The 60,948-nt window shown below is 40.3% G+C and overlaps 2 protein-coding genes across 8 annotated transcripts in view; both read left to right on the forward strand.

Annotated features, from left to right (window-relative positions):
- The window catches only part of LOC135202543 (titin homolog), a 21,020-nt gene extending 6,789 nt beyond the window's left edge, over window positions 1-14,231 (forward strand). For 5 of the 7 annotated variants that reach the window (XM_064232019.1, XM_064232024.1, XM_064232018.1 and 2 more), the window contains 3 exons: window positions 10,312-10,458; window positions 11,544-11,648; window positions 11,817-14,231. In XM_064232019.1, the coding sequence (XP_064088089.1) occupies window positions 10,312-10,458; window positions 11,544-11,648; window positions 11,817-14,098 (2,534 nt within the window). In that variant the 3' untranslated portion in view covers window positions 14,099-14,231. The remainder of the gene's footprint in view (window positions 1-10,311; window positions 10,459-11,543; window positions 11,649-11,816) is intronic. The other 2 variants (XM_064232020.1, XM_064232022.1) reach the window with 1 other exon arrangement.
- A 37,110-nt stretch (window positions 14,232-51,341) lies between these two features.
- Window positions 51,342-54,509, forward strand: LOC135202545 (MIF-like protein mif-2). Its single transcript, XM_064232026.1, has 3 exons — window positions 51,342-51,650; window positions 53,492-53,664; window positions 54,340-54,509. Exons 1-3 carry the CDS (start codon window positions 51,543-51,545, stop codon window positions 54,404-54,406), a joined length of 348 nt encoding a protein of 115 aa, XP_064088096.1. The 5' UTR covers window positions 51,342-51,542; the 3' UTR covers window positions 54,407-54,509.
- The last annotated feature ends 6,439 nt before the right edge of the window (window positions 54,510-60,948 follow it).

Raw genomic sequence — 60,948 nt, forward strand, 5'->3', positions numbered from 1 at the left:
CTCAGTCGTTCCACTGTGTTATTTAGGTAGCTTTCAGTGTATTTTCCTTCTATACAGCAATCCAAATTCAATTCAGTATAGCATTTTCCCTCCTCAAATTCTTTGTGTTTACAAAATGTCTGTGTTTATTGCAAATCTGTTCCACTTCTTGAAATCCACTTATCTGTCTTATGGTACTAGTTAGCTGTTTAATTCTAGGTGGTAAAAAGGACAAGTGGGCCAGTGATTTATATGTATGAATGAAAATTATTCACAGTTTTACACATACTTTATTGGTAAAATTTCTTATAACAAATATACTGCATATAGGGTACATGTTTACTTAGGTTACTTATGCCAAATGCTATAAGGTACATGTTTTCTTATGATAAATACTATAAGGTGCATGTTTTATGACAACTGCTGTAAGGTGCATGTTTTCTAATGACAAATACTATAATATAACATTGGTTTTTGCTGCCCATGGACTTTCAAATTGAATTCATTTATTGGTAAGTGTACGAGTATTGTGTGTTCCCTGTGAATTGCTCTTTGCTTTTATGTTTTGAATGGCAATGAGCTTTGTTGTTCTACCTTCATATTGCAGTAAAGTCCCATTTAAAGTTCCATTAATCCCATTTTTAATTACACGAAAGTTCCTCACAGTGAACATGCAGTAAACAGAAATGAGATATTGTGTAAAAATTTGAAAGGGTTGATTTTAGCACTTGGCCCTTTCGTTGTGTTTTATCATCCTGTGCACTACTTGTCTACCTAATTAGCACCTGGTAACCTTTTAGACAAATTGTTTAAAAAAATAAGTGTGATATTCATAAGGTGCCTGTCATTTTTTGGATGGATGTGCCTTCAGAAATATATATACAATGTCTAAAGAAAATCTTTTTATTTTATTTGCATTTTTGCTGTTTGTTGTCCATTGTTTTACTCTGCATCAGTGTCATCATTTTAATAATTTTATGGAGAAATAGATCCACAGTTATGTAGTGGTACAATTATATTTAAACATAAATCTAAATACTAGAGAGCTTTCAGTAATCAAACAGATCCCCAAAAGGTCATGATTTATTTTTAGATATATATTTGTACCCATGCATAACTGTGAATTTGTTTCTCCATTTCAAGACTCATGCTACTAGTACGTATAATGTAAGTGTTTTATGTCACCTTTCATTTTTTTGGTTAGATGCAAAATGAGTTGTTTCCAATCTCTTTTGACCTATGCTATTTCTGCCTGAACTCATGAGTTCTAGGTCATCAAACATCCCCTTTTTCCCAGATTTCCTGGACTCTCCTTACTGATCTCTGAAATGCTACCTCTCTATCGACTAGTTTTCTGACCAACTGTTCCTTATCACCTGTTTACACCATCTTAATCTGAGATCTCCACCTTCCAGCCTGTGGTCACCACATCTCTCACAGCCAGTTCATCATTCATAGTACAATCTTCCAACCATACCATACTCTGGTTAAGGATATTGACATTCTATGGTGTCAGTTTTTCAAAATTTCTCCTTTTCCTTGTCTGAATCCACTCCTATCATATCCACATGTACTAGGCAAAGAATCAGTGTTGTTTTGAGAGATTAGTTTAGTGTACCATACTGTTTTCCTTTGATCCTTTATTAAATGGATGTTTTTTCTATAGCATATCATAAAAACTGTAATACACCCAGCAAGTTGTGGTGAACCTTTATACTAACAGTTTTGTTGTGAATACAAGAAATTAAAATTTAACTACATAGATTCCTTTTGTGGAATCATAAGCCATTTTAAGAACTGTTTTTTAAATTCATAAGCCATATATATAAACCTTATTCTCCACCCATTTTAAGTAATCCTCTTTATAGTGTTACACAACATTTTTTAATCAGACAACATTCTCAGGTCCATTGTTAGTATGTTTAGTCCCAGTTTAAATTTAGAGGATTTTTAAATAGCAGTTTGTTCATGAAACTTACCTGTCAGATATATATATAGCTGTATTTTTCTGAGTCCGACAGAATTTCAAAAACTTCCGGCACACGCAGTGGTCGGCCAGGTGGTTAGTACCCATTCCCGCCGCTGGGAGGCGGGTATCAGGAGCCATTCCCATTTTCTATTCATATTTTTTTCTGTCGCCATACTGTAAACACCTGTTTTCAGTATCTCCGTCTTAGGATTTTGAAACTTCTTTGCCGCTAAGTATCCTAATTGTCTTTTGATTTATTTACTTGGATTTGTTGCTAGGCAGACGCTACCATAAATTGATTTGAATTTGATTCATTTTTGCATAAGATATCTGAATCTAGGTAGGATAGTTTCAGATGGTGTTGTCTGCAAAGATAGGGTGTGGCTACCGAAAGCTTCGGTAGATCCGCACTTGGTATGAACGAGGGGTACGGGTCTTTCTTCTTTGTTGAGATTTGTCATGTAAGGAGTGTGAGACTTTGTCTAATTCCGTAAGGAAGACGTATGATTCGTATGGACGCAATTAATAAGGAAAGCTCAAAGGAAGATCTCTTTTGCTCTACCGCAGTCAAGACTTTGCGGTAAGGCAGCTATGGGGTATATAAAAGCTCGACGTCCTGCACGTCATGACGCTTGACAACGTTCAGTAGGATTCTTACAAAGGCACTCATCAAGAGGACGCTCCTCAGGAAAGCGCAAGACAGGACTTACTTTGCCATTTTGCCAATAAATTTAAGCGTTAGCAGGCATTCGTTGTGATATGGGAGAGGAAGCTGGTTGGAGAGTTCCTTCCTCTTCCCAGGATAATTTTGCAAGCTTTTTAGTCCATCTGAAAGGGCTTTTCAGATGATAGATTTTGTTAGTTCCTTGTTCAGGACTACGCTGCCGAAGTTGAACATCGGGGTCCTACCTGCCGTAAGCCCAGTCTCTTAACAGGATTCTTGCCCCTTCCTCGATTGATACGGGAATCGGAAAAATAATATGCTCGACTTCCTGGATTACGTTTTGTCAATTCAGTGACTTTCTCGCATTGACAAACATCTCAATAACTTTATATTGCGTAAGCAGATAAGCTCTTTTTAACAAGATTCGGAAGAGCTCTCATTCATCAATCGCAGACTCGTACAATAAATAGACTTGTAGACTACATCAATGAACGCTTATGTCCAATAACATAAGAAGCTTGAGCTGTCCGCTTCGTTTCTCTACGATTTGTTCATGAAACTTGCCTGTCAGATATATATGTAGCTATATTTCCGAATTCAGCTATAGATATGTCTGCCAGGTAGGTATGAACAAACTTTATTGTATCATAACAATATCATATTTGGCCTTGCGTTATTTTACTACTGGTTGGTTCAAGTCATATACGCATGCGGTAGTTACCTCTTTGGATGGCAACCGAGAGGTCTATTATTTTAAGGGCATTTAATCGGTACTCCCTGCAGCCTTCCAGGAGTTTCCGATTTATCTTTTACCGTTTTATGGTAGTGTTATGACGACACAAACACAGCTCTATATTTAGCGTTTTCTGTTTCGCTTAAATATACCAGCTTGAGAGTCTCTTTCTGCTCAAAAATAACAGACCTATTCCTTCGTAGAATAGAGTAGCTGGCAACCCAGGCATAAGAGTAAGAGACGACGAAAGTAAGCTGCTGTCACTGAATTCCAACCGAGCTAGTACCAGCTAGTTAGCTGTCATGTGCGGTTGTTTACGTCTCTCTCTCCTGCGGGATTGACTGACTAACCGTATCTCTGCGCAGGCGATTACATCTCTCTCTCCTGCGGGATTGACTGATTAACTGTATCTCTGCCCTACAGTTACGGACTTTAGCCTAAGATTGAAGGGATTTCTAACATGCATGAATAAACATTGCCTTCGTTTTGCGTAACTATGTTCAACAGAGATATCTCTTTCTTTCGGTGCTCGTTACCGCACTGTAATAGGACTACGAGTCTACCGCGACATTGCACTATTATATGCTCCTATTAGGGAAGTAAGCATGCTCGGTGAGGGAATGGATGAGCCTGCTGGGGACCATTTCCTTCCTGAAGAAGTTTGTTTCCCTGAATAGACTGCAATTCAGACCTCTACAGTTTTTTCCTATCGGAAAACTGAAATATTATCCAAGATCTAGAAATGATTCTGAACATCTTTCAGTGCTTCAAGTATCACCCCTGAGGTGATAGCGAGAAGGTGCCAGGCATCTGGAGAGGGTTTCAGATGTCCTGGCGCATAATCTGAAAGAATTGGAAGCAATTCGGTCGTCCCTCCAGTCCTCAAAGAAGTGGTCCAGATCAACTCGGACAGTTCCACAGCTCTCTCATATCTTAAGAAGTATCATCTCTCAGTCCCTGTTCAAGTTACGAGAAAGAGCCTATTATGACAACAGGCATAGAACGTAACGATCCTCAAGGGGTTCGTTACAGGATTGCAAAAGTCCGTACGAATCTTCTCGATCGACGGCAACAGCTACTGACTTCCGAGTGGAATCTTTGATTAGAAGTATGTTGAGAGTTGTGGAGACTTTAGGGACGTCCTTTCATACATCTCTTCGCTATGTTGAGGATGAAGAGGCTTCATCTACTCTGTTCCCTTATTCTCGATCCGGGAGCGATAGCATTACACGCCATCCTATGGTATTGAATGGGGATGGATGTTTAGTCTCTTTTTCCTCTTTTTTCAAACTCTTAGGAAATGTAATAAGATGATTTATGACGCCACAGGGAGCGACAATGACGCTGATCGCCTCATGTCGGCCTTCAAGATCCTGGATTCTCAGAGGTCACGTCCTTCCTAGTTCACTTTCCAAGGACCTTTTCCGAGAGAGTCGGTCTACTCTAACAGCCTCACTTCGAAAGGTACCTATAAACCTCTCCGCTCTGAGTCTAAATACGTTCAGACTATCGAGATGTTGTCAGGAATAAGATTACCATCTTCCCTTTCTGTCTGAAGAATGGGATAAGCTGGCAGTCACAACTATTAAAGAATACGCAAATATGTTGTTGACGGCCTTTGGGCTCAGAGTTTTGCATCTATCAAATAACAAAACCCTTCACGATCTTTGAGGTCTGTGGAATCTCGAAACTCGCTCACCATGTACTTTTTGTCTCACCTGTTTTCTCGGAGTCAGACACTCGTGAGAGATCAGGCGACATTTAGTAGCTCTGAGTTTCTTGTTGACGAAGTCGGTTGCGTTGATACACCCCCGATGAACGCCTTTTTGCTCTGCGCTCCCTTCTCCTGGCACCAGAAGCTCGAGTCAGGAGTTGGCTCATGAGTTGATTCGCTGACGACGTTGGGTTGCGTTGATACACCCCCAAGGTTTGCTTAGCTTGAATCGCCCAGGCAGTCAAGACACCTCATCCTTCAGTGAAGAATAGTGCCTTATAGTCTTCAGAGTACAGCCTGGCTGTCCTTGATTCGTCTGACTGGTCACCTGGTCGGTCACCTGACTTTAGCACAGACGGACTGACTGTGGATGTCCAGATCAAAGCTTTCAAATGAAACTTAGACGTAGTCTAAAATTCTTGATGTCAAAGCATTTCGAACCTCTCCTTTCTGTTAACTTATTGCACGTGACCAGAAAGGCCTATTTTCTAACCACTCTAGATACGACAAAGAGGGTTAGTGATGTTTTAAGCCATCGTCAGACGTTTTGGGTTTAGAGAACACAATGCGGTGTGTTCTCTAAACCTTCCGTTGTGGCCTAAGAATGGAAACTCGTCTAGTCCTTGGGCCAGGAGCTTGGAATCAAGGGATGGCACAAGTTATTGGGCAAGAGCCAGAGAGAGTCCTGTGCCCTGTCGGGTCTCTCAAGTTTTATCTACATAAAACTAAAGAAAGTCGAAGTCCTTCGGACAATCTGCAGTGTTCCGAAAAAGGCCAGACTTGCCCATATCAAAGAACACCCTGGCTTTATTGTTAAGGAGTTCTTTCAAAGGCTCTTTCATTGTGTTTGAACAAAGATTTGAAATCTTTTGATCTGAATGCTCACGAGGTGAGGGTGCGGCCTCTGAAGCATTTCAACAGAGCATGGCACTCAGTAACATCCTGAGTACCATGTTTTAGCGAAGCAACTCTGTGTTCGCTTCACACTCCCTGCGGGATGTGAAGACGGCATACGAGATCTGCTGCTCGCTAGGGCCATACGTGTCTGCAGACACAATCTTGGGGGCAAGAAGTACCACTCATCCTATCCTGTAGAAAATGGTTAGGAAGAGCTCTTATTTTAGTTGTTGAGTCGGCGCCAATGGTGACTTCTTAACTCTTAAGCCTTAGTTAAAACACCTTAACTTTGGCTAGGTTGGTCAGGTGGTGATATATATATATTTATATATTTGTTTTACTTCTTAGCCCTCATGGTATGGTCAATATGGTCTAGTCACATTGTGGTCACGCCCCCGTTGACAGATCATCTGGAGTGCACCAGCTATATAGGTCTCTACCTCGCTGGCAACTCTAGTAAAGCAGAAGCAGACTTGGGTGACAGTAATCACGAAGTCAGCTATGCTAACAGGTGGAACCAAGATGTAAATCATCTGCATGTAATTTGTTTCCCAAAATCCTTCTATTCTGTCCCTTCCCACCTCCAACGGTGGGATTCAGCTATATATATATCTGACAGGTAAGTTTCATGAACAAAATGATATTGTTATGATACAATAAAGTTTGTTCATACTTACCTGGCAGATATATATAATCAAGTACCCACCCACCTCCCCTCAGGGGACAGTGGGAATAAAAATATGAATAGAAAATGGGAATGGTTCCTGATACCCGCCTCCCAGCGGCGGGAATGGGTACTAACCACCTGGCCGACCACTGCGTGTGCCGGAAGTTTTTGAAATTCTGTCGGACTCAGAAAAATACAGCTATATATATATCTGCCAGGTAAGTATGAACAAACTTTATTGTATCATAACAGTATCATTTTGTCCAGTGTATTTTAATTTGGTAAATAAATATTTTCTTACATAATATTTTTTATGTACAAATTAATAAAAGTGATATGCTTATCTTTGTCAAAAACATACATAATAAAAACTAGACCTGAGTTTCAAGTAAACTCAGGTCTAGTTTTTATTATGTGTCTTTGACAAGGTAAGCATATCACTTTCATTAACATGTACTACTCAACACTGGAGGTGATATAATTTTAGATGTCAACAATATGAAAGTAAATTCTAATCACTTATTGTTATCTGCACTAAAAAGAACAGGCAAAACACTGAAAAGAAGAGGTAACTTAAAGATGCCATGGACTCTGGCAGTAAGGCACTGCTTGAACCATGTAGTCATCCAAGAAAGAATACAGAGGAACAATTTAAAGCAACTTAGATGGATTTATACACAAATAATTATTATTATTCAGATGAACCCTGTTCATATGGAACAAGCCCTCAGGGACCCTTGACTTAAAACTCAGTCTTCCAAAGAATATGGTGTTCGTTTGAAAGCGGTAACAGAAGGTAATAGAAAATACAGAAAGAAGAGATCAATTACTGGAAAAGGAATAATAAATTAGGTTGATGAATAACTAGATAAAAATGTAAGTAAATTCTTAAAACCAATCACCAAAAAAAGTTATTATTGAGGAAAAATATTCCTAGATGAAGGACAATATGATTAAAAGGAGCACAAGTCAGAATTTCTGGCCACAAATTTGGAAGCTGTGTATGGAGTACAAGAGACAAGAAATTACTTATCAGGTGCCTCGGAGCTCTCACACACAGCTAGCTAGATAAGAACACTTCTTCTGGAGGGTGTCTGGAAATTGAGTTGGATGCGTAGTTAGGCTACCATACAATATTGGCTTTGTGATGTAATCACTATTTTATACTACAAAGTATGTTTCCTTATGATAAAAACTATGCAGCACATATTTTCTTATGCCAAATACTATGAGGTATATATTTTCTAATGACAAATACAGTACTACGAGTTACATATTTCCTTATGACCAATACTATGAGGCACATGCTTTCTTATGACAAATACTATAAGGTACATGTTTTCTAATGACTAAGTACAGTACTATGTGGTACATGTTTTCTTATGTCACAAGTTTTGTTTTTTTCAATGACAAATACTATAAAGTAGTACATGTTTTCTAAAAACAAATATACTAAGAGGTACATGTTTCCTTATGACAAATACTATAGTGCACAGGCTTTCTAATGACAAATGCTGTGAGGTAATTGTGTTCTTATGACAGCTACTATAATGTACATGCTTTCTTATGACAAATCCTATTAGTTACATGCTCTCTTATGACAAATACTATAAGTTTCATGTTTTCTTATGACAAATACTACAAGGTACATGCTTTCTTATGAGAAATACTATAAGGTACATGCTTTCTTATGGCAAATCCTATTAGGTACATGCTTTCTTATGAGAAATACTATAAGGTACATTCTCTCTTATGAGAATACTATAAGGTACATGGTTTCTTATGAGAAGTACTGTAAGGTACATGCTTTCTTATGACATCCTATTAGGTACATGCCCTCTTATGACAAATAATATAAGGTACATTCTCTCTTATGAGAAATACTACAAGGTACATGCTTTCTTATGAGAAATACTATAAGGTACATGCTTTCTTATGGCAAATCCTATTAGGTACATGGTTTCTTATGAGAAATACTATAAGGTACATTCTCTCTTATGAGAAATACTATAAGGTACATGGTTTTTTATGAGAAATACTGTAAGGTACATGCTTTCTTATGACAAATCCTATTAGGTACATGCCCTCTTATGACAAATAATATAAGGTACATTCCCTCTTATGAGAAATACTACAAGGTACATGCTTTCTTATGAGAAATACTATAAGGTACATACTTTCTGATGACAAATACTATAAGGTACATTCTCTCATGAGAAATACTATAAGGTACATGGTTTCTTATGAGAAATACTATAAGGTACATGCTTTCGTTTGACACATACTATGAGATAGTACATGTTTTCTAATGACAAATACTTGCAGTAAACTACAAGGCATCCCAATTTATTCAGATTTTTAAGATTATCATAAACATATTGATATCTGGGACTTTACTGTATGTTTCTTATGCCATTTTGTTTCGTTTTGAATTGCACTTTTGTTATTGTATGTTATACAGACTGTCGTTGTGGTATTCTCAAAAAGGCACAAGAGTTTTTTTTTTTTTTTAATTGTTGAGAGTTCTAGATATTAAAAAGGTGATATATTGCATGCTTCAGTAAGATGATAAAGATTGTACATATTGTTGTAAATGGACTGGAAGAAGGTCTTTCAGACACATGTTGCTGTAAAATATCACTGATAAAAAATATAGCTGATATTTGCTTGTATATAATTTGTTTGCTTTGAAGTATAAGACAAAGTAGTATTTATTTAAGACAAAATAGTATTTATTAGATTTTGCTTTGATTACAGAATGAAAATACAATCTTGGCAGAATAATTTAGGATGCATTAGATGTTTGTTAAGGTACTTATTACAGCATTGATTTTGTTGCTGCAAGAGTACAAACACACAGCTTTTATGTAAGTTAATACTATTTGGTGCAAACTGAGTCAGTTGCTGAAGCTTAGTAATACACAAGTTGCTGAGAGAAGAGAGAGAGAGAGAGAGAGAGAGAGAGAGAGTGACTGTGTGTGTGTTTGACCCACACTCACGATGTTTTACCCTCACCCTTTCTGCAGCCATTGTGTCATTGTATTGATTCCTCTGGATGGGTTAGTATTTTCTTAAGAAATCCTCAATGCAAGGTTTATGGCTGGAAATTTTGGGACAAAAATAGTTTATGACTTATTGTATTTGTAAAATTGAGACTTATGTAAATATTTGACCTTTGGCATATGTTCTTTTGACTATATTGAAAATGTTTGGGATTTCAGTATATATGTATTGTTTTTATGTTTTATTATTGGTAAATATATTTTGTTAACTTGTGGTCTGGTTCATATGTTTAATAATAATAGTAATTATTTCTAAAATTACATGTATTTTTCTATATGACACATCACAACAGAAAATACTAACCCATCCAGAGGAAACAATACAGTGACACAATGGCTGCAGAAAGGGTGAGGATAAAACCTCGTACACTCTCTCTCTCCTCTCTCTCTCTCTCTCTCTCTCTCTCTCTCTCTCTCTCTCTCTCTCTCTCTCGCAACTTGTGTATTACTAAGCTTCAGCAACTGACTCAGTTTGCACCAAATAGTATTTACTTACTTAATTCAATGTCTCTGAAGAGCCAAAATTTCAATTCTTGTGTTAAATTTCATGTGCCAATGACAGTTTTAACAGGGAAATCAAACCAGCTACTATGCTTCTATATGATATATTGTCATTTTCTTTGCAGCTACCATTGATTACATCTCAGATGAAGAAAATATGCTTCCTCGCGTTGGGGCAATTACGATTGGTGGCTTAGCAGGCCTCGTCCTTGGTGCCAGAAAGAAGGGTGGCCTAGCAAAGAAAGCAATGTATACATCTGTAGGTGTTACAGGTAAGTACTTCTCACCATGGCCATGAGTTGGTTATCATACACCAACCCCATAGAGGGGTATTGCCATCAGTGTACCTCACACTACACATTGTAAGCATTATTTAAGGTTCTTTGCAGAGTTCCTTTGCCCCTAACTGCAACCCATTTAATTCCTTTTACTGTATCTCCATATTTTCTTTTTTCCACCTCATTTTCCTCCCTCTCCTAACAATCGTTTCATAGTGCAACTGCGAGGTTTTCCTCCTGTTACACCTTTAAACCTTTTTAATTTCAATTTTCCTTTCAGCACCTAATGACTTCCTATGTCCTAGAGCTTGGCCTTTGACCTTAATTTTATATTCAATTCCAGTTCCAATCATACACCACGTGATATACAACTCGGCTTCTTGAGACCTGCTTTATAGCTTGTAGTTAGGGAGTCTGACATTGCCTGAGGTATGCTCCTGACATGTGAAAGATTTTTGGGCTAGGCTAAATTTAGATTTATTTATGTTATACTTATGTATGAATACTTATCTGCAGCTCTGTTTGTGCACTGCACAATAAAGTTTTTGCTACATAAATGGAACAGTACAGTACTTGATTGTTGGAAAATATGATGGGAGTAGCTTAGAAGAAAATTACTTTATTTAATGTGAATGTTAATAAATTATATAGTACATGAAAAGTATATTATCAAGAGAAATTTGGTTCAAATTGCTTTTTATCATATCAGGGACTATTAGCTAAGAAGAACCCTACATATCCAGGATATTTTTTTCTGATTTTAATTTCTATATAAAACCCCTGCCCTTTGTTTACCTCACCATGTACTTATGTATACGTATCTCTTCCTATTATCTTTTGTAATGCCTTTCAAATGATCACCATATCTTTGAAAGCATGGAATTCAAGTCATTGTGCCCTTTAGGCTTGTTTCATTATGCATAGGGTTTATCCTGTGAATAGTAGTAATAATAAAATAATGATATTACCTCACCCTTTAAAAAGATCTTGATTACCTTGTCTTCACTGACATAGCATTCTATTTCCTTTCATTTAAAACTAGATTATCAGTATATTAACTACATTAACTTTATTTTCAGCTACTGCTTCCCTGTGCTATCCACGCCAGGCTTACCAGATCTCCCAGCAGGCATATGGAACTGCCAAAGAGTATGCAAACATTGGATACAACTTTGTTGCTGGAGGTATTTCAGGAATTTGAGTTATTGTCCCATTATGCACATAGGTATTTTAAACATGTCAAATATTATTTTGTAAGATATTGTACAGTTGCATGTAGTGCTGCATTTGATTAATTTTATTATATATTTTCCACTTTTAATGCTCGTTTAAATATGTATCCCTCCTTGTAGTGAAACCACAATCAAAAGTTGCAGTACCTGAAGAACCGAAAAAGGAGCCTCCCGCAGAACCCATCCCAGAAGCCGAACCATCTACAAGCCCAGAGACTCCACCAGCAGAAACTGCACCAGCCGAGTCTGAGGGTGGTGAGGTAAGAAGTGTGTTACCCCACGCTATTCCTGACGAGAAGTTCCCTGGTTCTGTTGACAGTTTAGCGCAGCAAACAAGTGATGCCATGCAGTGGGGATTTAGACTAACAGATAAAGACAGCAGTGCCCCAAGTGTACCACCTGCCGATGTAGTCCCCCCAGCCAAGTCGTCAGTACCTGAAGGTTTTGGTGCAGTTGGCGAAGCTGAGAGCCATTGTATTGTAGGTGCTGCTGAACAAGTCACAGTTCCAAAAGAGCCCAGTCAACAAACAAAGGAAACTGAAGCCCCTGACACCATCCATGAAATTGTTGAGAAAATTGCAGAAGACATAGCAGAGAAAGTTGGGGAAGATATAGTGGAAGATGTAGCCGTTGTTGTCAAAGGAGTAGCTGAGGAAACCTTGGAGAGTGTTGGAGAAGTGGCCCAAATGGCAGACTTGGTTGAAAATGTTACTGGCAGGGTGTCATCCACAATTGACGTAATACAAGATGTCCTGGAAGCCGCTGATAAAGCTGCAGAGGAGGCTGGATTGCCCGACACTCTCATAGATGTTGCTGAGGCAGTTGTTGAAGGAGTAGAAATAGTAGTTGACACTGTCAATGTTGTAGCTGGTAAAATTGAAGAGGTAGCAGAATCTGTTGTAAAAGAAATAGAAGATTTGAAAGCTGAGGCTGTTGAGCTAGTGGAGGATGAAGGAAAGCGAGAAGAGTTGGTTGATAAGATTATGGATTATTTATCAGAGAGTACTTCACCTGAGACTGCAGATGCAGATCAAGTTAAAAAACCAGAGGAGGTGTCCCAAGAGAAAGATTTAGATCTAAAGGAATCACAAACTGAAGATATGGTTACTCTGCCTGAGCCGACAGTAGAAGTAACAGAGCCAGTCCCTAGTGAATTAGAACCAGTTACAGAAGGAACTGCACCTGTAGTTGAGATAACAGAACCAGTTATAGCGGTAGTTGAACCTGTAGTTGAGATAACAGAACCAGTTGCAGAAGTAACTGAACCTGTAGTTGAGATAATAGAACCAGTTACAGTGGTAGCTGAACCTGTAGTTGAGATAACAGAGCCAGTTGCAGAAGTAAGTGAACCTGTAGTTGAGATAACAGAACCAGTTACAGCAGTAGCTGAACCTGTAGTTGAGATAACAGAACCAGTTATAGAAGTAACTGAACCTGTAGTTGAGATAACAGAACCAGTTACAGAAGTAACAGAACCTTTAGTTGAGATAGTAGGTCCCATTACAGAAAAGAAAGAAGAAACTACAGAAACCATAGAACAAGATGTGAAACAGGCGAGTGAAAGTGTTGAGCCAGAAAAAGATGTATCCGAAGTTAGCGCTAAATCTGCTCCAGAAGAGGAAGCAGTAAGTTCTGGCAAAGAACAAATTAAACCCAGCATAGAAGATAAAGTCCCAGTAGGAGTAGAAAAACCAAGCTTTCTAGATAATTTATTGAGCCTTTTCAGAAAGGATAAAGGGGACAAGATGATTAAAGAAGAAGCTGTAGTATTACCTGATAAAGAGGAAGAAGGAAAACCTGAGCCTGAAAGTTTAGTTGCAGAAGAAGTCTTGCCCATGGTTGAAAAACTGGCTGAAGACATTGTGAAGAAAGCTGCTGAGCCAGTGGTAGAAGGGGTTTCCAAGGTTGTTGAGGAAGTATCGAAGGAGGTGGAGAAAGAAGCGGAAGTGATTGCCGAGACTGCTGAGGTGGTGGAGAAAACTGGAGAGGAAGCAGCAAAATGTGCAGAAGTGATTGAAGGAGTAGCAGAAGCTGCTGATAAAGCTGCTAAAGATGTGCCTGGTGTGCCTGAAATAGTAGAAGAGATAGCTGAGAAAATTGATGAGGTCGCAAAAGAATCAGAAGCTGTTATTGATACTGTAGTTGCTGTAGCAGAGAAAGTAGAGGAACTTGCGAAGGAAATTGTTCAAGAAGCCAAAGCTATTGAATCAGCAGCGGCTGAACTAGTGGAAAGCGAAGAGAAGAGAGAGGAGCTCATTGAAAATGTAATTGAATTTGTCAGCGAAAAATTATCTAGAGACTCTCCTGTAGAGGAGGTTCAGAGTGTGGTTCCAGAAACTCCGGTTGAAGCTGAAAAAGTTGTTGAAGGTATTGAACCCACCCCATTAGTTGAAGAAATGTAGAGGCTGCTGTTCCTGTCAAAAAGGAAGGTTTGTTTGATAAGTTAGTAAACTTGTTTAAAGATAAACCTGCCACAGATAAGGAATCAGTTCAGGTAGCTGAGAAAGTGAAAGAATTAGCAGATAAGGCTGACAAAATCTTGAAGCCTTCAGATGATGAGGGTGAGAAGAAGCTTCCTGAGGAAGAAGTATCAAAATCAGATGAAAAGGTTGAAGTTCAGGAACCTAGTGAGGAGGTTGAGGAGCAGAAACCTACTGAAGTTGAAGTCACTACACCTGAGGCACCAGTTGATGCTATTCCTGAGGTACCAGTAGAAGGAACACCTGTGGTACTGGTGGATACAACACCTGAGGTACCTTTGGACACTACACCTGAGATCCCTGCATCCACTGAAGCAGAAACACTTCCAGAGGCTCTTGTAGAGGTAACAGCAGAGGCACCTATTCAGGCGGTACAAGAAGAATCCATTACAGATATTGCCTCAGAAACTCCACAAAAAGAAGGGGGCCTGGTTGGCAGATTGATTGATTTCTTTTCAAAGGATGAGAAAGCTCCACTTTCTGAACAGGTTTCAGTTAAAGAAGAGGAAATTACACAGACAGAGGTGGTCGCTGCATCTGCAGATGTAGCAGCAGTTAAGTCAGCACCAGAGGTACCTGAAGAAACTCCACCTGAGGTACCTGTGGACATTACACCTGAGATACCTGTTGATATACCACCAGAGGTTCTAGTAGAGACAACAGCAGAGACTCCTCCTGTTCAGGTTGAGCTGGAAGAACTGCCTGTGCAAAAAACAGATGAATCCATTGTAGAAAGTGTGCCTGAAACTCCACAAAAAGAAGGGGGATTGATAGGCAAATTAATTGATTTCTTTTCAGATGATGAGAAAACCTCCCTCTCTGAACAGGTTGCTGGGAAAGATGAGGAAACTCCACAGACAGACTTGGTCACAGCACCTGTAGATGTAGCAGAAGGTGGGTCAGCACCAGAGGTACCTGCAGAAACTCCACCTGAGGTACCTGTGGACATTACACCTCAGATGCCTGTTGATACACCAACAGAAGTTCCTGTAGAGACAATGGTAGAGACTCCTCCCGTTCATGCTGAGCCAGAAGAATTGCCTGTGCAAAAAACGGATGAATCTGTTGTAGAAAGTGTGCCTGAAACTTCACAAAAAGAAGGGGGATTGATTGGCAAATTGATTGATTTCTTTTCAGATGAGAAAACCTCCCATTCTGAACAGGTTGCAGGGAAAGATGTGGAAACTTCGCAGACAGAGTTGGTCACAGCACCTGTAGATGTAGCAGAAGTTGGATCAGTATCAGAGATACCTGCAGAAACTCCACCTGAGGTTCCAGCAGAAACTCCACCTGAGGTTCCAGCAGAAACTCCACCTGAGGTACTTGTGGACATTACACCTGAAATACCTGTTGATACATCATCAGAAGTATCCACTGGAGCAGAAACTCTTGCAGAGGTTACTGCTGTAGAGACAAATGCAGAGGCCCTTCCCATTCAGGCTGAACCAGAAGTGTTGCCTGTGCAAAAGTCTGATGAAGGGGGATTGATTGGCAAATTGATTGATTTCTTTTCAGATGATGAGAAACCCTTACAATCTGGACAGGTTTTGGGAAAAGAAGAGGAGACTTCACTAACAGAGTTGGTCACTGAACCCTTAGGTGTAGCAGTTGAAGAGCCTTCTGAAACTGGAATAGAGCCTAAGGAGTCAGTTCCAGAACAAGAACTTCCAGTTTCTGCAGAAGTTTCTGTGAAAGAAGTTGAAGAAGTGAAAGGTCTTAATCAGGAAGAGAAAGTAGGACTTGTAGATAAATTAGTTAATCTGTTTTCAAGTGACAAAGCATCTGATGCTGCTGCAGAGACAGTGACAGAACAGCAAGTTAAAGAAGAGGAACCTGTTGTTTCTGAAGTAGAAGTTAAAGAACCAGCTGTTGAGGTTACAGTTACGGAGGAAGAAACTGCCAGCCCTGTTATTGCTCAGCAAGAAGAAGCAGTTACTAAAGAACCAGAAGAAATGCGTAGCTTAGAAGGGCCTGTATCTCACGTCGAACCTGTTGAAGTGACTGAGAATGTAGAAGGTGGCTTAGTTGGTAAATTAATTGGTCTTTTCTCCAAAAGTGAGGAAAAAACAGAAGATGCAGCAGTACTTAAACAAACCCCAGAAATTGAAGAAACTCCTGAAAAAGCATCCGATGACAAAGTTGCAGAGGAAATGGACTTTGTTATAGTTGAGCACAGTGATGTCACAGAAGACAAGAGTGTTGATCCATCTGATGCAACGGCAGAAAAAGTTATTGTCGATGAGTCCGCTGGTATTTCTGAAAGCAAAGACATTACTAGTGATGATTCGGGAAAGAGTGGAGGATTGATTGATAAGCTACTAACTTTTATGTCTAGCAGTAAAGAGAAAGAAACTACAGACGTGTCAGAAGTCCAAGAAGTGCCAAATGTTAAGCAAGAGGTAGAAGTAGAACCTGAACCTGAAGTAACAGAGAGCCCAAGTGATGGAAAAGCAGAGGAAGCAGAAGTTACCCCAAAAACAGATGCAGCTGAAATGCCCTCTGTTCCAGCTGAAGGAAGTGGAGGTCTGTTTTCATCACTTGGAGGCCTCTTCACCAAAGAGAAAAGTGAGGTAGTTGAAAATACTTCTGACTCTTCAGATAAACCAGATGAGAAGGTGATTGAAGACAGTACCCCAAGTGAAACAATCGTAGCTGTTCCGGAAGCTCCAACATTAGAGGTGAAAGATAAATCTCTCTTTGATAAGATTGCAGAAATGATATCTAGTAGTGACAAAACCCCAGAAGACACTAAAGATGAAACTCTTGAAAGTACAACTCAGGAAAGTCAGACTGAACCTTCACAAGAAGAATTGCCTCAACAAGCTCCAGCAGTGGAAGACGACCAGCACAAACCTCTCTCAGGATCCTCAGAAACTGAAGCAAAGCCTTCACTTTTTGACAGAGTTACAAGTATATTTTCTAAAGAAAGTGAAGATGCACCCATTGACAAGGAACCCACTGTGAAAGAAGAGAGCACAGAAGGTTCAAGTAGTCCAGACAGTAAGACGGCCACAAGTGAAGATGATGCCGATGTGTTTGTTGTCTTGTCAAAGCCCACCACTCCTGTAGAAACATCACCGCCAGAGGAGAGCCAGAAGGAGGCTGAGAAGGCGACTGGTTGGCTCCAAGGAAGCTGGTTTAGGGTAAAGTCTGAGACGTTTGTCTGATTGCCTGTTGTAACCAATAGAGCAGTGACAGCTCACTTGTACTTGGCTTTGGGATGCTCAGTCATGATTTGTCTTTGCCATTGCCTCAATGATCAACTTTGTTCTTGGGTCTGAGACTTGACATGAGATTTTGCTCCTTGTAAATTTGTATGGGAAGTCAGAAAGATCCCGTTTGCCCAGTTTGGTCCTGATATTACAAAAGCAGATATTAATCTCTTGATAATGATTTTTTGCATCATCCTTCCATTAAATCGTGTGTTTCTTGCATAGTATTGTCACTGGATGCTGAACTTGTTGCCAGCTCAGTCAATCATATGATTTGGCACTTGAGTATTTTTTGTGTGATTTATGCATTGCCAGTTGTCTTCTTTTGTTAAAAACCTTAAAAGTCCTGACCCACGTATGCGTGTGGAGGTTGAACCACATACGTCATCCTTTCCAAAGTAATCAGAATATGCTAAGTTCAGTGAGTCTAACAAATAACATCATACCTAAACAGACAGTCATACGTCCTTTCCTATTGGTTCATACAGTGCTAACATTACTTTTAAGGTGATATTTCTGTTTATTTGTGCACTAACAATGGCCTTATTGTGGCTGTAGAAGCTTTAATGTGCTCTCATTTTGTTACTGTAGACTTGGATATGGATTATGAATGTTTGTTTGGTTCTCAGACGAACCAGTATGTCAGTAGTTTTCGTTGTTAACATAACTGCTAAGTCTTTCGTCATGATACAAGTTTATAGCAGTAGTCAGTGGAATTAGGAGGGAAATTCAGTGCTTGTTAGATGGGAGAAATTGCTTTGTTGAAGTAGTTATTAGTTTCAGTTTGTGCAACATAGTCTACAGATGATTACTGTGGAGTTAGAAGACACTGGTTTGATTATACTTTAAGTGAGCAATGTTTAAAGCAAACGCCTATGAAATGAATGTTTTTGTCAGGGAAATTATTTTAATTTTATTCTAGGCTACCACTGTTGCCAAACAAATTAAATAGGATGACCAGGAATAGTGGTTAAATATTGATTTTACATTTTAATTTGTGATATAATCTATTTTAAGACTTAGAATTAATGATGATGATTTTTTTAAAAATGATTTGTTCATGAAACTTACCTGTCAGATATATATATAGCTGTATTTTTCCGAATCCGACGAAATTTAAACACTTACGACACACGCAGTGGGAGTCAGGTGGTTAGTACCCATTTCCGCCCGCTGGGAGGCGGGTATCAGGAATCATTCCCATTTTATATTCATAATTTTTTCTGTCGCCGGTGCTGGAAACACCTGTTTGCAGCACCTCCGTCCAGATTTTGGAAACTTACTAGCTACTTGAGTATCCCTTTTGGTTTTTCTTTGGTATCTGAATTGGATCGGTGGCTTGGCACACGTTGACTTTGGTTGAATTGAATTTGGTATTGATTTTTCTTTGATCAAGATGTCAGGGTCTAGTTCTGCTAGCGCTAGATTTTGTTCCATGTCTGAATGTAGAGGTAGGCTACTGAAAGCTTCAGTAGACCCACATTCTGTTTGTAAAGTTTGCAGGGGGAATGAATGTACGTTTGAAAGTCGTTGTAAGGAGTGTGAAAGACTAACAGAGTCGGAATGGAAGGCGTATGAAACCTATCTTAAGAAACTTGAGCGAGATAGGTTAAGGAGGTCTTCCTCCAGGAGTGTTTCAGGTAGGCAAGATTTAAATTATTCTCCGCTAACCCTCACCCCCTTTCTGTAGATTATGCTCCTACCCTGTAGTGTTGCCTCCGGCCCCTGAGACAGTGTCGGTAGAAGGTAATACATTATCGCTAATTCTTGAATCGATTCGTAACTTAGAATCAAAAGTGTTAGCTCTGGAGAGCAAAAGTGAAGAGAAGTGCAGTGAAAGTGCCCCTTGTGTAGTGGAGGGTGCGTCAGATCGGCCTCATTTCGCTCTAGACCTAGACCTCTGCTTGACTCCCAGCCATTATAAGGGGAGAGAGCATGTCGAAAGTCGAAGGAGGGTTACGAGGAACCCCCACCGATCTGGCGTGCCTTCGGCAGCTTCTGACGAACATACCCAGACTGCCAAGGAGCGTGCGCGTGCACGTCTTCTCAAGGAGTGCTTTTCTTCTTCTGAAGCTTCCTCCCCGCGCAAGGGGTGGAGCTCTCATACCGCATCACGTCCGCTGAAAAGGACGGCTCGCGTTCGGGACGCTTCACGTCCAAGTTGTTCTCCGGAACTTTGCTCGTCGCCTGATAGTGCGTTTGCTGCTTTTCCTCCCGCAGAAAGAAGCGTAAGGATTATTCGGAGGCGGAGTCTTCCCTAGATGTTTCTTTCGAGCGCCGCAGTCGCTCTAAGGTGCGTGAAGCGGCGGTTTCTGGGAGTAGCAAGAAGGCGTCCCCTCGCCGCTCTCCTGCTCACAGGATCAGCCCCTCCCCAGAAAAAGGAGGCTTCACCTACAAGCACGATTCTCCAGTCTCTTCAGCAGCAACTTCGAGATGTTTTTCCTTCGAGAGAGACTGCTCCACGTCGCCGTAAGAAGGATGACAACCTTCCTGTGAAGAGGTCGAGGCGTTCTCCCTCTCCCTCTCCTCGCTCGTCTCTCTCTCCGTTGAGTCTCCCTCTAGAGTTCGTTCTGCTCCCCAGCAACTTTTCTAGAGGAGGCGAGAAATTCGTTTCTCGCTCTCGTGAAGCGGTTGTTTCCGCTGATACGAAACTTGTGGATAAGAAGCGAGTTTCTTTAGATGCAGAGCGCGCTTCTGTGAAAGTCAAACGCGCTTTAGTGGACGCCGAACGTGACTCGGTGCAAGTTTCGCGAGCGCCAGTGGACGCTCAGCGAGTTTTAGTGGACGCTCGGCGCGCACCAGTGGACGCTCGGCGAGCATCAGTGGACGCTCGGCGCGCACCAGTGGACGCTCAGCGCGCACAAGTGGACGCCAGGTGTACACCTGCGGCGTTTGAGCGCGCTTCTGTCGGCGCCAGTAGATTGGCTTCGGACGCCAAACGCGCGCCTACGGGACGTCAGTTTTCCACTTCCGCAAGCACAAGCGGAGGCGGGAACTCTTCCTGTTCGCCGTTCTTTCTCTTTTGAGAAAGCTCGGGACTCTTCTTTACTTCCTCCGACTTCTCCAGTGTCTGAAGAGGAAGTTAGTGACGCTTTCGTCGAAGTGGACAAAAAAGAAGAACAGCAGTTGGCTCCAGTTTCGACGGACTACAAGGTTTTGACTCGTTTACTTCAGTCAGTCTTTGCAGACACCTTCCAACCTGAAGCTCCACGTATCCCTCTCAGTTTTCGTCTTCCAAAGCTGCTAAGATCTCGGGCTTTGTGAGAATGAAGAAGTCGCTTTCTACGAAGCAAGCTTTTAGAAAGGTCCATGATTGGATGGAAAAGAGGAAAGCTTCAGGCAAGACTTCTTTCGCTTTACCACCTTCAAGACTTGGTGGCAAAGCTGGTATGTGGTATGAGACGGGAGAAAACGTCGGAGTTAAGCTTCCAGCCTCAGCTCAAGGAGACTTTGGTAGCATTGTAGACGCCACCAGAAGATCTTTTTTGTCTTCCTCGAAGGTCTCGTGGACACATAGCGAGTTAGGACTTTCACCTTAAAGGCCTCTTCAGGACACTAGAGGTCTTTAATTTTCTTGACTGGTGCCTGGGAGTATTGGATGCCAGGTCCAGGAGTTCTGATTCCATCACTCTGGGGGGAGCTGTCCAGTGTATTGTCTTGCATGGACAAGGCCGTCAGGGATGGTTCTGAGGAATTGGCTGCTCATTTCAGCACGGGACTGCTTAAGAAAAGAGCACTTTTTTTTGCAATTTTACTGCAAAGTCGGTCTCACCAGCGCAAAAAAAGCGGATCTTCTTTTCGCTCCTTTCTCAGAACATCTCTTCCCCCAGTCTATGGTAAAGGACATAGCTGCCAGTCTCCAGGAGAAAGCAACTCAAGACCTTCTGGCACAGTCTTCTAGAAGCCTGCTACTTCTTCGTCTTCTGGGTCCTCTGCTTTGAAGAAGTCGAAGCCCTTTCGATCCGCTTCTTCCTCGAAGCCAGCCCCTCGAGGAAGAGGCTCTTTCAGAGGCAAGACTCCCGCTCCTTCCAAGAGCAAGAAGTGAGAGGGAAGTCCTTCAGACACCGTAGGAGGCCAGGCTTCTACATTTCGCGAAAGCTTGGGAAGAGAGAGGTGCCGACGCTTGGTCTCTGGACATCGTCAAGAAGGGGTACAGAATTCCTTTCCTGATGTTACCCCCGCTGTCTTCGACACCAAAGGATTTGTCTCCGTCGTATCAGGGAGAAAAGCAGAAAGTGCTTCACGATCTACTAGATCAAATGATCGAGAAGCAGGCAGTGGAACAGGTCTTCGACCGGTAGTTTCTCCGGGTTTTACAACCGGTCTGTTCCTAGTGCCGAAGCAGTCAGGGGGGTGGCGCCCCATTCTGGATGTCAGCAGTCTAAATCGCTTCGTTACCAAGCAGAATTTCAAGATGGAGACACCTCAATCCGTGCTTGCAGCTTTAAGACCGGGGGATTGGATGGTCTCGTTAGACCTTCAGGACGCATACTTTCACGTCCCCATCCATCCCCGATCAGGAAATACCTGCGGTTTGTCCTGAAAGGGAAGATTTTTCCAATTCAGGGCACTCTGCTTCGGTCTCAGCACGGCGCCGATGGTGTTCACAGTTCTTATGAAGAACGTTGCGAGGTGCCTCCATCTTGCGGAAATAAGGATCTCTCTCTACCTAGACGACTGGCTTATTCGAGCCTCATCGCAAGACAGGTGTCTGAAGGACCTTCACACGACTGTCGTTAGCGAAGTCCCTGGGACTTCTGGTGAATCTCGAGAAGTCGCATCTGACTCCTTCTCAATCCTTAGTCTATCTGGGGATTCAGATGGACTCAGTGGCTTTTCGGGCTTTTCCGTCCCAGGGGCGACAACTTCAATGCCTGGACAAAGTGTCGGCCTTTCTGGGGAAGGAAACATGCTCGGTGAGGGAATGGATGAGTCTGCTGGGGACCATTTCCTCACTGGAGAAGTTTGTTTCTCTGGGAAGGTTGCACCTCCGACCACTTCAGTTCTTCCTCTCAAGCAATTGGTCACGCAAACAGGATCTAGAAGAGGTCTTGTTTTTTGACGGAAGGAAAAGTGAAAAAGCACCTCAAATGGTGGTTGGATCCAAAGAAGCTTGCGGAAGGACTTTCGCTCAAGCTTCGGAACCCCGACCTAGTGTTGTTCTCCGACGCGTCCTCCACGGGTTGGGGAGCAACACTGGGAGGGAGAGAAGTGTCAGGCACCTGGAGAGGGGAACAGGTGTCCTGGCACATCAATCTAAAAGAACTCTCAGCGGTTTACCTCGCTCTAAGGTTCTTCGAGGAGGAAGTCTCCAGCAAAGTGGTTCAGATAAACTCGGACAACACCACAGCCTTGGCATACCTCAGGAAACAGGGGGGAACTCACTCTCATTCTCTGTTCGTCATCGCGAGGAATATCCTGATTTGGGCGAAGTCGCAAAACGTCACGATTCTGACAAGGTTTGTGTCAGGCGTGGAAAACGTGCGAGCGGACCTTCTCAGTCGGCAAGGACAGCTTCTGCCGACGGAATGGACCCTTCATCAGGAAGTATGCCAGGCGCTATGGAAGCTGTGGGGACGTCCTCATGTGGACGTTTTTTCGCAACTTCCCGAACGAAGAGACTTCCGCTGTATTGCTCCCCAGTTCTGGACCCGGGAGCAGTGGCAGTAGACGCCCTACTGTGGAATTGGTCGGGACTAGACGTTTACGCTTTTCCCCCATTCAAAATCCTCGGGGAAGTAATGAGGAAGTTCGCTGCATCAGAAGGAGCGAGAATGACCCTCATCGCCCCCTTCTGGCCAGCGGCCGAATGGTTCACGGAGGTGATGTCCTTCCTAGTAGACTTTCCGAGGACTCTGCCCCTAAGGAAAGATCTACTCAGACAGCCCCACTTCGAGAGGTACCACAAAAACCTCCCCGCTCTGAGTCTGACTGCGTTCAGACTATCAAGAAGTTGGCCAGAGCGAGGGGTTTTTCAAGACCTGTGGCAACGGCGATTGCCACCGCAAGGAGGCCCTCCTCAATCGCAGTTTACCAATCAAAGTGGGCTGTCTTTAGAAGTTGGTGCAGAAGGAAGGGCATTTCCTCCACCTCAACCTCTGTGAGCCAGATAGCAGATTTCCTTCTTCACCTTAGGAAAGAAGCGAAACTAGCCGTTCCCACGATTAAAGGCTACAGAAGCGTGCTTTCTGTGGTCTTCAGACATAGAGGACTCGACTTAGCGAATAATAGAGACATTCATGATCTCATTAGATCATTTGAGACTGTGAAAGTTCTCCAACCTAAAGTACCATCGTGGAACTTAAGACGTGGTACTGAAGTTTCTCATGTCGAGTCAATTTGAACCGCTCCATTTAGCCTCGCTTAGGGAATCTTATAAGAAGACCATTTTCCTAACCGCTCTGGCGACGGCGAAGAGGGTTAGCGAAATTCAAGTCATAAGCAAGCATATTGGGTTCAAGGATCATAGTGCAGTTTGTTCCTTAAGTCCTACGTTCTTAGCAAAGAACGAGAACCCTTCCAACCCTTGGCCGAGGACGTTCGAGATCAAGGGGTTGTCGGAGCTAGTGGGACCTGAAGCTGAGAGAGTCCTGTGTCCTGTCAGGGCTCTCAAGTTTTATTTGCAGAGAACCAGAGCATGCAGAGGTTCTTCGGAGAACTTGTGGTGCTCTGTGAAAAAACCAGATCTTCCGATGTCGAAGAATGCACTGGCGTTCTTCTTAAGAAGTACGGTTAAGGAAGCCCATGAAAAGTGTAGTGAAAGTGACATGGAGCTTCTGAAAGTGAAAGCCCACGAGTTGAGGGCTATTGCTACTTCGGTGGCTTTTCACAAAAATATGGCAATCAAAGATATTTTGTGCGCCACTTATTGGCGAAGCAATTCGGTGTTCGCTTCACACTACCTGCGGGAGGTGAAAGCAACATACGAAAATTGTTACTCGCTCGGACCATACGTCGCTGCAGACACTGTTTTGGGGGCAGGAGGTAGCGCTCATCCTATCCTTTAATGGTTTAGGGGAGTTTTTAACTTGTGTTATGGTTGTGGGGTTGACCGCCTGCGGCGGATCTCCCTTCCATTAGCTTAGTCTATGTGGGATACTTTTGGTAGGCTACGCCAGGTGGTTTGTTTTTACTTCGTTGCCCTCATTTGTATGGTCCAATGGTCTAGTCACGTCGTGGTCTCGCCCTGTTGACAGATCATCTGGAGTGCACCAGCTATATAGGTCTCTACCTCGCTGCAACTCTAGTAGCACAAGCAGACTTACGCGGCAGTAACCACGAAGTCAGCTATGCTAACAGGTAAGGAATCAAGATATCAATTATCTGCATATATATGTTTCCTAAAATCTTCTATTCTGTCTACTCCCACCACCAAAGGTGGGATTCAGCTATATATATATCTGACAGGTAAGTTTCATGAACAAAATGATATTGTAATGATACAATTAAGTTTGTTCATACTTACCCTGGGCCAAGTATATATAATCAAGTACCCACCCACCTCCCCTCAGGAGACAGTGGAAATAAAAAATTATGAATAGAAAATGGGAATTATTCCTGATACCCGCCTCCCAGCGGCGGGAATGGGTACTAACCACCTGACTCCCACTGCGTGTGTCGTAAGTGTTTAAATTTCTGTCGGATTCGGAAAAATACAGCTATATATATATCTGCCAGGTAAGTATGAACAAACTTAATTGTATCATTACAATATCATTTTATTGCTATATTTGCATACATTAAATTGATTTAGTTCTGCTACAGTTGAAATCGCCAGCTTTGCTAATTATAATTTTGAGAAGTATATTTGTTCAGTTAGTGAGGTTATAACTGAACATTCATCAAGGCTACTTTATATAGCATACACCGGATAGTTTCATCTTTGTGATTCAGTGTGTTTAAAAAAAGAATTCCTGGCCTGTCTTCTGACTAAAGTTAACAGAAATTGTAAATGGTTTTTTCATCTTAGCAGTTAACTTAAGTGACTATTTGTCTTCTGCATTGAAAGTTTTGACAAAGAAATTAGCTTCGCTTGCTTTTAGGCATTAAGGCATTTGATAACAACCAAATGACTGACAAGACTGTGACTTCCCATGTGAAGTTTAGTCACTGCCAGAGAAATATTTTTTGTGACTTTGCTCCTTTTAGTCACAATTGACTTTAGGAGTAAGGCAGTTTTAAGTGATTTACAGAATATTTGGTAATGTATTGCAAGATATCTTATAGTGTATCAAAGGAAATGGTGACAGGATATATATTTTATATATAAAGAAGTCATCGTGAAGGGCACTGCTATATTTCTAGAGTAAGCTGGTACCAGGGACATGATAAAGTGGAAGTGTATCTAATTGAGAATTTAATTAGTAGGTAATTGTTCAGACAGAGAATTGTTTTGCAATAGCCCTGTTAATGAGAAAGATATGTTTGTGTTTGTGTGTGGAAATCACCCCCAAATTCTACCTTGTGAATGAAAGAAGCAGAGCAGTGACGACAGTTTACCAAAAATGTAGAAGTGAAATGAGCAGAAATGTGGGTCTTTTCTCTCTCAGCAATGGTTAAGGTACAATTGTGTTAACTTTTGCAGTTTGCAGGATGTACATTCAAATCCACATTTATATTTCTACACTAGGCCATTTCCTCCAGCATAGTTGCTCTTAAATAAACAACAATTACTGCCAAATTCATGATGTAGCATGTTAAATTGTATATGACCTCTCTATACCACAATCTCTACAGCTTCAACTTTTTTCCCTTTATTTGTATTCAAGATCTATAATTCACCAACAGGGAAGAAAATTGCCTTAACAGTTCCTTAACAGTTGGCTTCTATAAACATTCCCAAGTTCCCTCGCAATCTTTAGTACACATCCTCTAGAATTAACAGAAGGAAGAAGTGTGGCACAGGAGTTACGTCAAATAAAAGCTATCAGATTAAGTCCATACTGTGCACCATGTATGATCAATCCATAAGAACTGTAAACTATTAGTTCTGTATGATATATTGCTTTAAAAAGTAATGGAAGCTCTGTACATCTATTATGTATTTGACAGTGTGTGCATGTATGTATGTATGTATGATTGGTATGGGCGCCCGGGCCGTCGGTCTGACGGGAATGAGATTCGGAACAGAGATGGGTTTCCACTCCGGGAAGGTCGAGACCTACATTCGGTAGCCCGGAAACCCCCGGGAGCCTGAGCTCCAAAAATTTCTACTTCCCCCCTCCAAAGGATGAGAAGGGATTCCCTGAAACAAAGCTGGTTCTGCCCGTGAAACGGGGCTGGCTATGCCCGTAGACTTAGTTACTTACAAATTTCTGTATACATATGACTTATCATTTGGAAAAGAATACTATAGGGTAAACATCAATGACATCAAAGAGGGTGGTTTTAGAAGGGGTTTGACAGAGAGAGATAATGAGAGGGAGAGAAAGTGAGAGAGAGTAGAAAGATGCTTCATTTTGATATTCATTTTCAAGGATGTTGTTTGTTTTGTCAGATTTGCATTCCTCACAATTCAGGTTGTGGTACTGTATTCAATTGTAGTTTGATTTATCTATTTTCTTTTCATAAACTATGCTCTGGGTTACACGGACCAATCTAGCCTACGGGCGGGTAACCAGCTAGTATAATAAAATGAAAATGAACACATACCAGAATAGTTACGAAATATTAATAAAATGCACTTGTGCAAATGTTACTGCGTTAACACAGGCTAAGGAACACTGACTAGCTGTTGTGAGCTAAGCTGATTGGAAAGAAGTGAGCAGGGGAATGATGGGAAACTGAGGGTCTGGACAAGACCAATTTAGCAGTATTACTGTGCTCCTCTGTTTATTGAACAAGAATACTGGTTCTCGACATTTGCAAACTATGAAATGTAGGACTATATATATATAAACTATAGGCTTTTTTGTGAAAAATATAAGTTAGAAACATTCTAAAACTTATTGCATCATTACTAAATTAGACAAATTGAAAGGAAAAAAGAATTACCAAGAAAGGCTGTCATAAAGGAAGTTATTAAATATAAGAGCTATTTTTAATTATATGAAGTCTAAAACTAGATGAAATTGAGTGCAATGTGTGGTAAAAACTGTCAAATTGGAGAGGGTCACTTCTCCAGCAAAAAATCTTGAGTAGTAATTTAACATTGAGTGTCCCTGCTTTAGAAGCAAGTTGGGTTGAAGGTTCACGTGTTAGTTCTCACTCCAGCAAAGACAGCTTGTTCCTCTTGCCTCAGTGAAATGAGTGACGACTCAAGGAAAGAGGTTATCTCATCATGTGCTAAGTATCAAATTTTTATTTTTAAAGTACATAATTATTCAGCTATGTTATCTACCTGTCACCCCCTTTAGGGGGTTAGTGCCATCAGTGGACCTCATGCAGTGCACTGTAGGTATTACTTCAGGTTCTTTACAGCGTGCCTTCGACCCCTAGCTGCAACCACTTTCGTTCTTTTTACTATACCTTCTTTCAAATTCTTTCTTCCTCTTACTTTCCACCCTCTCCTAACACTTGATTCATAGTGCAACTGCAAGGTTTTCCTCCTGTTACACTTTTCAAACCTTTTACTGTAAATTTCCATTTCAGCGCTGAATGACCTCATAGGTCCCAGTGCTTGGTCTTTGGCCTAAATTCCATATTCAACTCTACCTGTCACCAGTTATTCTGGCAGAAGAAAAATGAGCAAGGTTTCCTTTGTCAAACAATTGTTGTAATATCGGTATATTTACCTTAATTCTACCTTTTTGTTAGCATGACAATTTGTATATTTTGGATCTGTTATTGGATGCATGCATCACTTGGTTTTAGTTTATGTAAGTGTTAAATTATTTTGGTAGACATGTTGTGTCTAGGTTAATATGGTAGGCTGCAATGTACCTGATTACTTACACTTTGCACGGTATATTGCAAATGCCCTGATGTTTTTCTTGTGGCTTTTTTAGTTTTGAAATAGTTTTCGTATATGTTTGAGTTTTTATACTTTGTACATTGGCCTTTATCACCCTCGAGTGTAATTACTGTTGTGTTTTCGCAAATTACAAACCTGTTATTCTTTACTCCATCATTATGCTTGGTCAGAGATTGTAGACTGAAAAGATTAATTGCAAAGTGGTATCGTCAGCCATCTTAGGATGACTTCTTTCACACAAGATTAGCATGGTAGTGGTGAGTATATGCTGACAGTCTTTCCCTCCCAAGTGCACAAACCTAAAGTCATCCTTAATTGTCATAATTTGTTTGAACCTTGTGACCCTACGTTTACCTAACTGGAAATCATCAAGCCTTCCCTTCATAAATAGACATTTGTCTCATTGCAACCTCATCACAGTCTTTTGTCTAACAGATAGATGGCAGACATTTGTTTTACTGCTTGTATGCTGTCCTCATTTTCTGAGTATCTCATATTGTTTCCTTTTACAACAGTTTAATGAGACACAGCTTGTCTAATCAATAATCCTTCTTCACTTCCTCTTTGCAATCTTTTTCTGTCTGCAGTAAGAGTACATCACTATCTCAGCTCCCAGGAGGGGGATAGTGCCGTTGGTACTGTAGGCATTACTAAAGGTTCTTTGAAGTGTCCCCCTCAGCCCCTAACTGTAGCCTCTTTCATTCCTTTTCCTGTATTTTAGTTGATAATTTCATTCTTCCATCTTACTTTCCACCCCCTAAACAATTGTTTCATAGTGCAACTGTGAGATTTTCCTCCTGTTACACTTAAAACCTTTCAGTACTGAATGACCTCATAGGTCCCAACTCTTGGCCTTTGACGTATATTCTAAATTTCATTCATTCACTATCTCAGCTGCTGTTCCATGAGGTTACGTAAGAGTCCTTTTTCCTTTCAAACCAATGCTTCCTGGATTTTATTTTGTGGGAATGGACAAGCCTTTGTATTACTCATTTTGCAGTCTACCTGTGGCAAACCTTTGGTGTGCCTTCCCAACTTTTGCATTCAGTAACTTGTGTTGCATTTTTGAATTAAACTTTTTTTTTTTTTTTTGCTAATGCTTTTTAGGTTACCAGGGTAAATGCCCTTAGTGTTTTCATCAGTGTCTGTGAGCAAAGGTTTCATGTTTTTCATTTAAAGTTGAATGTAATTTCTAAAGCTGATCATCGATGGCTATCATGTTTAGAAGATGGCTTCACCACTAGAATACGTTTTAGGTTCTGTTCCTCCCATTGTACACTTTGTCTATGGTTGAATGTCATGGTTATATACAGAAAATGTAAAAGTTTTGGTTTACAGATTTTAACCCACTCAGCACATTTTTTTGTTGCCTAACAACAATGGTTAAGTTAGCACAAGATAGCACTAGATATAGGTTAGACAAGGACCTAAGGTTACCCTTCTTATTATTGTATGCACCAAAGGAAACGTATAAAAACCATGAATTTTGGTGAAACCCATCCATCAAGACCAGAGGGCAAGCGGCTTTCCAAACAAACTGTTAATGCCAGTTCAAGCAAGGCTTAACATACTCGTCTGGTTTACAAGTTCAAAGAGGTATACTTAGGATGTATTGTGTGATATAACTTTCCCAAAATTGTATATTCACATGACTAATTTCTGGTAAAGCACTTTGGTAACTTTTGTCTTTATTTATCTGTGATAAGAAGAAATATTTTTCCAATATTGAAATGTAAGTTAAATGTATGTGTTGACAGACATCTTATCATGAAATCTGCGGGGTACCTGCTTAGAGGTTTAAAATGTTTAGTTTGAATATCAGTCTTCATTCAGAGCTCTGAATATTTCTTTGCAAATGCATTTTTCATTGATTTGTGGTGAGGCAGATCATATCCAGATATCTTGGTTGTAATGTTATGGGTTTGTCAAGTAATACCTTCTTGTTGTTTGTGACATTTTTTCTGTTACAGTGGATGTAAACGTCTTCAATATTTTTCTTGAGCAAGAGCTATTGTTATTGTTACAACTTTCCATGCCAGCGCTGGTAGACTATTATAGATTTTGTTACACAGGTTCGATCAGTTAGGTTTTGGACTTGATCTAGTCTGTCAGGACTGGTAAAAAGACATTTGTCTAGCAGTATTTAAAAATTATATATGATTTATTTTATGCAACTAGTACTATGTAACCTGTATGATGATAAATATTTAATCATTTAGAAGTGCTGTTGCTGTATTGTGATCTCTTGCCATTCCAAATGTGTTAAAGAATGCTGTAATATACCCTAAATCCCCCTCTCTCCTCCCCACTCCCCACTCCCGCAACCAGTGATGAAGTATTGACAAACTCCAATTTTCATTCTGCACAAACCGACTTTTTAAATGCAGTATGACTTATTTTGATTCATGATATATGCTACCTGACTATTTTGCTTCTGCTTGACTCTATGCAATATATTTTTGAAGCTTTTTATCTAAATATATCCGAGCAGACTCGAATATATTGATGTGTATTCAACATCAGTGGCAGCAGGAGCAACTCCTTTATGGTGTTCCTGAAACTTAACGACTACAGGAAAGCATGACTAATGGACTTTTTCTGGTAATTTCAGAGCAGCGCTTCAGTATCGAATGAAGGGAAGGACGTCATCATCCAGGTGGCACCAGAAAAACCTGAGAAAGATTATGGGCAATCCAATCCTGATGATGCTGACATGTACACAACGAGAAATTAAATTCTTTGCTTGCATTTATTCATGATCAGACGGCAATCTTCCTACGCACGAAATTAGCTCGGGCTATCATCATCATCAGATGATAAAATAGCTCGCCAAAGCTATGTATGATATATGATGTGTATAGTATTTCTGAATTGCATTAGAAATAAAATTGAGCGTCATGAGATTGCTAAAAGAAAGAGCATCAGTCACTTCAATTACTAGTAGTTTTTCATGTAAGAAAATTTTCATGATAAGGAGAGTAAGAAAGGGCTTCTCATCAAGTATCATAACACTACAATTTAATAATTTAGTTTTAAATGCATATGTTAACAGTCTCCTCATAGAAATGTTAAAAGTTATGATGAAAATTCCTAATAGTAATGAAATAATTAATAATAAAGATTTGGTGTAGGAACTGGAATGGCTTTGTTAATAATTCATTCATTCTGTATTTTTGATTGTCATCGAGACCATGGCACTGTTATGGTTGTTCTTTGTACAGTATACATATACTATATTACTTGGTGGAAAATATGACATATTTGTACAGATTTGTAGTTTCATTTCATCTTAATTACCTGAAGTGAATTCTTGAGTAGCAGTTATAGAATATAACCAGATGAGGGTGATGTACTTCCTTTAGCTTCTAAGACCAATGGTAAAGACAAGTTTTATGCCACCCTTACGCAGTGCACCATAGCCATTACTTAAAGTTTTGTAGCGTCTTGTCTGCCCTAAGTTGTAACCCTTTTATTCCTTTTACTGTACCTCCATTCATGTTCTCTTTCTTACATCTTACTTTTGACCCTCTCCTAGCAATTGTTTCATAGTGCATCTGCGAGGTTTTCCTCTAGTTACACCCTTAAAAACTTCTTTACTGTCAGTTTCACCTTTTAGTGCTGAATGACCTCGTAGGTCCCAGCACTTGGCCTTTAGTCAAAATTCTATATTCAAATTCCAATATATATTTCAAGTTTTATGCCACCAAGACATTTTAAAAAGAGCTATTATGTATTACCTGTATTTTTGAGGAGGAAAAATGATTAGGTAATTCCAACAAACTTTTAAAATTCCCAAGAAGTTACTTATTTCTACTATAACCTTTATTTTTCAGAAGAAAAAATTTGATTAAGTAATTTCAACAGATTCCTAAAGATGGAAGATCCTAAAAATTGGTTCATGCACTAACTAGATAGACTATAAGGTATGTATTTACAACCTTTATTTTTAAGAAGAAAAAAAGTAATCCTAAAAGATTCACAAGAGTTAAAGATCCTAAAAATTTGATTCTTTGCCCAACTAGTATTCACGGAAATTTAACAAAGTCCCAAGCAAAACTCATCAGTGTACACTGTAACCTGGGTTACGTTGTCTTTTACGTGTTATATACAAGCATTATTCCATTAGATGAGTAATGGATATTTTCAGATGTCCCTGATTGGAATGGAATGAAATAAAATTTAGGTCAAAAGCCAAACAAGTGCTGTGACCCATGATGAGGTTAAAGCGCTTCATTGGCGTGATCGGAATGGTCTTGGTCTGCCACCTCGGTGGCAGCAAGTTCGATTCTCGGGCATTCCACTGAAGGGTTAGAGATGTGTATTTCTGGTGATAGAAGTTCACGCTCGATGTACTTCGGAAGTCACGTAAAGCCGTTGGTCCCATTGCTAAATAGCCACTGGTTACATGCAATGTAAAAACACCATACAAACAAACTATGATGAGGTTATTCAGTGCTTAAAGGAAAGTTGAAAAGATTTTAAAGTTGTAACAGGAGGAAAACCTCGTAGTTGCACAAAATTGTTTGGAGAGGATAAAAAGTAAGATGGAAGTAAAAAAATATGACCAGATCCACAGTAAAAGTAATGAGAGGGGTTGCAACTAAGGTTCAAAGGGGCACTGCGAAGATCATGCGGAGAATTGCATGTGTTTTACTGATGGCACTACCCCAAACGAGTTAGATGTGCATGAAGTTAGGTAACACACTAGCTACACAGAGCTCAAAGAAATCAAGTTGACCTAAATCAACCTTCAAATCTTAGGAGAAATTTGGAGAAATCACCACCTAGGTTACATGTGCAATACTCCGATATGTTTAACAGTTATAAAACAACTGGCCCGTGTAGGGGTTAGTGCCATCAGTGCACCTCACGCACTGCACTATAGGCATAACTTAAGGTTCTTTGTAGCATCCTTTCAGCCCTTTTCTGCAACCCCTGTCATTCCTTTTACTGTACCTCTGTTCATATTCTCTTTTCTTCCATCTTATATATCACCCTCTTCCCAACAAGTGTTGCATAGTGCAACTGCAAGGTCTTCCTCCTGTTACATCTTTCATACCTTTTTACTCTCAATTTCTCTTTCAGCACTGAATGGTTTCATGTAGATCCCAGGTCTTGGTTGACTGTGGGCCTAAATTTTATATCCCAATTCCAGTTTAAGAGAGTTCCACCATAATTCCTTGAGATAAGACATCTAGATCTATGCAAAAATATGCCTCGGAAACTGGATTAAGACCTGCAGTAGCTTATTATGTTGAAATCAAGTTCATTCTGCAAAGTCATATTGTGTAGCCTACTTTTTTTTCTTATTTTGCTGACATCTTATAAAAATATTCTTTAAAAATAGAGTAACGTTAATTTAATCAATTTGACAACTAAAGCTAAATTTATGATGATGATATCTCAGATAATAAGGTATATAAAAAAATTCAGCCAAACTTATGTTGATTGAGAGAATTATTATATAATTGCCACATTTCACAATCACAACTGGTTGTATTATATATATATATATATATATATATATATATATATATATATATATATATATCTATATATATATATATATATATATATTATATATATATATATATATATACATAATATAATAATATAATATATATATATATATATATATATATATGGTTAAAAGTTTAGATAATATAGTAGGCAAAATCCTAAAAATTAATTTACAATTATTCCCAAAGTTGGATAACCTTTCAAACCTACCTACTCTCAATTTCCTTTCCAGCGCTGAATGACCTCAAAGGTCGCAGTGCTTGGCCTTTGGCCAGAATTCTATATTCAATTAAATTCAATTCATATTTTTACATGAAGACGGGAAAGACTAGTAATGATTGACACATATTTTCATTGACCTAAACATGGTAGGTACCATCAAACTGTCTTTCCTGCTGTCCAAGCTATTAAGATGGATAGTTGCTAATTCCTCATCCTTCCATATGCACAGACTCGTTCACCTGCCAAGGTCCATACAGTTTAGGTAGATCTACAGTACTATTCCGCGGCGGCCTAGACTATGGCAGTTGCGGTTTTCTATGCAATTTTACCTCCTGAACAAGAATTTTAAATAATATTTATTCGGATGACTGTAATTATTCCCCAGGGGCCAGTACTAAACATGGCGAAATACATTGGACGCCCCAATCCCCAGTGGATGTTGTATCCGCGGTTACGTTCCTTGCAGTCCGTGCAGAACTATTCTGTAGAATTACCACAGTTTATATTAGCCTAACATGCTATGTTAGGCTGAAGGCATATCTCTGGATCCCTGGTCTCCGTCACCCTCTTTGACCCTCTGCCAAAAACCATCTACAAGACTTTCGTGCAAGGTTTGACAATGGCGAGTACCAGGGATAAATAGGGTTTATTCTTAGGTTATCATTGTGAACTCTTTATGCCATTATGTTGCCTATTGAAGGTTCCTGTCTGTCATAATGTAAGTATAATGGGATTGTCATGATTTTTGTGGTCTAGCTGTTATGTTTGTATATTTGTATTCTCTTGTTCTTTCAGATGAAATAGATCTCTGACTAATCAATTTAGCCTAGTCCAAAATTACTATTGTCAATAATTGGGTAAGAGAATGATCTGAGACTATTTACAGTAGTGTTTCGAATGACCATCTTTAAGGATAGATTCCCATATTGAGAGTTCAGACCCCACATATAGTTTGGTTTTGATCAGAGGTATACTATAGAGACCACTATAGTATCTTTGGTTTTGAGGTATCGGCCCCTTGATTTTCTTCCTGGTAAAGGATCTTGATAATGACCCCAGAAAAGTTCGGGGGTCGTTATTTAGGGCTAATATTTCTTTGTGGTCATTATCATTATGATATTTACAGTCTTTTGTTTATGTTTTTCACGGGCATCCCCAATGGGCATGTACTAAACACGCAGCAAAGGTGGTTAATATGCCGTGTGTTCGCTATCTAGGAAAGATCACTGATAACTAATGTAAGACTCAGCCACTCAGGTGCTCATGTAGGAGGCAATTTTATTTAGTTCATTATTCATGTGGTTTTATTCTAATGTAGAAATTACATAATCCTAAATATTCTTTAGTAAGCTTCATAAAATTTTCTTGATAGACAGCGAACGAAGCTGAATGAAGGAAACGCCTTATGATATACTATATATATTGGGACGAAGTGGGCAAGAGTATCTGGGTCTGGATACCATTAATACTTGGGGGGGAGAGGGCAAGAGTATCTGGGTCTGGATACCATTAATACTTGGTGCATGAAATAGTCAAAGATCTGTGTCTGGACACCATTAATATTTGTTAACCCAAATTGCCAAGTATCTTGCTAATACAAGAGACCCTTTTATTCCTGGGTCTGGGACACCCTTTGCACTTAGGGCACAGTTCATTCAAGTACCTGGTTGTTACTTACCTCACTACAGACAGACACCTGACCCTTCATCACAAATACTAAACGACTGAATACTCTAAAGGTAAGAGTGATCCCTTTTTTCTAACTGAACAGTCAAGAAAACAATCAGTCTAAGTTCATTAAAATATGTGTGAGTTAATCTTAATTAAAGGGCATCACTCGTGCAAATTCAAATTTAAGTGTTTCCCTGATTCTGTTTTATTTGTGGGAAACGTCACAATTATCACTCTATATTTCTACCTAGACAAACAAAATATCATGCTGGTGGTTCAATGAAATACTCATATAAATCTTAAATACAAAAACTTTATTTCTAAAATTCAAATTTTATAAGTGAAATCCACAATCTCAGGGAAATTGTTATTACTTGAAAACAAAAGTTTAATAAATTCTTGAATTAATTATTAAGCAAAATTAAATCAAAGTTTTGTACATGAACTTCCCTGACAGATATATACTTAGCTAGTCTCCGACGTTCCCGACAGAATTTCAAATCTCGCGGCACACGCGACAGGTAGGTCAGGTGGTCTACCTTACCCGCCGCTGGGTGGCGGATGTACGAACCACTCCCGTAAGCTTGTCAGATTTTTCTCTGTCGCGGGAACGATAACAACTGTTGTCGGTTCCTCTCGATAGTTTTTCGATTCTCGCTTGCCTGGAGTTAATTTGGACTTCTTTTGGTGACGTATTCGCTTTGTTTGGCTTGGCATACGCTGATTGTGGACCGGTTTGATTTTTAGTTTGATTTTCTTTAACGATGTCTGATCTAGAATCGGTAGTTAAAACTTCGGTTTTGTTTAGGGTTTGCGTGAATGAAGGATGTAAGGTGAGGTTGCCGAAAGCTTCGATAGACCCCCACACGGTTTGCATGAAATGCAGGGGGAATGAATGTGCTTTTGCTAACCCTTGTAATGAATGTAAGGGATTGAATGAAGAAGAATATAAGGCTCTCTCTTCTTATGTTAGGAAGTTGGAACGTGATAGAGTGCGTAAGGCTTCCTCTAGAAGTTCTAGCAGATCTAGAATGAGTGAGTTGGATGTGGATCCTAATAGTACTAACGTAGAATTAGAACCTTCTTCCCAAGTTGCAGCCCCGGCTCCCCGCACCGAAGCCGAAGATTCGCCTTCGGAGGCGGCAGCTCTGAAAGCCAAGAATCGTTCTAGGATCAGAAGATTCGTCAGTTGGAAGGTAAGGAGAGTGTTAGTGATCAGTGCAGTGTCCCCAGTGTTGTGGAGGGTGCGTCTGACCGGCTCCTTAGTGCCTCTAGGCCTAGACCTCTTCCAGACTCCCAGTTCCACCATGGAGTAGGAAAGTCGAAAGCCGCAGGAGGGCTAGGGAGAGCCCCCACCGGTCAGGCGTCCCCTCGGCAAGATCCTGAAGTACGCTCCCCCCCACCCCCCCCAGGCTGCCTCGGATCGCTACAAGAAGGAGCTCCTACGCCAATGCTTCTCCTCTTCGTCGTCTCCCTCTCCGAAGAGAGGTTGGAACTCCCCGGATGCGTCGCGCCCGTTGAAGAGGGCTTGGAAGGCTCCCTGCAGTCCTTTTGGCTTCTAGTCCTGAGGTTTTTCCCGGAAGAATCGTCGGTGGAGGCGAAGAAACCCAAGAAATCCTGTGATCGTTCTTCTTCTCGCGCTCCGCGCTCGGCGCCTGCTTCCGAGGAAGAACAAGAAGATTCTCCTACGAGAGTACTCGCGGGACTTCAAGCTCAGATCACGGCGCTAGCAGACTCTCTAGCATTAGATCACCGTAGGAAAGAAGTGGACGTTTCTCTTCCGATCAAGAGATCTAGGCGCCGCTCTTCAGAGGATCGTTCTCCTTCATATGGGGTAGGTTTTTCGTATGAACGGTTGGGGCTCGAAGTTGGAGCGCCCTCGCTCGAGTGAGCGCCCTCGCTCGCGTGAGCGCCCTCGCTCGCCTGGCTCTCTTTCGATTTCAAGAGGCCAACATCGGTAGGACGCTCTATGGAGAAAGAAGTTTTTTCTCCAGATTGGATTCCCGCTTCCGGTAAGCGCACTGCACCTGCTCATCACGCGATTTCTTCAACTCCCTCGCGTGAAACTTCTCCTCAGCAGCCTCAAGATTCTAGAAGGCGCCCTTATACAAGTAGGCGTTCTTCTTCCAGATGTCACTCTCCTCGAGTGTCGGATCGTGACTTCTCTCCTGACAGGCATCTAGAGTCTGGTAGGAGTCGTGTGCATGATAGACGGCCTACTGTTAGCCGCTCCCCGCAAGGTAGGCGCCAAGAGCCTACTGCACATAGATCTCCTAGTAGGCGCTCGTCTCTTTTAAGGCGTTCATACTCCTGATTATTCTCCTAGGGGCAGACAACAAGAGTCTTTCAAGCGCGTCTCCGTGTAGGCGCTCTCCCGCTTCTAGGCGCACTTCTCCTGACCGTTTGTCTCTTGGTAGGCACCAGGAATCCCGGAAGCGCCCTTCTCCAAGTAGGCGTCGTTAGTTTTGAAGCGCCCTTCTCCTGAATGGTTACCCTCTTGTTAGACGTCAAGAGTCTCGCAAAGCAGCCTTCTCCCTAGTAGGCGCATTTCGCCTTCCAGTCGGACTTCCGTTGATCGTACGCAACTGGACAGGTATGGAGAGCGCGCAAGCGCTCTGCTCTCGATAGGCGCTCTTCTCCTGGCAGCCGCTCGCCTCAGGATAGGCGCATAGAGTATAGTAGGCGCTCGCCCTCCTCGTAAGCGCCCTGTGGATGTTTCCGAGGATTCTCGGAGTAGGAGCCCTACCTCATCCTTCGGCTGAGATTCCGTATAACCTCGAAGAGGGAGTCTCATCGTAGACTTCCCAGATCTTCTCATCGTTCTCCAGTGGATGTGAACTCTTCTAAGAGAGGGCGTTCTCCAACCTCTCGCTCAACTCCTGCTAGGATCCCTTCGTCACCTAAGGATCTTCCGCGCTCGCCTCGACAAGACGTCCTAGAAGGTTCGGATGAGGAACCGAACACTTCTGCTGCTGTCTCTTCTTACAAGAAGCTTACAGAGCTACTTTTACAAGTTTTTTGGGGATTCCCTTACGCCTACGGCTCCTCCTTCTCCTCACTCACTTTTTTCACGGCGAAGGCACGGCGAAGACGCGAAGAGTTTCTTCTTGTGTGAGGATGAAGCCAACTCTTTCTATGAAGAAGGCACTGAGGAGTTTTGGTTCCTGGATGGCTTCCAAAGAAGAAGCGGGGAAAACGATGTTCGCTTTTCCTCCTTCGAAGTTATCAGGACGCGCTGGTTATTTCTGGTACGAAACACAGGAGAGCCCTTAGGATTGGGTCTACCGTCTTCGGCTGATTCGGATTTTTCGGCACTGGTAGATTCGACAAGGAGAACTGCCCTTAACTCTGCTAAAGACGACTTGGGCAATGAATGAATTGGATCATTTGCTCAAAGGTATGTTTAGAGTGCTAGAAGTATTTAACTTCCTTGATTGGTCGTTGGGAGTCCTAGCCAAGAAAATTGAAGTGCCAGAGTCAATTTCGCCAGAAGATCTTTATGTGTGTTTTGTCTTGTATGGACAAGTCGGTAAGAGACGGAAGCGAGTTGAAATCGCCTCCCTTTATGGGGCCGGGATCGTGAAGAAGAGGTCGGTTTATTGTTCCTTCTTAACGAAGTCGGTCTCCCATGCTCAGAGGTCTTCTTTGCTGTTTGCTCCTCTGTCTACTCAGTTGTTCCCGAAACATCGAGTGCAGGACATTTCGAGGTCACTTTCGGCCAAAGCCACCCAGGACCTTTTGGCACAGTCGGCAAGAAAACCTCGCCCTTCCTTCCCTACCAAGGCTAAGAAGGAAAAGGCAAGTGTTCGAGAACCCTTTCGAGGGGCATCTTCATCAAGAACCTCTACGTTTAGAGGTCGTAGACCTTCAAGAAGGGTAAGACTTTCGCCAAGTCTGTTAAAGCCCCCAAATAACTTGCAAGTCCTTCAATCAACGGTGGGCGCCAGACTCTTAGAGTTTGCAGAAGTCTGGCCCCAAAAGGGGGCGGATCCTTGGACCCTTTCTATTTTGAGGAGAGGTTACCTCATCCCTTTCGTCGAAAGACCTCCCTTGACGACCATCCCAAGGGAACTGACGGCCAGGTACAGAGACCCCATCATGAATCAAGCTCTCCATCTAGCAGTAGATCAGATGCTGGAGAAGGGGGGCTACGAACTAGTGACAGACCATCATTCATCGGGCTTCTTACAACCGCCTTTTCCTAGTTCCGAAGTCCTCAGGGGGATGGAGACCGGTGTTGGATGTAAGCGCCTTGAACTTCTTCGTAGAAAAGAAGAAGTTCACGATGGAAACGCCTTCATCAGTGCTGGCAGCACTTCGTCCAGGGGACTGGATGGTTTCCTTGGATTTACAGGACGCTTACTTCCACGTACCGATCCATCCTTCCTCGAGGAAGTTTCTCAGATTCATGATGGGGGGGTTTTTCAAAATTTTTAGTTCAGGGCTCTGTGTTTCGGCCTCTCGACGGCCCCTCAAGTGTTCACGGGGATTTTGAGGAATGTGGCTCAATGGCTTCATTTGAAAGGGGTGAGGATATCCATGTACCTCGACGATTGGCTAATAAGGGCCAATTCAGAAGATCGTTGTTTGAAGGACTTACAAGTAACCTTATTTAGAATTGACGAAGGCTTTGGGACTTCTCGTCAATTTCAAGAAGTCATCACTAATTCCCGAGCAAGAGTGTGTGTATCTCGGGATACAGATGAACTCTCTGAGTTTTCGGGCTTTTCCCTCGCAGGAAGGATAGCCCGAGGATTCGAGAGAGTAACAACCTTCTTAGGGAAAGAAGTATGCACAGTGAGGGAGTGGATGAGTCTGCTGGGGACGCTCTCCTCTCTGGAGCAATTCGTTTCCCTAGGAAGGTTGCACCTGAGACCACTCCAATTCTTTCTTCATCGGAATTGGAGTCGTCGTTCTCATGATTTGACGTTCTCCCTGTCGTTATCCCAGGACATCAAGAAACATCTCTTATGGTGGACAGATCCCAACCTCTTTGCGAAGGGACTGTCTCTTCAATCACAGACCCCCAACCTGGTGTTGTTCTCCGACGCGTCGGACATGGGGTGGGGTGCAACTCTGGGAACCAGCGAAGTGTCAGGTACCTGGGTGGGGGACCAGGTAGCCTGGCACATCAACAGAAAGGAGTTGATGGCTGTGTGGTTGGCTCTGAAGGCTTTCGAGCCCAAAGTCAGAAGATCGGTAGTGCAGGTCAACGCGGACAACACTAACAGCTCTGGCATACATCAGGAAACAGGGGGGGACGCATTCCTTCTCCCTGTACGAGACAGCAAGAGACCTTCTTCTGTGGGCAGAAGAAAGAGGAATCAAGCTTCTCACCAGGTTCGTGCAGGAGAAAGGAATGTAAGAGCAGATCTCCTCAGCAGGAAAGATCAGGTCCTTCCCACAGAGTGGACCCTTCATCTGGATGTATGCCAGAGCCTGTGGAAGTTATGGGGCAGGCCACACATAGACCTCTTTGCCACGTCAAAGAACAAGAGGCTGGATCCTTACTGCTCTCCGATATCGGATCCAGAGGCAGTAGCAATAGATGCTCTTCTTCTAGACTGGAACGGACTCGACGTCTACGCGTTTCCCCCTTCAAGATCCTGGGGCTAAACCATCAAGAAGTTCGTAGAGTCCGATTCAACGAGAATGACCTTAATCGCTCCCTTTTGGCCGGCCCAAGAATGGTTCACAGAGGTACTGGAATGGTTGGTGGACCTTCCAAGATCGCTCCCGCTAAGGAGCGATCTACTCAGACAACCCCACTTCGACAGGTACCACAAAATCTCCTCGCTCTCAGTCTGACTGGTTTCAGACTGTCCAAAGTTTGGTCAGAGCGAAAGGCTTTTCAGCAACAGCTGCTAAAGCAATCGCAAGAGCGAGGAGACCTTCCACCTTGCGTGTATACCAGTCAAAGTGGGATGTCTTCAGACGTTGGTGCAAGAGGAAGAACATTTCCTCTTCCAGTACCTCTGTGACCCAAATTGCGGATTTCCTTATTTCCTCAAAGAAGAATGTCATCTGGTTGTGTCAACTATTAAGGGATACCGCAGTATGTTGGCGGCGGTATTTCGGCATAGAGGCTTAAATATATCCGATGATAAGGACCTGCATGATCTTATTAGATCATTGGAAACCATTAAGCGTCCTCATGTAGTACCGAACTGGAATCTAGACGTAGTCCTACAATTCCTTGGATCGTCTAGATTCGAACCTCCTGGCTTAGCCTCTTTCAAGGATTTGACGAAGAAGGCTATCTTCCTTTTGGCCCTAGCTACAGCTAAGAGAGTGAGTGAGCTCCAAGCTATTGAGGGCAATGTAGGGTTTAAGGAAGATTCTATGGTGTGTTCATTTCTTCCAAGTTTCCTGGCAAAGAATGAAAACCCCATCACGCCCTTGGCCCAGGAGCTTTGAAGTTCGTAGTTTATCTTTTCTAGTAGGGGAAGAGCCTGAAAGAACTCTTTGCCCTATGAGAATTATGAAGTATTTCCTTAAGAGGAAGGAACAACTTAAGGCTAATCAAGATGTGCTTTGGTGCTCCGTAAAGGACCCCACTCGGCCCATGTCGAAGAATGCTCTTTCCTTTTTTCTGAGAAGCCTTATTACAGAGGCACATGTTGCCTGTAAGGAAGATCATTTTAGACTACTGAAAGTGAAAGCTCACGAGGTGAGAGCCATCGCAACTTCGCTTGCATTCAGAAAAAATATGTCTGTGCGGAACTTGATGGAGGCGACTTTTTGGAGATGCCAATCGGTTTTCGCAAACCACTACCTACGTGATGTAAAAATCACATATGATAAATGCTTCGCCTTGGGTCCTTTCGTATCGGCGGATTCGGTGCTGGGGCAGGGAGCTGAAACTTATCCTGTGTAAATTTTTTATATGTTACCCTATATTTTATATTGTTGTTTTTTGGTTGTCTGAAAGAGGTTGCAGGAGGCACCTCTTTTTGTCGTAATATTAACCCTTTGTATTTTGGTTAGGTGGTCTGGTGGGTTTTGGCTCCTTGCAGAGGTAGTGGTAAGGATCTGTTAGGTAAGCGGACAAGGTCCCTCTAACAGCATCCGACTTGGATTCTACCACAATAGGGGATCACATATCCCAGTGGTAGATCCGAGAGTCTTTCAGCATCAGGTCACGTCCTAGCTGTAGCTCTCCAGGCAATGCAGACTCAGAGATAGTATCTATGAAGTCTTCATCCTGAAAAGGTGAGAACCAAGGTTTTTATATCCTACAACATTAGTTGTTTCCCGTCTTACCTGTATTATTGAGCTGTCTCTTACCCTCCACCAAGGGTGCCAATCAGCTAAGTATATATCTGTCAGGGAAGTTCATGTACAAAAATGATATTGTTAAACTACAATAAAGTTTTGTACATACTTACCTGGCAGATATATACGATTAATGGCCCACCCAGCCTCCCCTCAGGAGACAGGTGGAAGAGAAAAATCTGACAAGCTTACGGGAGTGGTTCGTACATCCGCCACCCAGCGGCGGGTAAGGTAGACCACCTGACCTACCTGTCGCGTGTGCCGCGAGATTTGAAATTCTGTCGGGAACGTCGGAGACTAGCTAAGTATATATCTGCCAGGTAAGTATGTACAAAACTTTATTGTAGTTTAACAATATCATTTTATCAAGAAAATTAATTAAATTAAATCATAAAGCAATAACTAAATTTGAAATTAAATTTGATTAAGTGCAAGTTAATTCACAAGTGTAAGATTCAAAATGTACACAATAGAATATTATTCAAACTAATTAAACAAAATAAAGACAATGCAGAAAAACATAATGCATAATATGAAAACAATTAAAGCATTGACAGTACACACACTAAGCATATAATAATGGGATATGTCAAAAGAACAAAGCAAAAGATAAATGTTTAGAAATGATAAAACCCCGAAGTGCACTTCAAAACATTTGTAAAAAATACCTTATACACAGCTGCAGCTTCAATCAAAAGGTCTGTTACAATTTTACACTTTTTCACTATTTTTGTGGGCGCCTTCACAGATTTAACAGAAATCAAACTATGTTCAGATTCCACAAACAGCACATTAAAGATTCCTCCCCCCGGAAGATTAGTTATTCCGGGGTTGAATCCAACGATTCACAACGGGATAAATAATCGGCAGCTACATTGTTCTTACCAGATATGTGCTCAACCTTTATATTATACTGTTGCAAGCACAAAGACCACCTGGTCAGTCTTTGATTATGGTTTTTCATCCGCTGTATGAATGACAGGGGATTGTGATCAGACAACACTAAAACTTCTTCATTCCTAGGTCTGTTCACATACACTTCAAACTTTTTCAATGCTGTGATTAAGGCTAGAGTTTCCTTTTCAATAGTTGCATAGTTTTTCTGATGCCTTTTCAGTTTTGAAGACAGGAAACACACAGGGTGTAGAAGGTTATTTTCATCATCTTGAAGTAGAACAGCTCCAATTCCACAATCAGAGGCATCAACTTGTATCACAAATTTCTTATTAAAGTCTGGGGCTTGAAGCACTGGTCTTGAAGTTAAAATGGCTTTTACCTTCTCAAAGGATTCTTGACATTCTGGAGTCCAAACAAACTTAGCTTTGGGACTAGTTAAGTCTGTTAAGGGAGCTACTACGGCTGAGAAATTTGGACAGAAACGACGATAGAATCCAGCCATGCCCAAAAATCTTTGTAGTTGCTTCCTAGTAGCAGGGGAGGGGGGGGGGGGGGGTAGCCTTACGGATACCTTCCACATTAGCATTCACCGGAGCGAGAAGGCCTTTTCCAACTTCAAACCCAAGGTACTGAACAGTCGCCTTCCCAAACTCACTCTTCTCTAGGTTGACTGTTAGTCCTGCCTCGTGTAGTTTCTTGAAAACTTTCTTCAGGATCTGCAGATGTTCTTCCCACGTTGTAGAGTAAATGACTATGTCATCAAGGTATACACCTACTCCTTCTATAGATCCTAGCAGTTGATCCATCACTCGTTGAAATGTGGCTGGTGCATTTATCAGACCAAATGGCAATACAGTATACTGATACAATCCAAAAGGAGTAATAAAAGCTGACAGCAACTTTGCATTTTCATCTAAGGGTATCTGATAATATCCCTTCAATAAGTCTATCTTGGAAACAAACTTGGCTTGCCCAATATTATCAAGTAACTGATCTATAAGAGGCAAGGGATAATTGTCAGCCATACTAATGGAATTCAGTTTCCTATAATCAGTACACATCCTAAAGGAGCCATTAGGTTTCTTCACTAACACACATGGAGAACTGAAGTGACTTGAACTGGGTTCTGCTAATCCATGTTGCAGCAAATACTGAACTTCTTTCTTCAGAACATCTTGATGATAAGGTGATAAGCGATAAGCTCTTTGTTTGAATGATTTTCCATCTTCTTTGATCTTGATTTCATGTTTGGTCAGATTAATACGTCTGGGTACATCTGCAAAAATCTCTGTGAAGCTTCTAATCACTTCACTCAATTCCTCACCTTGTTCAACATTAAGATGTTTCAGTTTATCCTCCAAATTTTCCAAAATTGAAGAATTATTCATCTTGCTTTAGCTCCCAATTCATAGCCGTCATCGTCGTCTGTAGGTGAAGTTGTCTGTATTATTGACACTGTTTCAGTTCTAGTTTCTGAGAAGTAAGGTTTCAAAAGGTTCACATGTATCTTCCTCTGTCGTTTTCTTCTTTCTGGTGTTTCAATCACATAAGTTCTATCACTTAACTTCTCAATTATCCTGTAGGGACCTTGAAATTTATTTGTAAGGGGAAATCTGTTGACTGGCAGAAACACTAGCACTTGTTGACCAACACTAAAACTTCTTAGCTTAGTCTTTCTGTCATAGTTCCTTTCCATTTTCTCTTGACTCATTTTCAGATTTTCTAAAGAGAATTTTCTAATCTCTTCCAACCTTTTCCTTAAGTTCTTCACATACTCTCCTTTGATTTCCTCTTTATTTTCTACCCAATTTTCTGCAAGAATCTTCAAAGGTCCTCTCACTTCTCTTCCAAAAATCATCTTATTGGGTGAACATCCCATGCTTTCTTGATAAGCATTCCTAACTTCAAATAACATTAAGGGTAAACCAACATCCCATTCTCTTCCTGACTCAGAACAATACTTTGTCAGCATACTTTTCAATGTCTGGTGGAACCTTTCCAAGGCACCTTGAGTTTCTGGATGGTAAGCAGTTGATAACTGTTGTTTTACCCCTAATAAGTTCATCACATCCTGGAATAACTTGGAAGTAAAGTTCGTTCCTCTATCACTTTGTACAATTTCTGGTATACCAAACTTTGAGAAAAACTCCAATAGTTTCTCAGCAACTATCTTGGCAGATATGTTTCTGACAGGGATCGCTTCAGGATATCTGGTAACAGGACACATTAATGACAACAGATATTCATTTCCTTTCTTCGTCTTCAGAAGCGGTCCAACCATATCTATAATCACCTTGTTAAAGGGTTCTCCTCTAACTTCTATAGGTTGTAGGGGGGCTTTCTGAATGGTTTCATTAGGCTTTCCAGCTATCTGGCAGGTATGGCACTCTCGACAGAACCTGCTAACATCTTTATGAAGTCCAGGCCAGAAAAAATATCTCATGATCTTCTCCACAGTCTTCCTGACTCCCATATGTCCAGATTCATGAGCTACTGCTACCACTTGCTTTCTCAATGGCCATGGAATCAAAATCTGATGATATTCGCCCCATTCAGCATTTCCGGGTATATCTGAAGGTCTATACTTCCTCATCAGCAAACCTTCCTTCAGATAATAACACGTAGGAGTTTGTTGCATCTCTTCCTGATCAACAACTCTGAAGAACAAATCAGCTAACAATGCATCCCTCTTCTGCAAGTCCATTAGCTTCTCTCTTGTTACCTGTCCAACTTCAATAGTTGAACCATCAATATCTGCTACCTCAGCTACTGCAGTTTCACTACTATCTTCAGGAACACTCTGACTACTCGGAGTCTCTTCAGGAACAACAGATCCTTCATTTTCTTGGGAAATCTCTTCTCGGTCAGCTCCACGGGAGGCATCACTCCCCTGGAACAATTGTTCTAAGTACAAAGATCCTTCACTTGATCCATCTTGGGTATGCAAATCCTCAGTTTCTTCACCAACAGTCGTAATTCTCCTCATACTTCTGGTAGTTACACAACTAGGGAACAGGTGGGGTTATTCTTCTCCAACTCTACCGTAGGACTAATCCTCAACGGTTTGTCTGTCACTACAGGACAAGGAACAAATGGAACACCACCAACTTCATTACCCAACAGAACATGTATACCTTCCACAGTCAGTGAGTCCTTTACAGCAAAATCAACATTCCCTGTCACCAATTTACAGGACAGGTGTAAGCGGCATATAGGAGTTACTTCCTCTCCTCCTATACCCTTCAAAATAACTGAATCTCCAGTGAGATTCTTCTCCAACATTGGGTGAGCACCACGTAACACCACACTATGGTTGCTCCCTGTATCACGTAAAATCTTGACTGGTACCTGCACACTCTCTTCCTGAGTTGCCAGTGTACCCTCATAGATATATGGCTTAAAAGCCTCCAAACTGCTCAGCCACTCACTGCTTGAAGTTACATTTCCACTGGTTGCTAAACACTCAGCTTGTTTAGTTTCAGTCTTCCCTGTAGTCGGATTCCTCCCCACATTGTTCTTAACAGTCTGTTTGACCTGGTCACCTCTTACTATTTGACCAACAGGCTTGGACTGCTGATAATTCCAATAACACTCTTGACTGAAGTGTCCTGCTCTTCCACACTTAAAGCAGACAACATTAGGCTTTTGCAACTGTCTTGCAAAATTAGATGAGGATTTCACATTAGCTTGCTGAGGAGTATTATTACTTGTAGGTTTCCCATTCATAGAATTGTTCCTGAAACCTGGATGAGACTTAAAACCTGGGCGTGGTTGATTCTGGTACTTGACATTATAATTACGCCTGCTACTAATTATATTGTAGTCCTCACTCAGTGTAGCAGCTTTGTCAAGTTTGTTAACCTCTCTCTCTCTCAAATAAGCTCTTATATGCTCAGGAATACCTTTAAAATATTGCTCTAAAACAACTAACTCTTCTAACTCTTCAAAAGTTGTAACTTTAGCTGCCTCCAACCATCTTTTAAAACACCTTCTCACTTTATAAGCATAATCCAAGAAAGTTACTTTTTCATCCTTTCTTAAGTTTCTGAATCTTTCATTGTAGTACTCTTGGGTCAACTGGTATACTTGTAGCACATTATGTTTGAGCACCTTATAGTCTTTACACTGATCAGCTGTTAAGGCTAAATAAGTGCTTCTCCCTTTACCAATCAAGACACTTTGTAGGAAAACTGACCATTTATCTTCTGGCCATCCCATACCTGAAGCCTCTTTCTCAAAGTGATCAAAGAATTCATCTGGAGCCTCTTCAGTAAACTTAGGGATTAACTTCTGCACTCTTACTACATCAAATGCAGGGTCTTGATTACCATGGTTAGGGTCAGACGGTGTTGCAGGTAAAGTGGATCTAGCTCTTATCAATTCCATCTCCCTTTCATGTCTTGCAATTTCTCTTTCCTCTTTTATCCTTTGCCTTTCATCTTCTGCTGCTTTTTCTTCTTCTCTTTCTCTTCTTTCTTGTTTTTCCCTGTCTATTCTGTCTTTTTCAGCTTGTATTCTCTCTCTTTCAGCCTGTATTTTCAGCTTAATCAAACTTTCTTCTGCTTCTATGTGTCTGAGTTCTAACTCTGCATCACTTTTCTCTTTCTTTTCTACTTGCTTATTTATAAGATCAGCCTGTGCTACATTCAACAACTCTTGAGCCAGTTCTAACTCATCATCATCAGTTATTCTACCAGAGTCTGTCAGTGCTTGCATGACAATGCAAAAGCATTCCACTGTGCCTTAGTCAGAGTAGTTTTAGACAACACTTGGATGGAAGGGGGCTGCTAAACATTCCTGAGTATCGAATGGAGCCATTTTTCTCAAATACAATTCTTATAATAAAATGCAACAACAAATATATGGTCACTCTTCTAACAAAATATATTCCTAACACCACCAGTATAAGCTAGAGTGATAATGTGATTTGTTTTCCTCCCTGGTTTCTGGGGATCATTGATACTTGGTACATAAAGTGCCAAATATCCCGGGTCTCTGGGCACCATTAATACTTGTGACGAAGTGGGCAAGAGTATCTGGGTCTGGATACCATTAATACTTGGTGCATGAAATAGTCAAAGATCTGTGTCTGGACACCATTAATATTTGTTAACCCAAATTGCCAAGTATCTGGTTACTACACTTACCATTTGTACTTGCTAATACAAGAGACCCTTTTATTCCTGGGTCTGGGACACCCTTTGCCCTTAGGGCACAGTTCATTCAAGTACGTGGTTGTTACTTACCTCACTACAGACAGACACCTGACCCTTCATCACAAATACTAAACGACTGAATACTCTAAAGGTAAGAGTGATCCCTTTTTTCTAACTGAACAGTCAAGAAAACAATCAGTCTAAGTTCATTAAAATATGTGTGAGGTAATCTTAATTAAAGGGCATCACTCGTGCAAATTCAAATTTAAGTGTTTCCCTGATTCTGTTTTATTTGTGGGAAACGTCACAATTATCACTCTATATTTCTACCTAGACAAACAAAATATCATGCTGGTGGTTCAATGAAATACTCATATAAATCTTAAATACAAAAGTTTATTTCTAAATTCAAAATTTATAAGTGAAATCCACAATCTCAGGGAAATTGTTATTACTTGAAAACAAAAGTTTAATAAATTCTTGAATTAATTATTAAGCAAAATTAAATCAAAGTTTATCAAGAAAATTAATTAAATTAAATCATAAAGCAATAACTAAATTTGAAATTAAATTTGATTAAGTGCAAGTTAATTCACAAGTGTAAGATTCAAAATGTACACAATAGAATATTATTTAAACTAATTAAACAAAATAAAGACAATGCAGAAAAACATAATGCATAATATGAAAACAATTAAAGCATTGACAGTACACACACTAAGCATATAATAATGGAATATGTCAAAAGAACAAAGCAAAAGATAAATGTTTAGAAATGATAAAACCCCGAAGTGCACTTCAAAACATTTGTAAAAAAATACCTTATACACAGCTGCAGCTTCAATCAAAAGGTCTGTTACAATTTTACACTTTTTCACTATTTTTGTGGGCGCCTTCACAGATTTAACAGAAATCAAACTATGTTCAGATTCCACAAACAGCACATATATTACTAAGAATTATATAAAAATGAGTGACCAGCTCGTTACGTTAAGTTACTGAAACAGCCTCGCGAGTGAGCGAGAGAGAGAGAGAGAGACTCTCACGCACGCCGCTATGTCTCAAAGCGAATGAATAAAGTTCTCTCACCCCATAAGCGTATGGGCGATTAGTATCTAGTTCAAGACAAAAACATATTACGTCATCTCTATAGGAATAGCTAATACAGGGCCTCTTTGACTGTGTTCACATATGGCTATGAATAAGGCTCCCTTGTGTTCCATTACAGGACCGACCGCGATGATAAAAAACTACGCCCGTGTTTACATCGATAAAGAAGAATGCTTGGCTAAGACATTCTCAAAGACCAAAAACAAATCTCTTCCAAAAGGCTTATGAGCTTTCACTCTCTCTGTGTTACGGTACTTAAAAATGAAAAGTGGATCACTTAAGGCATGTTATCTTTAAATTTGGGAAATCTGAACATACCAAAACACACATTTCATAACATGATACAGAGGCTTTGATGTGAATCAATTATATTACCACAATTACAATTGCATTCTAAACTTACATTATAAGATATATATATATATATATATATATATATCTATATATATATATATATATATATACATATATATATGTGTGTGTGTGTGTGTGTTTCTTTCTTCATTCCACATCAATATCCAATCCCATGACTCGCTAATCCGTTATTTCATAACTGGTTTCCATAGATAATTCTCTGTGTATATATATATATAATATAATATATAATATATACATATATATATATATATATCTATATATATAAATATATATATATATATGTGTGTGTGTGTGTGTGTGTGTGTGTGCGCGCGCCTGCGCGCGCGTATGTATTTGCACTATAATAGGTTATACGCGTCCCTTGGTAAGCAGTATTGTATATATAAAGATAAGCCTGACTAGACAAGTTGCACATTCTGTTTGTAATATCAAACTTCCAACAATTTGAAAAAATAAATCCTTCAATTACAAGTAAAAGTGAACTTTATTCTTAACAGTATCTTCGTCCTCCTTAGACCAGAAAATAAGATAAAAAAAAAATATGAAGTGCAGTTATCGTGTCTTCTGCTTACCTACTACGTATGTGGCAAAGTGCCCAACGTGCCGGTCACAGTTATCTTCAGAACTATGGCGTAACTATACGGTGCTCACTTGTAAGCATCCAAGGTCAGAGAGAGAAGAGAGAGAGAGAGAGAGAGAGAGAGAGAGAGAGAGTGAAATGGGGAAATTATGATACTATGTACTGTACCTACTACCACTATTTGTGTGTGTGTGCGTGTTAAAGGATGGAGAGAGTGGGGGGGAGTGAGAGTTGGGAGATGATACTACTACCATGATTAGTGACAGTGTGTGTGTGTAGAGAGAGAGAGAGAGGGAGAGTAGTGCACTGCAGTAGTGCAGCCGGCGATCAGTTGCTATAGAGCAAGAGTGGTTATAAGAGAGTGGAAACCAGCCACTGTTTTCGTCATTCGTAAAAACAAATATAACGAATTAACTTTATTCATTAAAGAAATATGCCTCTCGTTACGGTGAAAACGAATACGTCAAGTGAAAGCATCCCTAAAGACTTCCACGTTCGGGTTACGAAAACGTTGGCCGAAGTCATGGGCAAACCTGAAGAGGTAAGAAATGAGTAGTTCATATTTTCTCTCTCTCTCTCCTCTCTCTCTCTCTCTCTCTCTCTCTCTCTCTCTCTCTCACACACACACACACACACATTTTATTCCTCTGAAGAATAGAATTATATATTTATCTTGCTTTGGCAATATTGGAAGACATATATCTATATTTGCAACGACACAGTTTGTCATTGTTATTCATATTCTCTTGGATCTTATAAGAAAGTGATGTGAGAAGGAATAGGCCGGTGCAACTAAACGATTTTATGCTTAGTTTTTGCCATCACTTTGTCCCTCTAATTCATGTTCTCTTGGAATGATAATGAACTAATTTATTAGGCCTATGGGATAACCGGTTCATGTTTTGATTGTAAACCATATTTAGAGGAAATATAACTAATTTAAAAGGCCTCTGAAGTAAAAGAGTTTAAGATGATTGTAAGACTTTGAAAAAAGGAACTACATCTAACTAATTAAGTAGGCCTAGGGATATAAATTAATGAAACTTGGTTGTAGGCCATTTATAGAGGGAATTATATTAACGTTAGTAGGCCTATAAAATAAAAGTTGTATAAAAGTCAAGGCTCTTCATGTGGCAGCTGCAGACATGTTGTCAGTCGTAAAACATTTAAAAAAGAAGAAAGAGAAGAAAAGAGTTGCGTAAGAAGCTATGAGTGGCGTGATGGAAGAATGGGGGGTGGGAGGAATGTTCTAGGTGGGAGGAGGTTCTATCACATCAGGATGGCTACTGTTGCCATGTTTGACAATGTTCCGAATAGAATCATTTCTTCTTCTCCCCTATTTTTATTTATTTATTTATGTATTTATCAATTTTTTATTTTTATTTTGGCGGGGAAGGGGAGGGTGTCATTTATCTAATGAAAATTGGTATACATCATTATGGCTGCTTTATCTAGTGTATTCAAGCTATCACTAACCCACTTAAACCATTATCTCACTTTAGTGCTGCAACTTCACTTAAAACAACCGAGGTTTCATGCTTACTAAGCTTCTCTGCTCATTTCTAAGTTACTTAAGCAATTACTTCAGCTCGCTTGCGATTACGGAAATTTTACTTAAAGAAGTTGCCATTGTCTCGTGCTGGCATAAGGCTGGCTGAACTGTCAAGGAACAAGTTTGTTATTGAAGTAGTAGTATTTTCTAAAATAACGTTTGTCATCAAGTTACTCTTTTGAAAATTATGTAAAGTATATAACTTTAAATAACATTTGCCGCGGACATTTTTAACCAAATAAGTTCTAGTTTACTGATACTTTAGATGTTGTGGTATTGAGTAGGCCTACTTTAATTTCCTTTACTCCACTGATCATTTCTGTTTAAGCAGGCCTAACTAATAATCGTTTTTATATTATTCCAATGTTAATTAGTTATTGATTTAAGCTAATAATAATAAATGAGCCAGCGAGAAAGGGAACACGTCAATGAGAGAGAGCGAGCCAGAGAGAGTGAGAGCGATAAAGAGAGGAACAGATGAAAAGAGAGCTGCCACTGAGAGAAAGAGAGCGAGCCAAAGAGAGTGATTAAGAGAGGAACAAAAAAGAGAAAGTGAGCGAGCCAAGGAGAAAAAGAGAGCGATAAAGAAAGGAACAGATCGAAGGAGAAAAAGAGAGAAAAAGAGAACCAGAGCGAAAGAGAGAGAAAAAGCGCTAGCCAGACAGAAAGAGAGCGAGCCGAAGAGAAAGAGAGAGGTAGGAGGAGGAGCAATGGATTAGTGAAAGTGAATGAACCAGTCGGGGAGATGAGACCTAAAGAGCGAGAGTGAGAAAGCGAGAAAAAAAAAAAAGCAGGAGAGAGTTTCAAAATAATCATTCCACCTCTTTCAGCGCATTTCGGTAACTCTGGAGCCAGGAAGGTCCATGACGAGGGGAGGAACTTCGGAGCCATATTGCGAGGTTCACATAGTAGCCATTGGGGTCGAGAGCCGCGAAAAGACTCAGCCAGTAGTTCAACAACTAACAAAGGTTATCACAGACCAGACCGGCATTCCTTCGCACAGGTGAGCTAGCTGGTCCTGAGTTTATATAATTATTTGAAGTAATAGACCTAGTAGTAGGCTACAAGTGACTTACGGACCTATTTAGTTTGGTCTTGAGTTTATTCATTAAGCTTTGGAAGCACTGGCGATTAGACCTGTTTACGTAGTTTGGTGTTGAGTTTACGTATATATTACAGGAAATACTAGACCTGTGTAGTTTTATCTTGAGTTTATCTATTATTGGCAATGCAAGACCTATGTAGTTTAGCCTTGAGATTATTTATTAGGCTTTAGAAGTACTAGACTGAAGTAGTTTGGCCTTGATTTTATTAAACTTGGGAAGTACTGTACCTGTAAATTTACTCTTGAATTTATTAGTTAAGGTTTGAAAGTAATCGACCTTCAAAACAGTTTAATCTTGAGTTTAGTCATAAAGCTTCGGAAGTACTAGAAATGCAGTTAGGTCTTGAATTTTTTTTTTTTTTTAAGTCTTGAAAGACGAGAACTGTGTAGTTCATAAAAGGAAACTGACATTAAGCATTGCTATTCACATCCCATTAGGCCTATTATTCCGCAATGTATGCCAGAATTATTTAATGTAAGCTCACCAAATGACGTAGGCCTATATTTATCTATTACTGAACAATTTCCAAAGAGATATTCTTTTAATAATTGTATATGTCCTTGACTTCACAGGGTAGCCATTTGGATCGTGTCAGCCCAACCACACCACATAGGCGTCAACGGTGAACTCATGGGATGATGACAATTGAGAATCATTTGCATTCATCTTTTTTTATGTAAATTAGTATTATTCAGTATTGCTGAAACTGTATAATAAGACTTGAATATATTTTTGGTCAATTTGTTTAATTTGAATGCAAAATTGGGTCACCTCTGTAGGATAGGATAAAATATCATTTTAACCAGACCTCTGAGCCTAAAAAAGGCTCTTCTTCGGGCTGGTTGGTCACCTCTGTAGCTGTAGTGATATTTAAGGAGTTCAATAGCCTACTGTCTAATTATTGGGGGCGGCTAATATCGAATAAGAATGCAGAATTTTAATATATGGCAATACAGTAGTTTTGAAGTCTTGTAACATGATTGCACCGCAAGCACATTGCAATATAATATTATACGCTCAAACGCTCAAATATTTCCATTACAACTTGATGGTAAGCTGCCCCCCCCTCTCTCTCTCTCATGTTAAGTCACAAAGAATCTATGTAACCATTGTGAGAAACCAGCATTATAAATGCTGTCCCTCGTAAAGCCCATTTTAAAATTGTTATTTATTTATAATAATATCAGTGTCCTGGGTGTGAGTGTGACCGTAATGAACTTCGATGATATTCAAGGTCACCAAGGGGGGAAGGGCTTCGTGAAGCCCTAGACCAATCAGGAAGCACGCACCACCTGGGAAGGTATAAAACATATAATATAGAGTCGTCTATATCTGTGGTATAAAACCAAGTTAGATGACGCAATGGAAATTAGTAGCAATCTTGCTTGTGTTAGTTAAGGGATATATTCGGAATGGCTCTCTGACCTCACGTCACTATAAGGGGGCGGGGCTTCGTGAAGCTCTAGACCAGTCAGGATGCAGGAAGAGCCTATTAGTGTATGAAAACACGTTCGATGACGTGTTGGAATTTGGAAATCAGTAACAGGCTGACTTGTCGTGAAAAGAGGAGGTTATGTTCGAGTGTCCCTATAAGGCCCCTAACAATGGCGGTAGCCGGTAGGTATGACTTACTGAGCTTTTATTTATGTTTACTTTACTTGTAAGTTTAATTTTTACTTGTCACTTTAAATTCAACTGACCTGACTTTTGAGTGTGACCTGAGCCATGAGAGTGATTACAAAGTAGAGTAAGTTATCGGGGCAGTCAGCTGTGAGTGTGACTTAAGTTCAAGTTTAGGTGACTTGGAGGACTTCGAGTGAAGCATACTTGAGGCTGACTCGAAATCCAAGCCTAAGGGTGACTCGTACTTGCAAGTATAAATTGTAGGTCTAATTTCAAGTGCAGTTCGTAAGCCAACTTTCAGGTATGACTCGTAGGCCTAATTTCAAGTGTGATTCGTAGGCCTACTTTCAAGTGAGACTCGTTCACCTGCTTTCAAGTGTGACTTGTGTGGTTACTTTTAAGTGTGACTCGTAGGGCAACTTTTAAATATGACTCATAGGCTTGATTTTAACTGTGGCTCATAGTGCTACATTCAAGTGTGACTCGTAGGCCGATCTGTAAGCCTGCTTTCAAGTGCAACTTTTAGGACTACTTTTAAGTACGCCTCGTAGACCTACTTTCAAGTGTGACTCGTAGGGCTGCTCTCAAGTGTAACTATACTTTGTTTTTTTCCTTCTGTCCATCCGCCTGTGGTGGTCGCGCATGGTAACACTGCGTCCCGGGCTTTAAATAGTTACGCTACATGTAAGTTTTAGGTAAATAAAAGGATATCTTGATGTACATTTGCAACTGAAAAGTGTTATAATAATTTACTGTTTGCGAATTAATAATAATTTACTGTATGCGAATTACACTGTTAATGTTCGAAATAGGATGTTATTTAAAGCCCAGGACGCAGTGTTACCATGCGCAAACCCCACAGGCGGATGGACAGAGGAAAAAAAAAACAGAGTATAGTAGGCCTACTTTCAAATGTAATTAGTATACCCTACTGGACCTACTTTCAAGTGTAACTCGTAGGCCTACTTTCAAGGGCGAATCGTAGGCCTTTTTCAAGTGTGGCTTCATCTTAAAGTATTACTCAAAATTAGAGTGATTTGGCGACCTGTAACTTGTCTATGACGTGGACCTCGAGTATGACTTAAAGTTTGAGTGGTTTAATTTTTGTCTTTTCCCATATCTTGTCTCTCTCACGTTGTAGAGCTTTCTTGGGTTTAAAGTCTATTGAATGTGCCCACAAGGATTTCAACTCAAGATTTTACTCGGGTGAGATCATCTGTCAGATTCTGTGTGTTTGTGTGTGTGTGTGTTTATGGTTTGCCAAAGTTTAAACATGCTGATTCAGGAGAATGTGTATAAGATATCGTATGTGTTTTTTATTTTATGGCTTGCTAAAAATTTAAACCGCAGTTGAAGGGAAACACACACACACACACATATATATACATATATATGTATATATATGTATGTATAAGTATATATAATATATATATATATAGTATATATTACATATATATATATATATAATATATATATCATATACATATATTATATACATATATATATATACATATAATACATACTATACATACACGTACATATACATATACATACATACACATACACACATACACATACATATACATACACATACATATACATACATCTACATATATATATATATACGTATATATATATATATATATATATATATATATATATATATGTGTGTGTGTGTGTGTGTGTGTGTGTGTGTATGTGCGTGTGAGTGTACATATATATACATATATATAATATACATATATATATATATATATATATATATAATATACACACACATATATATATATATAAATCTGTGACGGTACTTACTTTCTTCGCACAGATCTAAGGTAACGTGCGCCGTCTGGGAGGCTGTACTTTGGGAATTTGACTTATATAATTTTTCTTACCTTGCTGAAAGCTCTTGATCTGGAGTTCGTCAAAAGGGTTCTAATTTTGGATGAGAAATTAATTGATATGTTTCTTTGCATTAAGTTTATTCTTCGTTAGGGGTTCTTACAAATGTTTTCCACCTTCTGAGTTACTGGGCTCTTGGTCTGATAAAACTTAATTGGCACTTGTTGCAATTACGAGTCTATAGGCACGAGGGAATTTTACTGAGTATTGATTGTCACTTTCACTGTCTTTGATTGATTCGCACATCACACCTTTGCACCTGTTCTTCTTCTGGGGATTCTTCTGTCTTTCTCTCTCTTCTCTGCCTGTTGCTGCGCCACTGGTTCTCTCGTTCCCTCTTTGTCGTTATCTTCTCTCGACTTCTCTGTTCCCCTTTTTTCTCTGCTCTCCTCCTTCTCTCTCTGTCTGCCCTTTTTGTTGGGTTGAAATCTCCTTAGCCCCGCCTTTGGATTTTTGGATTCTGACTGGGTGTGGCATTTTCTGAAAGACTTTTTGTGTCTTAGTGGCTACAGACATTATACAAGACCGCCTTCCTGTCATGCCTTCTACAATGATTCGTAGGCTCTGAATTTGTATACGCCTCCTTCTTCATGTCCTGGCTTCTTGGGGGCGTATCCCTTGGTAACCTCATAGGTCATTCGTTGATACTTCTTTTGGGCTGTCTTATGACCAACACTCATGGCTTTTGATTCGTCGAAGTCCTTAGGTCTATCTCGAGAGGATGGAGCACTTAAGAGTTCGGCACTCCCCTCCTTTGAACAACGGGTCATAGAATTCCTTTTTAACGTATGCCAGATGGCTCTCTCTGACCTGTTCACGAAGGGAACGGCGATTAGTCATAGGCGCTAATGAGAGTAGTTTCCAATTTCTCGAAGATGCCTGGGTGATATCCCTCGTCGGCTATAATCTCTTGTTGGTCACTAATCGCTGGTACGGACAGAGGCTTTTTGGGGGAGATGAAAACCAGATGTCTAATGGCTAAAAGCCTAATGTTTTGAGTAACAAAATCCCTTCTCTAAGAAAAATAATTATCTTATTCCCTTTTCTCCTTTCTTCCTTATCCGTTTTGTGCCTTTTTCTTAAGTATTATTAAGTTATTGTCTTTTGGAATAACGACACTGTGCCACACTATTACAGTCTCGGCCCGCTACCTCGCTGACTCCGACAGCGTTAACTAAGCTGAAGCAAAATATTATACCTACAAGAGGACTCCTAACTTATGCTTCTTGGAAATCATATTGAAACTTTAACTCAAAAACATCAAAAGTGAATGTAAACATGAGCAAATCCTTGATTAAGTAACGTTAAGGGCAACAATCAAAATTGAATGTAAACATGAGTAAATTCTTGAGTAAGTAACATTCAGAGAAACATAAAAAATAGCTGAATATGAATATGAACAAGTACTTGATTAAGTAATATAAAAAAAATCATCAAACTGAATTCAAATATGAGTAAATCACATTAAGAAACATGAAACTGAATGCAAACAAAAATAAATCACCAAAAACAAGGAAAACTGAAAGTTAAACATGCATAAGCCCTTAAGTCACATAAGTTATATAAATGCATGGTAGAAGCAAAAAATAATGGTAACTATCCAAGTTTACAGTACATGATTGGTTCAGTCCTCAGTCCTATTCTATCTAGGTGGATATCGTCTTTCTTTTAAGGAAAATAAATTTCGTTCTTCGTTGACGACACTTGATGGCTTCTTGTTTGCTGCGACCTGCTGCTTGGAGACAAGTCCTGGGAGAAAATATCCTTGTGTATTTGTATGCAATAACAAGTGTGTCCTTGACTTCCTACTAAGATTGTGTATTGTGTTTATGCAAAATTTCATTGGACATTCTTACTGTAATTTCTGAGTAACCTTGTACATTAAACAATATAACTTCACTGCTTGATACTAAAAACAAAATTGGCAACTCGGTTAAAGGAACTGGTTAGTGGTTAATACTTGTAGGTTTCTTCTACTGTGACAACAATTAGTTAGTTTTCACCAATCCATATCTTGTTAGTAAGTTTTCAACAACTACTATCTTGTTAATGAGTCTTCATCGATTAATATCTTATTAGTACGTTTTCATCAATCAACATCTAATGGATTTGAACAAAGTAAGTGTATTAATTACTCCTTCAAAATCTTAATCATTTCTGAAATGAATTCCCTTATCTTATAAAATGTCTTAATATCTATCTTAACCCGTCTTTTTTCTTTAACTTCTAAGAATGTTCTTATGGAACGATTAAACTTATTATACGTCTTGAAATTCTTATACTGCGCATTGAATCGTTTCTTACATACCCAAATAATTCCCTCCAAGTCAAAATAAATTTGAAGTTAAGTGCACTTAACCCAAAAAAATTGCTACAAACCAACTAATTAAAGTAAGAATTGTAACAATAAAAGATTATTCCTAAGTCGACCGATGAAGGTAAACTTAGCAATAACGAAATCAAATAAATACATGGGAATAATTGGATGAATTAATGGGTTTGTTCTTCTGTTTCACTGAAAAGTGACTCTTCTATTTCTTAGGTTATATCTAATTCCTTCTTCTGGAATGTCTTCTGACGTCTCTGTCATTTCGGATCCTTCGACTTCTTTGGTTCTCTTGACCTTGTCCTTGTTTATCCAAAATTCTTCTTCTTCTAATGATCCAGCATATGTGGAAGGCATTTGGTTATTCATTTTCTTAACCTTTATCTTAGTTTCTTGTACGTCTACGACCTTGTATGGTCCTGTGAATTTTGTGGCTAACTTATAATTAATACCACTTCTTACTTCCTTCTTAATATAGACTTCATCTCCTTTCTTGTAGTCTACAGGCCTTAATCCTTCTTGATGCTTCTCTATCATATTCTGCTGGGCTTCTTCTAAATTCTTGTGCAATTGCTTGTGTATTACTTTAAAGTTTCCGATTCTTATCTTCATGATATCTTCAGAGTAATTAGGCTGTACTGGCTGATTCAGCCATGCATAAGGTAATCTGGGTTCATATCCCATCAAAGCTTTTTATGGGAGTTGCTCGAGTACTCGTATGATGCCTTGCATTTAATGATAATTGGACTAAAGGTAAATTGACATCCCAGTCAGGATCCTGTCTTACTGTGTGACGTAATACGTCTAAAACCTTCCTGTTATTCCTTTCTACCAAGCCATTACTAGCTGGGTGATACGGTTGTATCGCTACCTTTTCTACTTTAAAGGCGTTACAAATTTCTTGGACTAATGAGTTGTTGAACTCGGTCCCATTATCAGAAATAATGAGCTGTGGGGCAGAATATCTGCAAAATATCTTATCGAAGAGTGAGGTTGCACATTCCTTGGCACTTTTACTAGTTAGTGGTACCAACTCTGTATATCTCGTGAGCGCGTCGATACATACTAGTATATTCTTATTCCCTTTACTCGTGGTATGAAGATTAGTGATAAGATCAATAGATACTCTTTCGAAAGGAGTCTGTGGGATAGGATATTTCCCTAGTGGTACTTCCTTGTCTGTTCTTCCCTTGTAGCTATTGCATGTATTGCAGCTCTTCACATAATTACTAACATCTTTGTGAATTCCCTTCCAATGGAAAGTTCCTTGGATTAATCTAATTGTCTCATCCCTTCCTGGGTGAGCTCTCATGTCATCGTCGTGCATTAGCTC

Source organism: Macrobrachium nipponense, chromosome 30 (assembly GCF_015104395.2).
Source record: "Macrobrachium nipponense isolate FS-2020 chromosome 30, ASM1510439v2, whole genome shotgun sequence".
Lineage (NCBI taxonomy): Eukaryota > Metazoa > Arthropoda > Malacostraca > Decapoda > Palaemonidae > Macrobrachium > Macrobrachium nipponense.

Coding starts and splice junctions, on each gene's coding strand:
- LOC135202545 (XM_064232026.1), top strand. CDS start 51,543: ATGCCTCTCGTTACGGTGAAAACGAATACGTCAAGTGAAAGCATCCCT. Junction 51,651..53,491: donor TCATGGGCAAACCTGAAGAG/GTAAGAAATGAG, acceptor CACCTCTTTCAG/CGCATTTCGGTAACTCTGGA. Junction 53,665..54,339: donor ACCGGCATTCCTTCGCACAG/GTGAGCTAGCTG, acceptor TTGACTTCACAG/GGTAGCCATTTGGATCGTGT.